Source organism: Platalea leucorodia, assembly GCF_965183815.1.
Source record: "Platalea leucorodia genome assembly, chromosome: 9".
In the NCBI taxonomy this organism is placed as follows: Eukaryota; Metazoa; Chordata; class Aves; order Pelecaniformes; family Threskiornithidae; genus Platalea; species Platalea leucorodia.
This window is the reverse complement of record NC_138831.1, coordinates 39,953,249-40,014,196: the sequence shown is the minus strand read 5'-3', so window position 1 is coordinate 40,014,196 and position 60,948 is coordinate 39,953,249. Positions and strand designations below refer to the sequence as shown.

Sequence of the window (60,948 nt, the reverse complement as noted above, 5' to 3'; positions counted from 1 at the left end):
GCATATGAAACAGATGCAGCTTAATAAGTATTTTTTTTTATAAATAACATTTAAATAACTTAGAACAATAAAGTTCAAATACAACTTAAAATAATGTTTAATGCTGTAACAACAGAAAAAGCATGTATAAGGATGGAAAAACAATATTGAAAGCTGTATACCCTAACAGGAATTATACAAAAGATAGGATATGTTACATAAAAAACCTTAATATGTCTGAATTTTTGCTTCATCGTTATATAAAATGTTATTTTGTGAAAAGTGAGATGAAGTACATTTTTTATTCCTATTCTTATTTTACATACACTATTTGAAACATCTTTTAGAGCAGCATTAGGTATTTGTTTCATTAATAGATAGGAACACTTTGTAGTACAGTAAACTTATTTTTTCCAAACTAACTCTTTTATCTGAATACAACAATAAACATTTACAAGATTATATTTTTTTTTTTTTCTGATCATATAGTTTATGTATAGGATATCAGTTTCTTGGGGGAAGTATTTAAAATACTGCTCAGCCTCCACATTTACTATTGACTTGATAATCTGACAACTCATTCCAGCAGCCTTAAAGTCTGACATATTTTACACAACATTATCATCTGCTTATTATTATTATAGCAGCCATATTTAAGAAGCAGATAGGTTTTTTTAAATAAAATATTATCAGATAATCAAGTAATGACTTATTCTTCAGGGTAAATTAATTTAAGAAACTACCCAGTTACAATGACTAAGATAATGATTGTACAACTCTTTAGAATTTTTTACAACTTTTAGTTAGTAAATCTGTTTTTGTGTATATTTTCAAATCTTTTTCATGTAGTCTCTTAAAAATAAACATAGATGCGCAAGTCCAGCTTGTTCAGTTTCTCAGTAGTATTCCAGCCTCTCTTGATATCTTGTCAAATAGTCTTCTTAAAAATAATCTTCCTGCTGGAACTAGTTCTTTATAGATCATTTGTGATTAGGATATTGCCAGAGGGAGAAAGTGGGATGCTCTGTGTTCTTTCTTTGTTTTTTTACCTTTCATGGGGACCCCTTTGTGGTTTAGTGTAACAAACATCTCCTTTCCTTTGTGTGTCCATTTTGCAGAAGCATATGTATTATAATGGTTTTCTTCAATCAGTTCGATGAAGTTGCAGTCCTCGTTGCATACTTTCTGTGGAGAGTAAATAATAAAGTGGAGTAAAATAGGTACAAGTGTTTTTTTAAATACTTAGATTAGGGACAATGGGAGAAGAATATGTGTTATAAACCCCACATATTATTAATATTTATAATAAATAAATTGGACTTCTGAAATCTGAGTATTGAATATTTTAGCTTTGTCTATTCCCATAGTATTCCACATTTTGACAAAGTATATAAACTGTAATCACTGAATTTATTAAATGGACATAAAAGTCTAGTATGGGATGTATGGGATAAGTACAGGATACATTTTCATTTGTTAGGAATCTATTTTATACAAACTATACAGATGCTACCTCTAGAAATACGTATCTTTAAGATTGTACGTGGTGATGGTACACACAAGAGAAGTTTGCATCCATACCTTTCCATAGAGTCTTCCTGACTTATTCATTGCCAGAAAGTATTCACTTTCCACTCCTTTGATTGCCACTATTCCAACTGCCACTGTTCGGATTTCTAGAATACCTGCAAAGACACACAGTAAGGGCTGTAAAATGGTTGTTTGTTCTCCAGTCAACTTAGAAGGTTCAGTTGAACTAATATACTGTAACACTTCTGTGTTTACTGAAAATCTGCAGCAATCGTTCAAAGATAACAGAAAAATTATGTATTTGTTCATGTGAAGAAACAGCTAGACTTTAAAAATCATCTGTATGTGATCATGGCTGCACACAGCCACTTAAAAAATTGTATCGTGATAATTTTTAATTATATACTGAAGTTGCGATGTTAGTATAAGTAATTTTTCTGTTTTCAAAGAATCAGCGTATCTTAGAATTTATCAGGAAGAATTATATACATAGCCATCAAGGTTCGCAGAATTTGTGCGAAAGATTTGAAAAATTTTGAAGACTTGTGTAGCAGTATCATCTCCTTGAAAGAGTGTAAACCTTAGAACTTGCAAGTGATAGAAAACAGACCACAGTGTCTTAAATAAGATATAGTATTTGCTTGACCTCTGTATGCTTTTATGACTGATCGGAGCTGTAAAGATACGTGTATTTGAAAATCATTAAAAGCTGCTCTGAGAACTTATTTATTTGAAACCAGAAAACATTTAGAGTTGTTTTCTAGAAATCACTTTATTTTCATCTCATGTACATATACATCATTCATGATGTATATCTGCAATAGCTTTCTGTAGTCACTATGATACATTTAAGTTACCTGCAACATAAAAAATATTATGTTAATTAAAAAAAAAAAAACAACAACTGAGCAAAGGCAGGAGGATGGTGCAAGTTATTAAGGAACACGAGGTTGTTTTCAAGCTTAAATATTATTATTGTTGTTTCAAGTAATAGTTTAGAGTTATACTTCTGAGTTTGAGCCGTTTTCTTCCATATTGAGTCACCTACAGAACTGCGTGCAGTAGCATCTGTACTGTGACTCGTTCTCCAAAATGAGGTCTTTCAAAGCCAGCCAACTCTAGGCAAATTCCAATAGCTAAGCATGGGGGAGACAAGTGAGGGAGGGGGAGAGAGAGGCTTGTGTTAGATTGTCGCCTGAAAGATAACCTTCCTCTTGAACAAAACATTTCCTTTTTTTTTCTTTCAAGTTTGTATTGACTCTTGACAGCCACCACACATGATAATAATTTTTCATTAATTAGTTTTTTTAGAAAGGCATTAAATACCTATGATATTTCTCTTTCCCTATACTTTTTTGATATCCTGATGTCCTTTGCTTTCTGTACTGTTCTGTTTTGCTTTCTTCCTTGATATTACTGATGTACGAGTCCTAGCCTGTATTGCTCACTTTTTTCGTCCTATTGTCCCTACCAGTAGATCAGTTACCTCTTCTCATGGTGTGTGCCCTGCTGGGCGTTCATCTCTGAACACTTATACTCCTGTACTTCTCTATAATGCTAAGCCGACTTTAAGTAAAGCTTTTAGAATTCTTTGACAAGTTCCACTCTGCTGCAGGCCTAGCAACAATTCTTACAAAGGGTAATGTCTAACTGAAACTTACAAAAATTATATTAACTTTCATTTAAATTTCACTTTAGAAAAACCACAGTGAGGCTGAAAAACAGATGAACATCTGCATCTAGCCAAACAAAGAACATAACAGTGGAAGGGATCTCTGGGTCATCAAGTCCAGTGCTCTGCTAGCCTGGGAATTGCATCAGATAATTCTCTTTTCATAAACTTTGCCAATACTAAATTGGAGTTGTTACTTCTTTGCCCCCAGTGTTTCCGCTGAAGGCTGTTCCAGAGTTTGATTTATTTTAATGGCTAGAGACTCTAGTAATTTGCAATCTGCATTTTTTCAGCAACAGCTTATATCCATTTGTTCTTTTGCCTGTGCTGGCGATTAGCTTAAGGAGAATTTTTTTTAAAAATCTATGTTTGAGTTTTCTATTTATGCAGAATTAAAAAAAATGAAAGATTCAAAATGACTTTTTAAAACAAGTCATGCTAATAGGATTTGAGATTTCCTTGAGTAAGCTGATGTTGGCTGAAGTTACAGTAGTAAGAAATACTACTACTTTTAAAAAGGAAATGCCAAAAGCTTTTGTCCAAGGCAATATTATTATTCAAAATTTCACATTATCTTTTAGCCTTTTTTTTTTTTTCTTAGTAGATGGTGACATTCATACTAACTTGTAGGAATTATTTTATTTTGGTTTTGGGTACTTGTTTTTCTACTTTATTCTCAGTTGAGTTATAAATGTCTTTCATGTGGAAACTTTACACTATCCATATAGAATTTGGTATAGGATAGAAATTGGGGATGTAAAAATATTTTATAAGCCTCCTGTATAGCAAATCTGAATGGCAAAATAAAATGTTATCTATCAAAGTTATATTCTACTTACAATTTACAAGGGCACTACGTGTGGTAGATTTATTGTATTCAGATCTCTACACGTTTTTTCATCTTATTTGTTAAAATCCCATTGTGCATAAAAAGCAATGCATTTTAATTAAAGACATAATTTGAGATTCATAAATTGTTATGCATGTTCAGTACTATTTGCTCTATTATAATGTACATTTCACAATTTTAACCAATTGTGTGCCCCCAGAATTAGGGCTAGCTCTCACATAAATAACATTTGACACCTTGACTCAGAGGTGATATGAAATCCAGAGAATGTTTTAGGTCTTTGAATGGTGCTTTTCTAAAGATTCTCTATCTGTGCATCTCTCCATAAAGTTTAGTGAGGGAACAGCATGTGAACTCTCCAATAACTATGTCGTTGTAATATTAGCAGTGTTAAAGAGAAAGAAAAAAAGACCACAGAGAGTTCAGTGGAAATAGAGCTTGTGTATTCTTGATTCTTTGCTCAGAACATGTCTATCTCAGAATTAAATGGCCTATCAGAAACTGCATGTGCTTGTTTTCATGTTCCCAGTTCTAGATCATGTCTGACCTGTTCTGATGTGTCTTAACATATCCCTGAAGGAGAAACAAAGCATGAATTTTTCCCTTGTCAGCAAAGCATTTATGTGATTTAATTCTCTGAGGCACTATCTCACGTGAACTTTTGTATTTGATGTGCAAGTGATTCATCACCGAGTTCCTCTCTCCATTTTAAGGCATGTGACACAAGTTCCTCAAGCAGTAAGACAGCATACTGTAAGCTCCCTTTTCTTCTTCTGGAGGCTGTGCCTCAGTAATTCTTCTGGTCATTTCAGAAATGTAGTCTTGCTGAAATTCATTGCACATGTTTTTCTTTAAATTAAATAAATTATATAGGAAATGGACACACAATTTTTAGCAAACTGGGAAAAGTAAGACTTTACTGTGTAGTTAGAACTCTGATAGCTGATTTTAGCTGAAAATTTGATTTATGATCTTTCAGTATATAGTCTTTTGTATGGAACTTGTGAATTACAAAATATCATGTACATACATGAATTCAAAATGTCTTTCTTTACGTACAGAAACTATGGAAAGAGACTACTAAGGTTGAGAAGTCATACACTGAAAGTTTATTAGTTTATCAGTGTCAACATTGCAGTTGTGACACATGCTTAAATTTAGTATCCAATATCAAAGGTCTCTCACAGACCAGGAAGAATGATTTTGGAGTAATACTCAATTTAATACATAGATTTCAGTACTTGAACTGTTTTACAAGGTGCTTCTGAACATACAAGATTTATAAAGTGACCAGCTTTTCCCTGCACACCTATTATGCGCTGCATAATTCTCAAAGCACAAGTTCTTTGATGAACTAGTTAATGGAATCTTGAACACTTATAAATGACATAATCTCACTGTGAAAGCATCTAAATTACTTTTCTATTTTTTTAATACTCATCTTGATATATAAACACTCAACACAAACTTTGAAGTTAGAGATGTGTGGATATTGGAAATCACTGTCTCTTCCAATTATAATTTTATAATTTTATAACTTATATTTAAATATAAAAATGAGCTTTTATATTGTATCATAATTATAGCACCAAAGCAGGAGATTCCTAAAGGATATACCAAAGAATAAAATAATAAATCCATAAAATAAAGTTGTATTTTTCCCACTTTGTTTCATTTCCCTTCAGTATCTCTATTAAGTCAAGATATCGCATTACATTACACTTTATGAGATTATATTCATATTGATCTGTCTTTATTTTGTATGTGTTCCTGGTACTCAATCACTGTAAGACAAATTACATAATGGTAAATAGACACTAGGATGTGTCGTTGCAGATAGATAGGAACCTAGTCCATCAGTGGGTGTCAAGAGGTAATAAAACGGTTCAACCAGAATTTAGGCCAACTGCAGATATTTCCTGTTTCTTCTATACTCTGTAATCGTCTGCTACTGGCAATTCTTGCCAACAGGATGCTGGGCTAAATTAAATTTGGATCTGAGCTGATACGGTTATCCTTATGCTCTTAGTGTATATGGTTTGTTATACAGTTGTGACTTACATTCAGCCAAGTCTGTGAATGTGATCTTTTTTTAGTTAGTTAGGTTTTTTTTAAAAAAACAAACTCCTCTCTTTTCTATTCTCTTTTGTTTTGAATTCTGCATCATTACAATGTCTTTGATAAGACTAGCCAGGAACAACATTTGGTGTACTGGAAAGTAACCCAATAATCTAATTTTTCTATAAATGCAGGAAGAGCTTTGCTTCTGAGTAACTGATGGTATTAAAATCAACAACAAAACAGTAATAAACTCTAAAGATTAGCTTTATAAGGATGGTAACCTGAGTTAAACAAAACTCACCAAAGCTGAAGAGTGTCTTTTCTAGTATACCATTTTTGACTGCCTTTAAGACATGAACTGAATTAAAATGTATTCGTTTCATTGCTTCTCTATTGTGAACCTAAGTGTAGCTGAGCTTCAGTGTTCATGCTAATTCTTGTTAGCTGGTTCTTTGGAAGGAGGTAAATCTCTGTATCATCTGTAGAAAAATGGTAATAGAAGTTGTGCTATGCTTGTAGGCTATTTTATACACAAAGGCAAAAATTCTGTCCTTATTAAAATGAATATTAAGATTTCAGCTAACTCAGTAGAGCCAGGATTTTATCCCTAAGATAGTTCCTTCAGTGGGGCAGGAGAGGTATAGTAAGCTAAAATCTTTTCAGAAAAAAACCCACACAGAAACAGAGAATAATGCTGGAGATGTGTCTGTGCCAGTTTCTAAGTGTTAGTTTTTATAGCACCAGATACTTCAGAGATATGATAAAGAACTAAAATCTACAGTCAGAAATTCTACTAAGGAAAGCCTCTTCTCAGTCTAAGAGTATACTGCTCCTTGTCTTGTATTAGGAAGTCCATTCTTATGGAAGTCCATTCACTTCCTTTTGAAGTGAAAAGTTCTAATCCTTTCAATCTCTATTCACGAAAAGGAAAAAGTCACCAAGCTAGGATGGGAAAGAGAAAATTCTTATATGTAGATTGTTTCATTTAAATACTCTTTTAATACTCTAATAACCAAAATTACTTTAAAGACATGCTTAAATTGATGAGATGCTGATGATAAGTTCAGAAGGCCGAACTTCAACAAGGTCTTAAATAGCCTCAGTTTAAAAATGAAAATGTAAACTATGTTTTTCAGTTACTTTATCTAAATCATCCACATAAAAGTTCAGAAGAGGTTTAAGAGAAGACTTGAATATACCACATAGTAACTGGAAAGAAATCAGATTAAAGCCAGAAAGAAAGAAAAAAAAAAAAAAAAGCAAAACTGAAAATGGGCATACAAAATTGAAAACAACTGTAATTTCTGTAAAATCAGCATGAAATTCCAAACAATTTTATATGGTTGCATGGTCAGTGTATCAAATGTAGCTTAAAATTCCTGTAGTGAATGCAGTTTCCTACAGAGCTGAAATTCTGTCTGGTGTACGTAAAAGACACTCGGCTGAGATGGGCTATAGTTTCTCTTTAGAAGAAGATGACTATGGATGCTGGCAGCAGTCTTTTTAACCACTTGGTGCAAATTCAATAACAGACAGTTGATATAAAATGCAGTAGAAAAAACCCAAAGAAACAAAACAGCCTTTTAGGGTGACACAAAGGTTTAGTGGGTGAAATATATATCGGTTTTTGAGAGAATTTACATAAGAAATTAGGTGAGTTTCCTGGCATTCTGGTCTAGAATGACAGTTGCTCAGTACTTAACAAGTAGACACTTTTATGTCTGGACTTATTCCATGACTGTGCCCTGGAAGACAGGACAGTACCTCGGACTGGAAATTTATGTAGAAAAAATTGGCATTTAGCTACAGCATTGATACAAAATTGAGCATTCTCCTGTGAGATAATTCTTTCCTGGCAAGTGGTATTTGATAATTTTGTTTTTAATCACCTGATATTAAGTATCTTTTCCTGATTTAATTAATATTTTCACATTAACGTTTTCATCTTCTTTTTCTTTGTTAAACTTTTTTTGCTTTTACAACACAATAGTACTGTGACATTTTATTTGTTTTAACAGATCCTTGCTTTTATTGCTACAGAATCTGTGTACGGATTATATTAAACTAATTTCTAGCTGTATGCAGCCATAGCTGAATAGGCAGAGTTTCTTCGTGTTTGCCCATAACATCCTCAAATAACAATATCCTATCTAAAACAAAGTAGTGAGAACCTTGTGATTTAGCAAAATCGGGGCATTTTGTCTTTAATCATTTTGCAGCCAAGAGGCTGAAAGAGCAATTGCAATTCTTGCTTCTGAGAGCTGTAAGGAAACCACTAAGTGCAGCACGTTGCTGAAGATCCCGCAGGTGGTAGCAACCTGTGCAATGGGGTTTTGGAAAGAAGAGAGAGCAGAACCACCGAGCTGGATATCTTTTCACAGGCTAGGGAAGTGCCCCAGTACGTCGGGTGATAAGATTCAGGAAGATTTCAGAAGAGGTTCTAAAGTACACATTGAGTTCAGTCACTCATCAGCTGGCTCTTTTTCCGAACATTTCATATGTTGCCGATATCCCCTCAATATCTACCACACAATGTTTCTAGTCACTGCTCCTCAATTTGTTAGTATTGGAGTTTCTGTAGACAGTAATTCAAAGAGAAATTTAGGCATCCGTTACATTTTTCAGCAAGGCCGACAGCAATTTCACCCCAGTATTTTTCTGTTCTGTCAGGTACATATGTTATGAGAAAATATTTAAGGGTAAGATGGAAACTGCTAAGAAGACTTCTGTAGTCTTCTAAATGCTGGAAGGAAGGGAAGAAGAAAAAAAAGGAAAGTATGGTTTTTAAGGAGAGAAAAGCAAAAGCAAATGTCCAGAAGCTGGTTGTTATTTTATATTCTTACTTCCTTTTCAAAAAAAGCTAACATAATATATCTAATGCTGATTTCTAAAATATTCTAAATGCTTTACAATACCAATTTTTGTGTGATATTTACAGCCCTTTATTTCTTGTGGCCTCTCTGTGCGCTGAAGTTGAAAAAAACAGCCTGTTGCTGATTTTTGGGGTAGGGAGGCTTGCACTGACAGTTAAGCACTTGTGAGGAACATGTTTGTGCCCTTTCCTAGGCAGAAGTGTCTTAAGATAAATATGTGGAATCTCAAATAGGGAAAGAGGGGGCAGAAAAGACTTGGATGGAGAATAAGTCAAAACAAAATTAAACTTCTAAATTTCACTAACTTGTGTTTCTAATTAATTAAATTTGGAGCGCATATTTATGAAATCAAGAGACCTTTGCAGATGATTCAAGGCCAAGAAAAATGCTCTCATCATTGCTTACAAGTTAAATGGTACTTAATGTAATTTGGTCTTTTGTTCTGGGATTTAATGAGTTAATGTTTGTGCCTCTTAAAGCAAGAAAATACAAATCACGAAGGTCAATCATACAGTATTTTGGAAAACTTTCGTGGTGTTATTAGCGCATGTGTGCGTTTGGTGAACCAGCACAGTACATACATTCATTAGCTGGCTTATTACACTTGAAATGGTTTTCCAGAGGAGTCTATCGGTATTTGTTTTCTGAAAGTAGATGAATACTTTCATTGGATAGTTTTGTAAGTCATTGGTTTCAGGAAACTTTACCCCTTTCTATCTCTTTTTAAAAAATAGTGTGTATATTGTGAAGTATTTGTTTGTGCCTAAGTTATTTTGATTCTTAATAATATTTTTAAACGGATGCATCTTAAAGTTCATTTTTAGGTAGTTTGTGTGCTCATTCTCTCTCAAATATAAAATCTAATGGTAAAAAATTTACTGCAAATAAAGGTATTAATTTAAGAGATATTGTAATATGATTTAATTATTTTTTTACCTTTCCCCATTATTAAATTACAATTGATGGTAGAATTTGCATTTGTATTTTGTACTTTTCTTAGCAAGAGAGTGAAAGAGTTTCCCAGATGGTACTTCATAGAACTTATCTTCATAAGCTTTGTAGGTAGAAATAGATATACAAGTGTATGTTATAATGGTTTTCAAAGCAGACATGAGATTGTCTCCACCCCAGGAATTTTCTGACGATGGATATGATTTTAATAATTAATTATGGTAACAGAAAACAAGCTGGTACATACTTTCACTATCACTTTCTTTTTTTAACTGTCCTATATTTTCTTCTCCTTGTGATACTCAGAATTTGGATTTATGGCATAAACACATATAAAATATGTTATTTACGGCATGGACCAATATGAAAGGCTAAAAAAGCTTTTATTTAGAGGCTTTGTGCTGTATCCATGCATGCGTTTGCTGTGCATGTGTAGCCTGTCTGAAGCACTCTATATATGAATATGACTGTGAAAATGATCTGCACATAAACAATGGATCTGTCAAGGATTTTCAGTACAACAGTTGAAGCTTCAGTGAGGTGCCAAACATCTGGATATCATGGACATATATTCAAAGCACTCAAAACTCCTGGTTTTGTCCCATGTGTAATTTCCAAGCAGGAAAAATTGTAGGTGCTGAGGAAACATGATTAACGATAGAGAGGTATTCCTTGAGGATCTGGTGCAGCGTATTGTTCAAGCAACCTCAACTAGCAGAATTTACTTATAAGATTTAGTTTGTGTGCAGAACATGTTTGACTAAGCATAAGTAGCTGATGTTTAATTAACTTTTTGCAATTTGTTGAGCACAAAAACAGTAGGCATACTGTATTAAAAAAAATCAATTAATTGTTAAACAGAAGTCCATCAAAGTATTTTTTATACTGCAGTGGATTTTCATTTATTCATGATTTTAAAGATTCCTTACTTGACATTCCATTATCCATAAATTTCTCCACTGTTTGCCAGTCCTACAAACTGATTAATACGTGCATTGCTAGAAAGAACAACTTTATAATAAACCGTTGTCCTGGTGGTTTTCAACAGTTGACAGATAAGTTAGTTATGGAATTTGAGCCATGTCAAGGTTTCTGAAAGAAACTGCTAACTTGATAACTATGTGAAGATAGTATAAAAAACGCGAGATGAGAACCAAACAGCAGAGGGAAGATACCACAAGGAACTAAAATGACTGTTTAGAAATGCTGTTATTTTATTTAGAAGATCTGTTCTTTGCATGTGTGCTTGGACTTGTGGGTGTTTACCTTTATGACAGAAGAGGAAGGAGTAAGCCGTGTTCCACTCTTAAAGCCTGCATTGTTCAAAGTATTTTTTACACAGTTTCACGTGCATCATCAAATGCATAGTCTGGCCTTCTGTATGTATTACTGGTACCACAGCATGAAGAGAAGAATTTGGGTTGAACTTCCAGATTGATGTTTAGAAAATACACCTTCCTTTTTACTTACAAACTTACCACATTTGATCTGCCGTGGGAAATACTGAAAGCCATAATACCTTTTCTAGTTATTTTTCAAAGTGAATAAATGTAAAGCAGTGCTCATCGGTTTACAACACTCAGTAAATCCTACCTCCGCTAATTACTGTAGTGAGGATTTCAGTGACCATATTGCAATGAATTCTTGCTGAAGAGAAATAGCTTAGGATTTCTGAGTATTTTTCCGTACTGTACAACCTGTTTGGCCTCAGTTTTATATTAACTCTCTGTTAATGTCGGTGAGTTAGATAGGTTTGTAAATCAAATGCTTCATTCTTCATTGAAAATGGTAGCATAATAAGAATTGGTCTAGGATATTCTGACTCTAAATTGCCTCCTCTCCTTCTGTGTATGTCTCTTTGGAACATTAACACTTTGGACCACTGTCTTTCCAATGTTTCTCTTGATTTGATCTCCAAAACTAAGAGAGTGTGACGTTTTTCACTGAAGTAGATTGTAAAACTATGGAACTTTTCAATTTAGAGGTCTGACTTGTGAAAAGCAGTATATAGTAACGACTGAATAACATGCTGCCCCAGGCAGTCATTCACTTGGGAATTTCTCATTAAACTTATTAGAACCATTCACTTTGCTGATCTCCACTGTGCATTTCATATAAATATTTTCTTGATCAGCCTCTTGTACAGCACGTAGTCATTTCTCATTTTTGCAGGAAACTACATTTCCCTCCAATAAAAATTGCCTTGGAGCTAAACATATGGTTATAATGAAAAATAATGTTATTTCTTAGAATTAATAGTGTCATGTAAAATCCAAGGCTTAATCCTCAGTCTGAACTTATTACAGCATTAATAATTTACTGATATTAAAAATGGAAAAAAAGGGTGGAATGACTGTTTACAAAATATAATTGTTTCCAAGCAGTAAGAAAATTAATGATTTCATAGTTTAGAGCTAAACTTGTACAACAAATACTTTCCCTGCAGCTCAGATGAAGGGTATTTCTAGTATTTAAATCTTTTGTGCCAATTTCACTTGAGTAAATGATCTTTTCAAGCTTTGCAGACTTTTAGAATCTAGCTTCAAAATAGCAAAAGTAAATGTAAAACACTGCTTATGAACCTTTTCACAACAAAATGAGATACACCCATTTAGTGGTGCAAAAACTTCCCAAATTTAGAGTTTCAGTGCCTACCGCAATTTTGATTATCTGAAACTTGGAAAATTCCACATAGGACCAGAGCCTCCCGTCTCTCCAAATTCTTCCAGAATGCAAAAGTCTTTAAATATTTTAATATGTGTTCTTTGATATTTGCTACTATGCTATTTTGTGTTTTCATCTAGTAGAGAGCTGGTGTTTTGGTGTCTTGCCCCAGCATCATTGCTGATTAAATTTCCTTCCCTGGGTAGAATTAGCGATCACACTTAACATAAAATTAGTCATGTCATTTCTATGGAGGACTTTTTCTTCTGTTTTTCTAAGGAAAACAGGAATGCATATTCACACACCTTTTACTGCGTATAAGAAATCGAGTGATTCATTATGTGAATTGTGTTCTGGAGAATTTCAATTCCAGGTGCATTTCCTGGGCTGTTATGGCTTATCACCTGTATAAGCTGTCTGCAGGCAGTTGCAAAGATGACATAAATATAACATGGCTCTCTGTGCTGGACTTACTCAGCTAAAGAGGGCAAAAATACATCTAAGACAGAACCTGCTGTTTTTCACATGAAGTATTCCCTCGTCCTCAAGGTGTAGCTGTTTTGTTCTGCATATTGTACTGTCACCAGCTGTTCCTGTGGCAGCTTTTCTGGTTCCTGAAACAGGCTCGACAGAAGGAATAGCGGAGCCGTATTCTGGGGACAAACTGAATCTAAGAACGGCCTTCCTGTTCTTTCAGGATCATTTAGGATTATACATTGTTGACAAACATTACTAAAAGCTATTGTTAAATGCTCATAGAATAATCATAATGACATTCTCGGTGCTGAAAACTGTATTATCAGTTTAAATATAAAGTAAAAAGCATTTTTGATAGTGAAAATGTTCCCAGAAGTAGCTAATAACAGAATTATTTAAAATAAGTGAAATCCAGAAAGTGAACGCATAAGAAAGAGGGTAGCAGCAGTATTCCAGAGCTTGAATGCATACTTGGGGGCCTCTAGCATAGGAGCAAACAATTTTAAATGGTTTGATATTTTGGACAGTAAAATTTTGTTTCACACAGTTAAGAGAGCATTTCATTCATAAACACTGCAATCCCTATTGCAAGAGATGATAGACATCTTTTCCCACTCTAAGTAGTCATGTAAAATGTAGGGCAAGCACTACCCAACTGAATACGTTTTAGTTCAATTTCCAAATCAGATCTGCTACTTGGTGCAGGAACAGCTGAAGCCAGACATCTAAATATATCAATTACAGCGTTTACAGGAACACAAGCAGGCAGTACGTAATTCCTTTCAAGGTACAAAATGCAAGAAGCTGCTAAGAAAATCATACTAACCCCTTGCTGCACCACAGAGTGGGAATTGATAGAAACCATCTGGCTCACTCTTTCTGCCTTCAAAACACAACTGGACATGTATTTATATGATATGGTCTCTCTAATTGTTCTGGTTTGCTGCTGACAAATAATTTAGATTTAGTTGAACTTTCAAAATTTATATTAGGCCAAACACTGAAATATAAACTAATAGAAGGAGAAAATTAAAAAACCCTAAAAATGAAAACCAAGCTAATAATTTAATCCAATTATAAATTAGGATTTTTGTACCCGATGTTTCTCCTGTCTTGCTCAGTCTATGGATCAAAATGTGTGTCAATTATCCAACAATCTTTTTTTCTTTTTCAAATAGCTTAATAATTCCTTGTCTTAATTTTGCCTAATGTTATTAATTTACTTCTAGTTACACACTGGTTTTACCAGTCTAAAAAATTTGTCTAAGATGAAAGCCTGGCTTTAAGGAAATCAATAGAATATTTACCATTACACACAAGCAGCAATTTGCAACCTCCCTCTCTTTGTTCACCTGATCAGATATTTATAAATGTGTTACTGTCATCCAGTTAATCTTTAGTTGTCTTCTAGCTTTACAATACCATATCAAAACTGAGAAAAACGGCAGCGTCAGCAGCAGTGGAGAAAATGGTTCGTCTGATTCAGGACCAATTGCTATTACCAGAGCAAATATTCTATGGGAGCTGTAGCCAAATGTCCCTTTTATTTTGTATTTTTGGTGTGATTTTTAATGTGCCTTTTCACATTCATCTGAATTATTATTAGTTTGAAAAATTGGCGGGGGGGTGGTGGGGGTGGTGTCAGTTTTGACTTCAAACACTAGGATGTAGAGGAAGTCAGGTGTTCATGATTTTGAGTTTGATGATACAAATATTCATGCACACAGTTTTGCCCATGTGCATAATATCAAGAAGTCAGTGAGAAAGCTGTTGCGACTAGTGTCATGTAAATATTTTTTAGAGTCCACAGCCTTTCGGTGCTTTGCTTTTCTCAAGTGTTAGATAGAAATAGTGTCCCAGCTTTTTAGTGAAAGTTACTTGTACTCTATAAGTAGAAAGAAGGACTCTAGAACGAAGGGCTGCACACATTCCAGTGTGTTGTGATAGAATAGTATGATGTTATCTTCTGAAAAGAAGTTATCAGTTGTAGCTAAAATGTACAAAGTCATGGAATAAAGATAACAGTACTGAACAGTTAACAGAGCATCGGATTAGCCAAATTATATGAAAAGTTTCTTTACACTTTTTTATTAACTTTAACACATTTTTATTATTTGTTATTAGTTTGTACACAACCCAGTTTCCCATTGCTTTTGTTCTAATTTTTATATCCCCATGTGTGAATCAGTGCAGCTATGTTTATTTCAGTTAAATTGTCATTGTTTATATCAGCTAAAGATATCTAAAGGGGGCATATAAAAGGGAAACTGTGAAGTTAGAAAGCTGGCTTGGGTTGTTATCCACTGTTCCTTTGCATTATCACCAATAACCCCACCTACATACTTGTTTAAGAGGAGGATTTTCATGTGTATCTAATGCTGCTTATCTCCACCTTTATTTACTGAAACATTCTTAAAAACCTAGCCCTTAGTGACTTAGAAGATCAAGTCTCTTAAAAAGATTCTTTAAACATTTTGACAGAAATTGCCCTAAAACAATTAAATTAAATTTTAAAAAGTTAGTAAAATCAGTATGCCATAACAGTCGTCTCTCAAATAACCAGAGGAAAGTATTTAAAATGTGATAGAAACTACTTCACTTTCTTTACCGACTAAGGAAAGTTTGTTGTGGCCCTGAACTGCATAAGGAAGGATGCGAGCTCTCCTGTGCCCGTAAACTGCAGAAGTTAGTTTTCTTGGCTCTGAGAGCACACAGGTACGACTATATCACTATATGGTGACTGTTCATAATAAAGTTATCTGTGACCAGTCTGTTATAGGATTTAATATCTTAAATTCAGATCCATCCTGGCAGCCATATTATTATATTGGCAGAATTCCAAATTTCCATCTCTGACAATAATCAAACAACCTGTTTGATAGACTACAGTGCCGTGCACTGGCATAAGCATAAAGACATACTTTTCTCTTGATCTTGAGACAAATGGAAGATTTCATACCACTCAGACATTTGATAACAGCTTCAGACAGGGGCCTTTGGGAGTGCTTCACTTCTCAATTTCTCTGCTACAATTCGCATAATTCTTATTTTGCTTTTATATGTTTTGGTGTCATGAAGTTTTGATGAGCTCCATAGAAGTAATACATAAGCAATCTGTAGCAGAATATATTTCCCTTTAAAATCTGGAAAACAGCTGGTCTATGATTTGTAGGTGTTTGAAAACATACATTTCAGCTAATGGGCTTAAACAAGGACCTTGTTCAAGCAGGGAAGAGTAAAATGTTCTCGTAAGGAAGCAGAGTAACATGGTAGAGATTTCTTCCATAGGTTCATAGAGCTGGAGGATTCAGATAAAGGTTAGCGGGTTTTCAATATTAGACTATGGGCTGGCTAGCAGAAGCTATATGTGCAATTAAAGAGTTTGCAGCTCTTATGTTTTTATTTTGTGAAGGATTTGCATTAAGCCTGTATAATTTTGTGATTTGCAGACTCGGTTTGCAGGCCTTTTTTGATTCTGCATTGTATTTATGATCATTTCTACTCCATCTGGTACTGTTCTCTCCTAGTGTTTGTAACATAAAAGTAAAAGAAAAGTTACTGTGTAACGTTGAACTCAGCAGGAAATTTTAGAACTGCCTTGAAGACCGTGAAGTCACAACAGCACAGAGCTTGACTGTACTCATAGTGGCCTGTTCTAAAATATATACAAAAAGCCTGTTCTCGGTAAAGAATTTGCTATGCTTTTTGCTCTGACTGAAACAATTATGGCTATTCCAAGCTCTTAAAGCGGTGAAGAAACCTTTTCTTTCTTTACATAAAATATTCGTGACTTCAGCTGTATTGCAACAAGGAGCTGGAGAAAAAGTACCAAAGTTGACTGAGAAGACGATTGTTTCTTACCACACAAAACGAAGCAAAGTGCTTCTGCTGTTCTTAACTTGGGCTTTTTGTGCCACATCAATTCCTCCATGACTATCAATGTATTTTTGATTCATATGTGAATGCAAATGTTACATGGTAGAAAAAATTTCACAAAAATAGGTTATATTTCTACTATTAAATAAATATTCACTATAAGTAATGCAATCAGTTTCTACTCAGTATAGAAATATGGATCTGTGGTTTTAACATAGCTCTTAAAAACTTAGAATAAACTTCCGTTTATATCTTTCATACAGAAATATAAATTTGCACATATATTTGAAAAATAATAGCTAACTGTTTTTCAAGTTGAACATCCTAAATTGGGTATATTCATGTGTATTGCACTTTTAAGCCCATATCTTGAGTAGAATAAATAGAGATAGCAACATTACTCCTAGATAGATGTTGGTAAGATACAGATAATTCATTCTGACTTGAAAGTCAGGAAGAGATTAATGGTGGAACAGGAATTTCATTTTTCTTTTTGCCTAGTCTGTATTACCAATGTTATGAAACCATATCTTAAAGTAAAAGCACATGGATTTGCAGAAGCAATAGTTATTATTTGGCATCTTTTTAAATTAACTCCTCAAGCCATTGATAGACATCAGGAACAAAACTCTTACTGATTTCAGTAGAGCCAGGCTTTTACAAATGGCATATATTTGTCTCTTTCCTAATATGGGTCTTGAGCAAACTTTTCCTAATGAATCACAGGGTTAGATAGCTTTTCCACTAGTCAGTAACTTAACTCCTCCACAGCTGTGCAATATCTTTTATTTTCAACACCAACAACTGTTTAGACTATTAATGATAGTTCTCTATAGTTCATCAGTAAGTCAATATGAATAGAACAGCCATATTTTGACTGTATTTTGAAAAGAGAGCTAATGCTGTACTTCTCCGCGATTACTTTCTCATGTTGATTACATCTCTCTGTTGTTGAGAATGTATTTCAGTCAAATACCATGCACACAGAGAAGGAAATATTTTTTCATATAGAAATCTATGTTAATGAAATAAATATGTCACAGTCTGACAGGGCTTAAATCAGACTTTTTTGTACAATACCACCTGTGAGATAAATTGCAGCACATGTGATTACAATAGATGAATATATAATTCTGTAGGGATCCACTAACAGCAGCTAGTTTGGGATGCAGCTACCAGAGAGCTGCTAAGAGGAAAACAAAGAAAGAAACCATCCCACTATGGGGGGTCTGGAGCCGGAAAAGAGTAAACTCATGAAACGGGAGCTATAACTAGCAATTCTACTTTGCTAAGCTGAGTTCAACTGAAAGTACCCATAACTGCATTGTTGAAGTATGAACGAGAAGTCAATATAATAAGTTGTGATCCAAAATCTTCAATATTTGCAGCACTGTATATAGGTGGAAATATCCCGCATTTGCCTGTATCACCTACAGTGGGGTTAGGATACGTTCTAGTTTTGGAATTCACGTAGTTAATTGTTTGGGGAAATAAGCATGATTACTTTAATGTGCAATTTGTACAAAACTAATGTTTGTTAAATATTCTCATATACGGATAAGGATACCCCAAACAAAATGGTATCACAGACAGAAAAAAGAGAACAGCTAATGTGAAGAGGGAGAAAGGGAAAAAGGTTTTTGTAATGGCAGTCATACATTTTAGTTCAGCCCTAGCAGGAAAAAATTGTGTATCTTATGGATACAAGATGACCACTTGCAAGTGATTAGGAGAAAGTCAGGAAATTTGGGTTCTGTTATTTATTTTGTCTCACACGGTTGCATAACAGTGGCTACTTGCATGTTTTTGAAAATATCATCTGAAGTGATTTAGAAATTTAAGTACCATATATATGTTATGGAGTTTAGGCTTAAGTGTTGCTTTCTGAAATGTAAGTTGAAATGTCCCTTCAACCAGCACTTTTAGAAAATCGTCTCTGGGATGTCTACAGATCCTATCTGAAAGGGACAATATACAGAACACCTACTTGTGTTTATTTTGTTAGGTAAGCAGAAAAAGTGGGATTCGTATTTAGTCTTGTTTTGGCAAAGATAGGTATTTATTATATTCCAAATGTTAAACCAATAATTTCTCACAATAACTATGATAAATATATCTTCTGTCACTAGATCATTTTCTGATTAAATACTATAGCCATTGGAACTCATCACATTCTCTTAAATAATCTGGTTGGATCAAAGCTAGGCAGTTCACCACCTTACTAAATTAGGGGGGTTGTGCCTCATATGTTATGAATCATCTGAAAAATTCTGCTTTTGGTCTAGTTTGGTCTAATGCTAGTTTTATGATTTTGGTATAGACCGGTTTTGTTTCCAGTGTTCCTTCTGGATGAAAGTGCCATTTCAGAATTTCTCATTAAATCATTCAGAACGTGTCCTAGAACAATATGATTAAAACAGATGAATTCAAATTCAAAACACTGGATTACTTAGCAAAAAAAAATTAACAGAGCATGATTTCCTTGAAAGATGTGGTAACAGTTTCCTAGAAAGAAGTGGTAATCTTTTTTTTTTTCCCCCTTTAATTTTGTTGCATGACAGTTATGTTCAGTAATGTAGACTGAATTTCCCAAGTCACACAAAGATGCAGTCAGAAATGAAGGCATATTAAGTAATTTTAGGTTGGTATTTATAATCAAGTAGCCTCAGCACAAGTTTGCTGAATTGAACATTCTGATTGAAACTGGTGTATAATAATTTAAAAGAATTATTTTATTAATAGCTGTATTGTTTTCGTTGCTCAACTTAAGAGGCATTTAAAGGGACAAGTATAAGTGGCCAAGGAGTCTGGCCATTTGCTTTATAATATGAGCAGGCTTTCCTAAGGCTACTCTCAAAAATCATGTAGCATTTAATTTCCTTTGAACTAATACATATTAAGTACAAACTCCAATACCAATTCACCCAAGTATTTGGCTGTTTGTTACACTGTTAGTAAGGTAGGAAAACACACCAGACTGTTTGTCTTTTACAGCCTCAATAAGAAAACTTCCTTCCTGACTGCTGAAACAGAGGCTCAGACAGAACGCTCAGCGCTCTAAAACAGTACCAGTACTGTAGAGGTGGCAGGGCGTAAAAGAGAGCAAGAGGCTCAAAACACCTGTGTAGTTGATTACATTAGTAAGTGGGAGGAAGGAGGGCACAGCCAGCCCCTTGTAGCTGGCCAGCAGTGAGAAAGGAGGGTTCCTTACAGGGAAGAGGCTCTCCATGTGTTTCCCACTGTGGTTTTCTCCGTGTTTCTTATGTTGTCTCTTACCTGATGAGGTAGGTGGTAGTATTTGTTTCCTGAGTGGATGAATGGTCTTTTTGGAATCATAATTTGGACATAAGGTATAAGAAAGTTTCTTTCTTTTTTTTCTGACTTGTATACAGTGTTTTAGAGTGCTCTAAAGAACTTGCTTGTCCTGGAAACTATGTACCTTTTTAGTTGGTTTTAGTTTTCAGTCTTTGTTGGAAATATTGACCAGGATCTCCATGCTCAGTAAAAAATGTAAATGGTTCAGTTAGAAGAGCTTACTTTAGTTGGAAGAATCACTTTTTGTCACCAGTTAGTTTGAAAGTAGCCTCTTGAAGTTGTATCCAATTTAGTTTTTGATTAGCAACAGCATTTGTAGGCGGAGTACTGTTTGAGTATTTGTCACGCTTGCAGTTCATATGTTGTCAGAGATGTGCTTAGTACATGGCAGAGATTTCTTTTTGTACTGTGTTATAGCATAGTATTGATAAGATGGTGCTAAACTAATACCAACAACAGCGCTGGGTGGTGAATTCAGTTGGGATAAATCTCACTTTGGGCACAGGTATTTGTCCCTGTCCTTATGTAGAGGTAGTATTACATTTTTTTTGCTGTAGCATTGGAAAGCGATACGGCTGCGGTGACTTCAAGGCTTCTCAGGTGCAGTGTCCCCACATAAGCAAACATAAAGGACCACTGCTGAGGAAGATCTTGTACTGGCCTTTCCCACAGCGTAAATCTGTCTCTTGTTGCAAGGTGGACCTAACAAGCAAGTCTTGTTACTTGAATCATTGTGTGCTGGATTTACATAGCTAGTTCCCTAAATCCTTGTAAAATTGTACCAATAAGCACTCAAGAACTGCTTGGATTTCTTTGTATCGTCTTGCACATTATGTGCAGTCCATAAGCTGCATAGGCTATTCCAAAGGAAATAAATTAGCATGGTGGAAGTGAAGTTGCTTTTGCTGGTGAAAGTTGCACTTTCCAATTGTGCTAGTACTAGCTGCACTCTCTAGGATTCAGTTATCCTTTCTGTTTTACTTCAGAGTTTTTGTTAGGGAGTACAACTCTTGTTTTCACAAGGTCTTTGCTGCAGAAGCTACACAAACTGGATGGAAGCAGTCTGTTCCCCACTCTGTGCTGCCTTCTTCCCTTGACTTAGCTAGATCCACGGTTTCTCCCAAATCCATCTGCTTAGTGGGCTAGCCTGAACATTGCCACCCTTAGAGTTCATGTAGACCACTCAAAGGGCAAATCTGTCATTGTAAGGCAATGTTGTGCATGTGTTAGGCAAGAAGCCAGAAAGCTCTTGTAGTGAGCATTTCCACACACCTGACAAGCATCTACAACTTCACCTTTGCCACTACATTGCTTACAGCTGTGCGTACAAACAGCCCACTAGTTCACCTGAGCAGCTCTGGGACTTCAGCACAGATTCACGTGCAACCTTTTCAAAATTTGATGTTGATTGTGATGATTTTTTTTTCCCCCTATCTTCAGCTCTAGATAATATGTATGTTCATCTATGATAATTTATGTCTTTAACAATCAGAAAGTTCACTATTTACATTTTTTTTGCTGTAAACAATTTCTTCTGATTGAGATATCAAATCCCACTTGACATTTAAAGGTTATAATAAAAACTTATAAAATTAGCCCAGGTTATTAATGAAAATATGCTTCTTGTTAGAAGGTGGTTTTTTTTCTGTTTTGAAATAGGTTACCTTCTAGTTAGACAAATGTCAAAATTCCAAGGTATCAAAATGGCCAAGGACAAGTCTGACCAGCTTCTTTTTATAGTCTATAGCACCTCCCAGTGTCTATTAACACGTTTAAAAGCAAGCAAGCCAGCTTACCAAAAATGGAAGTAAGGTAAGGCATGTATGCTATTGAAGGCTGAAGTACTAACGCTAGGAAACTCCTTCAAAAAAACCCACGGGTAACGGGGGTATTCAAAAAGTGTTTCAATTGAAGTGATGGAGATGAGTAGTGTTTGTTACTCCCTGTTGAAGTTATTGTGGTTATAAATGCTATGAAATAGTCATGTTTTCTGTGTTTTCGTTTGTAGTTTTGCATTGATCTATCGATGCTCTGACTGTGCTTAATTTTGAAAGATTGCATACTGAAGGAAAATGTCAGTGCTTTTAACAGAATATCTAGACTTTTTAATCATGTCATCCTGTTTTTGAATTGTCAGATTCCCACTATAACTTTAAAAGAGCAAATGCTCAGTTGGAATAAATTGATGTAGCTTTTCTGATGTTAACTGGGATTTACCTGTCTGATTCAGCCTGTTTAGAATATTGTAGTCTTCTGTTGACAAACTGTGAAGGTACTAGATTCGTGTCGTAGGCAGTGTGTGAGTACTGTAAAAAAAAATCCTATTACAATTTAATCCTCATTTTGTTCTTTGTTTCAAAAGCTAAATAATAGTCAAGAGAGCATATCGATTGCATTGGTATTTTTATTGCTTTTTTGGTGTGTTTTCATGAAGTTGTGGGCCACATCTGTGAATATCCACTTCCAACTTTTCAGCACCAATTGTTACAAAGAATTTTTTCCATTTATATAAATGATGTCATGTGTTATGAACGTTTTAAAGTGTGACAATTCAGTGCTATGATTGTTAACCTCTATTATGTTATTGCCATAGGAATTTTTACTGTTAACTTTTTCTTAATAATGTTTCTAAATTACATGCACCAGAAAGCTAGCTTGACCTTTCCGTCAGCTCATATCCAGAATTAAACATTAAAAATAAAGTCAAAGGTCAAAAAAGACAATTGAAATACAGTTGCCAAATATAGTCATAGACAGTCAATTATGCAATGAAAGCAGTGTGCCACCCAAGAAGAGTAACAGCCTTCATTTGCCTAAACTTATCCTGTTTTGATGAGGAGAGTGTTCCAAAATATACTACTAGTTGATACATCTTGTAGTATGGAACAGTATAACTGTCTGCTTTAGGATGTCTTGGTCTTCCTGAGCTTTAAGGAAGACAGAGGTGAAAACAAACTTTGTTCTGTGCTCCAGGATCCTAGAAATCTAAAAAAAATCACTTTCAGATACTCGAACAATACAGAAAGCTGGAAGCTGTGAAGGGAGAGATCTGGATTTTGGTTTTGTTTTACAAGACTTGACTGTATAAGGAATTAAATTTTCTATTGCCTTTATGGAAAATTGCTTCCTTAAGATTCATCTGAGCTCTGTGTTTTTTTCTGTCTAGCTACTGACTTCAGTTAGCTTAGTTAGTATCCTATTAGTCAATTAATATTCTATAATAAAATTCTATAACATTAACACGCAACTCTTTTTTGTAGATTTGGAAGTTTTTTCACTAATAATTTTTAAAGCTCTTTACACAGAGGTGAATAATTCTTTTTCATAGAGGCACACAGAGTTTGAAGAATTTTCCTGAAGTCTGTAAGCAAATTGCTTAAAAGTTTGGATTAGCCTCAAGTCTCTTGAGTCTCAGGTCAGGGCCACTTCAGCACATTTTCTTCAGGATGGAGCAATAACATGCTCAATGATACAATACTGAATGTTTTTGTATGTTCAGACATTGTAAAAAATGGGGGGAAAAAAGCTGTGGGGGAGGAGGGGCTGCAATTTATCTTTTTCAATGTATCCTGTAACTGCTTCTGCAGTTGGCTGATAAACTTTGTTGATGGTTCCATAAAAATGTAACATTTCTCACTTCTGATAAATCTCAATACTGAGAGATTCAGAAAAACTGCAAAGTCACAGCTGAATTACAAAGGTGTGTCAAGGTTAAATAAATCAGTTTAAGCACAATGTGTATAGATTCAGCTTAGATGTTTTTCACTGCTCATACTGATTTTAGCTCGTACCCCAGTTTTGAAGCACACGGAGGCAGACGTAGCCCCATTGGTCTATGTTAGCTTCTCAAGCTGCTGCCTGTGCCTCAGCCCGGAGGTTTGGTTCACCCCTCGCAGAGCTTATGCAATCACTTTGTGTTCAGAGTGAGAAGAAAGTGAGTAGAAACTGCTGCTGTTCTGACTTTGCCCATATTTTTCAGCTGGTAAACACCACAGGATAGACAAGGTGATGAAGATTCAGGAGGTAAATTCAGAAGTCATGAACAGTTTTAATTGTGTTTTGTGGCCCCCCCCCCCCCCCCCCCCCACTGTGTCAGTTGAGCACTGATCTGGACATTGATACATGAGATCTGAAGAATCTTGCTGCAATGGTTCCAGACTTTACTCGCTCCTTTCTTCTCCTCCCTTCCCCCAAAGGGTACACTTATCAAAAAAGTCAATAGAAGCTGTAAGACAGGCATAACTCAGCTGCTGCTGTTATCTGCATCTTTGCTAAAACCCATCTTCATCAGCATTGATGGTGAAAAGCTGGGACTTGTGATAAGGTATAGGCTAAGGTACAGGCATAGAGTCTCTTCTGCTGGTTGAAACTTGAGGGGTGGTATCTAACACCAGTGCTAGACAAAGAGCTAGAGAGGGAGCAGGGAAATCTGTTATATTTAGATCTGATTAATCACTGTAGGAGAGAAAGTAATCCTTGGCACTGTAGGCTAAGTTTTGAGAGGGTACTTATATGTTGCCATTTGAATGAAGTATCTTTCTGTTAGAATTGAAAAGATTAGCAGAGTACTAATGCGAAGCAAAAGCACTTTCACATTAGTGAAGGTTTGTCTTCTGATGCCAGTGCATTGGTTGAACCAACCACCTCTTGAAAAATCAAGAATGCAGGTGCAAAGACAGACTTTCTGTTTGTTGGAACACACACAAACCTCAACTGAACCTGGTACATCGATACCTGCCTTGAAATATCTGGTTTTCAGATACTGAATCTTCTTGCTCTTCTATGTAATGTGTATTTAAGCAACAGAAATAAAATTTGTATAGTGGCACAGCATAGTAGTCCAACATTTGTTTGACCCCAAGAAGCATGTGTAAAATGCTATTGGAAATAATTTTGATTTCTAAGCAAGTTTGAGTATTTAACCACTAAGATGTGTATAATTTTTGTCATCAGTTAGGGTTAAGGTTTGAACAAAACTGAGTTAGAGTTCATTTAATATTGCTTATTGCTGGAAACTATGACTTGTTGGATTTTGATCAAAATAGAAGTAGTTTTCCAAGATAAAAATTTTAATCGAGATTTCAGCCATTTTGTGCCAAGATCTCACTAGATTTTTTTTTTTTTTTTTTTACTTTATCCACTGAAAAGAGGAAATAAATAGGCACTTTCTGGGCTTAGAGCACACATGGAATATGATAGGATCAGACATCTTAGGATTCAGGTTCCGGGAAGGCTTTTCTAGCAACTAAGAGACCCTTTGAAGTCTTTAAAATGAGATTCCAAAGGCAACAGAGCGTGGAAAGTCCTAAAGCATCATCTAGTCGTAGTTGTAAATCCTCTTGGATAGAGTCAAAATAAACTCTAATTTTTTTGCTGCCTTTTTTTCTGAACATAATCAAATAAAATCTGGCCAAATTCATAAACACAAACTGAAATAAAAGAAGGAGTAAGCAGTAGTAAGAGAGATTTATTTTCTATCAAAGATAAAGAGTTAACAATTGCCATGTTATCTCCAAGATGTGTTCAGTCACTCTCACTTTTTACAATCATGAATTCAAAAAGTCTGTTTTGTTTGCCCACTTAGATTATTTTACGTTAACAAGATACAAGAATTATTTTTTAATAAAAAGCATATAGTTTAGGCTTGGACAAGGTATAATAAGTGATTGTCAGAGAACAATTTTTATGAATAATGACAGATTTTTCTGGGTGACCTCGTCTCTTGGCTGCTTCCTAATTCTTGCTGTAGTTTTTCAGTATGTGACTCTCGGTTCTCACTCTGCCTTTTAGTTTTCAGAATGAAAGCAAAGCTGTCAGGTGCAAAGTGGTTTCCTCTGCTTAGTGGAGATCACTGTCCTCTGATTTGCTTAGTTTATTCTTGAGTTATCACCTTTATGTCCACCAGAAGGCTCTACTGCTTTCTGAAATGTGCACAGAGTAATATTCTTTGGGAACCTAACAAGGTCATCACTGTTGTAAACAGGATTCAACAATTTGCTTTCAGTGAAACAGTACACACATATTTCTTGGACTAAGCAGTTAACTTCTAATGCATTTTGAAACAAGTGAGTGATAAATATAGACTAATTACAATTTGTGAGTGAGGATTGGGTTTGGTATTTAATTTTGTCATGGAATTTAAATCCACATACATTTAATACAGTGGCTTTTGAATTAAAATCTTAGGAAATTTTCGCACTTTCATTATTTTTGCCGTTACTTTCATAGGATGTGTATATATCTTTTTATTCTGTAACTTACTAGAGAAGTTTGAAATACAAAGACCCTAATTCCTCGCTGTCTTGGCATCCTTACATTTATAGTCTTGACTAGTCTTGACTGATGAGAGAAGCTCTGTGAATTTTGGCACTTGCCAAAGTTATGATGAAGTTATCATTCTACAGACATTTCTCAATGTGAAGATTGTGCTTCACATTATTCACGCTTCACAGTTCATGGGCTGAAAACAAGTAGTTGACTCTGTAAAACTGTCAATGCAGCTTCCTTTATGAAGCTAAGTTATGATAGCTAAAAATATGAATGTTTTCTTGTTTTTATTTAGTAGCACATGTCAGTGATTCAAAAGGGAAAAGGATTCCTTTTACTTATTATGGAAGTAGAAAATTAGGATAAAATGAGAAGATACTTCTCGGAGCAACATTTTTGTACCCATTGATTAATTTGACTGTAACTGTTCTGGGATTCCATCCTGAGAAACAGGTCTGATTTACCTTTCACTAACTTTCAGAGCTGGAAATCATGGAACAAGAATATTTGAACATCCAGATTAATACATCTTTGTAATGTGTACGATTTTAGAATTATGCTTTTCAGACACCCCAGGTAAAAATAGCCTTTTTAGACTTCTAATGTTAAAAATTTTGCTTTGGGGAAGTGTATTAGTCCAGGTGGGTTTTTTGGTTTTGTTTGTTTGTTTGTTGGTCGTCTGTGTGTCGTTGTTTCGCCCCCACCCCCTGACCCCCCCCCCCCCCCATTTATTTTCTTTATGGGTATTTTAGTATAGAGCCATAAACACGTCTTGAAAAAGGCTTCTTACATAGTCTGTCGAATAGAGGGTATGACAAAAAAGAAGTTTTCCATAATACTAATTTTTTTAGTTTCTCAGAAATTCCAAGTTATCAGTGTTAACATTTTTCCAGTCCTCTTTGTCTATATTTTCCTATTCTATTTGTCCAACGAAAGCATTTGGATATTATTTCCTAGCACATAATAGATAAATTACAGCAAAAGACTTCCCACATACTTTAGCTAAATTTAGTGGAGACAGTTCATCATAGTGCACATCAGTTACCTGGTAAACCATTCAAGTATCGATTGTTTTTCCTCCTGATACTTGTTGCATTTACCAGAAAAAGAATTCAAAATTTTTCACTGCAATATAAATGTAAGGGTTTAACAACTCAAGGTTGCCTTTCTGTAATTTGTAATAGTTAGTTACGATCACTAAATATTCATAAAGTGTTCAGAAAACTACAAGAAAATGGATTGCCTTTAGCACAAGATAATCTGATATTCTCTAATGGTTTCACTACAGAATGTTTCAGGGTGTCATTAGTGTGCTTCAGCAGCATGGGATCTTGCACAGAATTGAGAACCTTTACTTGAATTTGAAATAATGCTAAATTACTAACAAAGTTTTTACTTAAGCAGTGTGGAACTAAAAAAAGCAAATTTATATAATTATTCAGCTCTATATGCTGTCATAATCTCTTTAAAGTGTAAATAATAACAGAAAAAATATGATTACAGTGGATATTCACTTATCTGCAAAAATTTAGAAGAAACTATTTCAACAGTCAGTAACATTTTTTCCCAGAGATTTTTATGGGAGCAACATTTCACTTTAAAACTAGCCCTATGGATCTCTATTGTAGCAATGTCCTCCTGAAACTCAATGGGAGTCATCTTGAATATGGACCAAATAATTTATTTGGCTGCTGGCCATGTGTTGTCCCTCAGAGGAATATGGTTGTTCACTACGTAATAGCGTAGGAAGAAAGGAGACATATGGAAACAAATTTTAAAAGAAACAGTAACATTAGTGAATGAAGTTTTAACCATGCGAGTTGCCAAGCACTTAATGTAGTAATGAAGTAAAGAAATATATTATGAAGCCCACTAGTCAGGCACTTAGCATGCAAAAGTGCTGTTCTTATAGAAAATAAGCAGTCAACTTCAGTTGAAAGCTGAATCACACTAACAGTTCTTGAAGTTTGATTTATTGATTTCTTCTGCTGCTGTTATAAAAAGCACAATAATCTGTACAACCTACATTAAAACTGTATTTAACAGCATCCTTGGAAATATATTTGCCCTTTCAGTTGACTATAAATACTACACCAGCACGTCTCTGGCCCCTTTTCCTTATAATTTTGTTTTGAAACATGCAATATAATCCTTTGTATTTTCCTGTTATATCTTAATAAAGTAACATCTTTTGAAGTAGATGTCATATTTCTCTAAATAAACACTATATTTGTAATAACATGAACACCAAAGGGGCAAAAATAGTGACTGTAAAGTTGATGCCTTCAAGTATAAATGGAAGATATATAGGTATTTGTGTGAAAAAGAGAGTAGTGCAACAATTCTTCTGCCAGTTGGTACAGCTTTGCAAAATATTATATGTCCATTCCCTCTAGATGAGTCATGTTTTTGGAAGAAAGGGGAGAGAATATTTTTTCAGCATCATGATCATTGTAATAATGAACTGCAGAAACTATAATAGATTTTGTTCCTGGCTTGGCAAACTATCTAAAAGATTTTGCAAGAGAGTTTACATAATTCTTTCCATTGAACTTTCTAGTATTGCATATGTTTTAATTGTTAACTCAAACACACCAAACTTTTAGGTAGTTTGTGGACTACATAAGTATGGTTTAATGTTTCATAAGTATTTTATGAGCAGAGTTTGTGGTTATACGTTTTCATACTTACAACCTTAATTCACTTGTTAAAATATGCTCTCTGTTTGCTAATAGTTACCAGCTGTAGCTAATACATTAGCAGATCTACAATGTAGTATTTAAAATGACGCATTTCAAAATCAATAACAAATGTCCTGCTGTAGGATTAATTGGAAAACTTGTCTTATACAATGGTCTGTACACTACACAAAATTCTTTTGAAATTACTATAAATCAAGGAATAGGAAACAAGGATGTGTAAATTTCTGAAAACTTAGAAGAGGAAAAGCAAAAGTATTACTTACTGTAGTTGTTGTTTGCTTCTCTTGTCCCTTTTACTTTGCCTCGCTTATCAATCCTCATATACCACTGAGTTCGACAGAAAAGTCTTCTCACTCTTACATCCCCCCCTTCCATATAATCATAGCTTCTGGTATGTCGCTCAGGGCTGGAACAGTTCACATTTGTAGCCATTTGCTCTGGAGTCATGTCATTGCAAGCTAAAGATATAGTGCCCATTAGAAAGATAATGTAAAAGTATGATCTGTAGAGCAAAATTGGCAGGATCCATGTCAGTATCCATTTGTGCATTATAGTGCAGTGTTCTGGGTGTTCATGAACAACATAATGAAAACTAAATCTCAAGTAGACTGTTGCTGTTAGGTCACCGACCTGCCTTCTGTCTTTATGAGTTACAGATTCATTTAAATGAGATTGTTCCCTCTTCTAGAATTCTGATCGTTATTCCTTAATAGTTAATGGCGAAACAGAAGAGCTTCTTAAATATCTCTTCAGTCAGAATATCCTTTAAAGACACAAGTTATAAAAACCTTTGTTGTCGTGACCTTCTGTACTACTTGAATTTGCTGCTTGCACTGAAAGTAAAAGATCTGTGAGAAAAGGTGCATGTGTAAGTCTTTATGCTCAATTGTTACAAACGTGCAAGGATACATTATGCTACTGAAAAGTACTATACATAAATGTATGACATGCTAAGCCGATTTATAAAAATATGCAAATATACATACAATAGATATCTCACACAACTTTTTACATAAACAGACATTTAAACTGATTGTAAACATAGTTCTGTCTTCATTTTTAAGTCCTTCCAAAAATCCTATTGATTCAGTTGAACTACCTTCTCATGCATGGTAAAATTCTGCTGATTACTTCATTCCTATATATTCACTATTAGCACAATCTATCAGATAACTTCTCTCTAGTTCAAATTTCAAAACAGACCTCACGGTCTTAGCCTTGTATTTTTATTCCTACCCTCTTCAGTTTATTAATAGAAATAGTTTTCTTAATGCTTTTTAGTATCTAGCATATACAAATGAAGATAAAAGTTATAGCTATTAGAAACTGTTGACTGTTCTTGTAAAGGACAGATAACTTACTTGTTCCTGTTGATAAGAGCTGGATACCCAAGTATTCCATTTCTGTTGTCTGCTTTTTGCAACATGAGACACTCTACTGTAGCTACAGACTTTCTCAGCTCAGAAAGACTCCACCAGAGTTGTAATTGTTTCCATAAATCAACACGCCGGAGAGATGGTGTGTATGTGCTTATGCGTGCGCGTGCATGTGTGTGTTGAGCCTGTTGTTCAGTCCTTTTCGATAAATACCTTTGCTGACCTCACTTGGAAGCAATTAGAATTTAACCAGTCAGCTGTCAGTTGAATGCACGAACAAAAATAAAAGGAGACTTGCATTGTATCGTGTCCAATGGTCATCAGAGGGAGCTATGTACATAGTTTATACTTTAAATCTCCAAGAATCTACTTTCTAAAAACATATATTCTGTGGTGTGTGGATAGAATTGCTTCACATGCTAGCTAGTGTTTCTGTGCTTTGATTTAGGTCAGTATTTTTCTGCCCTTAAAAAATTCCTCCTTCTGTCTTTTGTACTCACACGCTTACCTCGGTTTGCTTTCAAATCTCTTCTGCAGTTTGGTGGATTCGTAGTCTGCTTAGTGCCTTTCTGATAGATATATGAAACATGTGGGTCCATTATGTACTGTGGAGAAGGGGGTGCTGTGGCCGTTGTAGATCATGCAGTATATTGTTATATCATGGACTTGAAAAGAGGAACAACTGCACAGAAGATCACTGAGATTTTTATTTGATCAGCCACTAGGTGAAAATGAGAATGTATATTTGGATGGTTCGAGGTCTGACATTCAAACACAACCTTTATCAGCATGAAGGAAAAATTACTACTAGGGAACAACCTTTCTTAGCTGATGTAGTTATTAGTTCTTGAAACTCACAACACAAGAATGAAAAGTGGCAGCAATGCAAGAAAAGCCCTTATGCAGCATACCAACCAATGGGTGACCAGCAGGCTTAAAATAGAGAGAATCAAAATAATGGGTAGATATGCCTAGTTTTCTGTTTCTGTATGCTTATGTCCATCTTTGGCACCAGTCTGCTATCCAAAGCCTGTGTTCCATTTCACGCTTAAATTCTGTTGAGTTTCTGGTGAATGCATTTGCAAAATATACTGAAGCTAAGTTTTCACTAGCTCCTTATCCTGTTTAATTTCCACACTGCTGATGTGACTATACCTCAGACCCTTTAGTAAATAATAGTAACAAGGGAATTTTGGAATTAATCCACATGTTAAGAATAGTTTGCCTACCTTTAGTTGTCTATACTTGATAACATAATGCAGTTTATCATACCCTGCTTTTATCCCACCCCCACTCCTTCCTCTCTGTAGGAGTGGATAACCGTTACTTCTTAAAAATTATGTAAACTATAGAGGCACTTAAAAATCATAGGGAGTACATATGTGCCACCTTGTGGTGAGGGGGACATAAGTAAATCGGGGTTTTTCATTGGAGTGATCCAAAATGAGCATGGAAGTGTATGGCACGGGGCAACCTTATATTACTCAGCCTTTCCTATACACAAACACCGAGAATGAGTCATTTCTTAACATCCTCAGCTTCCTTCTCCGCGGTCATGTGGTTTAATCCCATTTGTCACTCACTTTGCATTCTTTTTTTAACCATTTTCACTTGAAGTCCAAAGTTGATTGACTTTTCTTGTCATTATCTCCATATCAGCTTATTGGGCTGTTCCCCATATTCTGTGGCTCAGCCTAATTTTCCTAATTCAGCAAAAGGCTCAATATATGCACCTTTACGATGTGAAAAGTACGGCGCTTAGGGCTTTCAAAGACTGGATGCCTGCAGTAGATACACAAAGAAGTGGCTTTCGTTAAGTTAACCGTTGTAAAGTGTGATTACAGCCATTTCCAGTTTGACTTGTATCTTGTCAACCCATGACCATCATTCTGACAAGAAGTGAGGACTGAAGAGATTTATCCCAGTTGCGGTTTTTGCCAGTACACTTGCTGGATTTATATCAGTATGTTCTCTGATCCATTCCACAGTCTGAATTCAGAATGATAGCAATGAAAAAAATTTGTGGTATTCAAAAGGCTTATCTGTTGTGTATTATAAAGAAAGCGGTCGAGGATAAAAGGTAATCTGTGTTTTGCTCAGCAAAGTAGGATGCAAGTAGAAATGTTTTTGTAAATATTCTGGGTCTTTTATGTGCGATACCAACTTTCACTTTTGGATCCATACTGTTTTTAATTTTTCTTTTTCCTTGCTAACTTATTGTTTCTGACAGTTAGTAACAGGAGAAAAAAATACATACCTGAGGTTTTGGTTCCAGAAAGCTGGAGCTGCTCATTGTCCGGGCATAGGCACGCATTTCTCTTGGCTCTGAAAAAGTAAATCACTTGCTGTACGTGTGTTTTTTAAGGGGTGCTTCAGTTCAGATCTTTATGACATTTTGTATTTAGAATAAATGAAAAGCAGTTTAAATAAGGCACTAGCTGTAAGTTTAGTCAGTGAACAATGCAGTTAATCTTTAATTGCTGCTGATAACATTCATATCCTCACGTTTTCTAATTATAGAATAACTTTTTTCCACAATGCTTTAACTGCAGTTTTATTTAATCGCACAGTTTTATGTCTTGCTATACAACAAGTACAACTGCATATTTTTTAATGAAAGGATGCCATTTTGATCTGCATATGCAAGTCAGGATTCTTTGCAGAAATTTCTGATCCCTTGAATGATCCAACCCACTTCTGTTTAAACCAAGCATATAACTAATATGTCTCTCAAATTGAACTGGTTTAGTTTTATGGAAGGTTTAGCTTGACTGGCACTTCTTGCTCTATCTTCTTACAAACATGCATGCCCAGGGCTTTGCAAATCCAATCCCAAGCGAGTCCTTAATGATCTACAGAAATTGTCCACCTAAAATGCTAGTGATTTTGCGTTTCGTTGGTGAGACTGTATTTGAAGAAATGTATTAAGGTATCAGGACCACAGAAAACATGAAAATATGCAAAATACACGTGCTGTAAGCCATACTTTAAACCTGCCCGCTTTATGTTAACCCATGCATTGGTTCCTGCTTCCTAATTGATAGACAGTTGTGCACAGCATTGCTACAGTGCACATACTGAAAAGCAAAAAGTGGAATTGAATTGAAAGCACTTGCTTCCAATTATGAAGATTGTGCATAGGCCTCCAGTTCAAATAGAAACAGCTTAATAAAATCTATTCCCTTTTCCCTCACATAGGAAATTACTTTTTGTCCTTTTAGATGAAAACATGACTACAGGGATCCACGCTTTCCTAATCTCCAGGCTGGCCTGTTGTAATATGTACCGCCCAGGTTTGGCATTGGGTCATGAATGTGAGTTTTTGAAAAAAACCTCCATTTTGTCCAGCTTGCCCTCAGGGCAACGCATACCTGCTAGGAAACTATCATTCTCCTGCTCCTTGTTCCCTGATCCATTTCAAATTTGCTTTAGAACGTCTTCCAGAACTTCCAGAATTTATGACAGTAGGAAGAGAAAAATCTCTGTATCAGACTTTAAGCCTAAGATGTTGGGCTTTAATGCCCTGCCGCAATAGCTAAAATGGGATTGGAAGGTCCTATGGAAAAAATTCCACAGATGTGAAGGTGCTAAACGTTCTTATGGTTAAATCCTTATCCTTAGTTCCCTGATCTCAGAAATCAGGATAAGATCAAAGTTGACTTTTGCTACATGCAAAAGATACAAGAATAGTGCTACTGTTTGTGAGAATCTTCCATCAACATCGATATCTGAAAAAGACTGCAACATGCATGCAAAATAAATTTGTTTAACAAGGCGGTAAAAACTAAAGAGAGATGAGGAATATGGCACTTCAGTTTGGATTTATCTTTTCAGGTTGTAAACCTAAGTGTAAACTTAAGATTAAAAACCATACTTATGAATCCTTTGTCTGCCTGACTATAAGAATGTCTTTTTGTTTTTGGTAACTGGTATGGGTTATAAAGCCTTACTGAAAAGACAACAATAAATTTTTCCTAGCAATTTTCAAAACAGATCCCTTAAGCATCATTCATTTCTTTGTTTCCTCCTATTCATCCAGATCATATTGAGCTGATTTAAATCTACAGGAAAATTGGAATGGGATGCAGTAGATACTTAAACAAACAACACACACAAAACACCAACAAACAAACAAAAAAACCCAAACCAAAACCAAACTATCAGATAGTTGACAACTATATAACAACTTCCTTTTTTTGTTAATTAGCTGCAGCAAATGTTTTTTATGTAGCTTATTTTGGGGAAAACAAAGCCTGGGAATACCTTAGCTCAGTCAGTAATAAACTTAAAAGGTAAAGCCATCCAGGCCTTTTTTTCACTAGGACAATGGAGTATCATGGTACTGACTTTTGAAGGCGATAAAAAAAAAATGTGATGGCAGTCAGATGAATCCTTCCTTTCTGAACGGAGTTTGCACAGTATATGGTTATGATAGGTCTTCTTGTTATTCATAGCTTGATAACCCTCAACTTCAGGGAATCCTACTTGTGATGACATCAGGGCACTCAGACCTAAGATGTCGTCGCAGAATTGAATTGTAACAGTACGTTTTTTGGTGGAGGTACAAAAAAATGTGGAACTGATATGAGATAATACTGAGGAGAACAATTTGGTTTATCTGCTTTATTATCAGGTAGGAAGTTCAGAGGTCTCTTTCTGAAGTGATCCATATGTTTGTATTCAGATTTTACTTTTACCAAAATACTTACCATGTAGTGATTTCTTCTGCCTGATTTTAGATATGTTCTTAAAAAAAAAAAGGTAGCATCTTTTTATATGCGCAGATGGTTGGATAAGAATCAGCTTTAAGACTTAGATTTGTGGAACTTTGCTGAAGTATCTATCTTCTTAAAAACTTGCAAAAATCTATTGTTCCTATGACTTTACATGTAATCATTAAATTTTACATTAGTAGCAATAAATAAAAATAAGGTATTCATGTTTAGCTTTTAACTCAGATTGTAGCTATACATAGGTATGAGCGTTGCATATAATTCAAGACTGGATTATGCAAATTACTTCCATGTTTTTTTCTTTTCTTTTCAAGTGGTCAGACAAGGTAGCCATTTTTAACTCTTCACGTAGGTCCATATATGGCGTAACTATTATAGTAATTTACTTGGTGGTTAAATGTTTTATGGACCATATAAAAATAATTTATTAATAATATCTAAAGCAAGAATAAAGCTTTGTTGCCATGATAGTATATATCCATTATTACCCTGTCTATCCACTGCCCTCTTAATCTTAGGAAACATTTTTAGTTCCTTCTAATTGGAGCCCACTTGAAGGCAGATTTTGGAGGACAGTTTTCAGCCTTTTTTTTTTTTTTTTTTATAGTTCTGAAACTGTGGCTTCATTGATCTGCTAATACTACCCATATACCTCATTGAACAAACAGGTTGATTGAGAATGAGAATGGAAAATTATCCTCTTATTCAAATACTTCTTCATATTTCTAATTAAAATCTAGTCATGAAAAAGAACTAGATTGTGAAAATTATATGGTCCTCTCTCTGATTTGCACCACAAGTTGCACTCCTTGACTAAACCACAATAAAGCTGAAATTATTAGTAGACTTCCAGTAACTACCTGTTGGCATCTAGTTAGATAGCAGTGCACTAAGCACTGCGTTTTCTGATGTGAAGATGCTGCCAGTTAAAGTCAGAAAGAAAAAATTGTTAAAAGGATTAGTAAAAATGTACAGCAAGTATAATGGCACATGACATCTTACATAGATATATACCTGTACATAATGAAAGAACCTGCAATATCATTTTGTAGTAGGTAATCTTACACATATATGTGTAAGGTAGTCTATAACCCATCTGAAAGCGAGCTGGCTGTGCAAAGAGAAGAGATAGTGATTGGTCAGAATTTGGGGAAAAATGCTTTGGGTGGAAGAGCTGAATCTGAATCTGAATTCTCTCAGTGCCAGGAGGCACACAAGGCGTGAACATCGTTCTTCCACTTCGATCGGTCTGCGGCTGCGTGCTCTGGAGTCCCAAGGGCCACAGCGCAGTCTTCTGTTGGTTTTTTCCTCAAGACATGACCGATCCAGTTCCATCTCCTCCTCCTCACTTCATTACTGATTTTCTCCATCTCCGCCATTTCGTGTTTTTTTTTTTTTTGAAAGTTGATGCTCGTCGTTTCTGCAACTTTTTATTTTTTTTTCCAGGAGGAAGTAGTTGGCCTCCTGCCCAACCCCCATGACTTGGAGGGCCAGTGGGTTTTCTGTCAGGGTGGCCTTCCCTTAGGCTGCGTTGGTTCACGGCACCTTCTTCAATTTTATCCGGTGCACCCTCCAGAGAGGGATCCCCTATCCACCACCCAGGGGACGCGCCTTCTAGCCGTGCAGCCCCAGCCGAAGGTGGGTGGAAGAGCACTAAGATTTAGCTAGGAGTTTGGGACTGGGCACTCCCAGGAATGTGCGGGGGAAGAGAGAGGCTAGCACTGAAGAGAGAAAGTTCAGAAAGCGAACTGGGGAAATTTGAGGAAAGGACAGGGACCTAAGTATGGAGGTTGTGAGTCAGTAGACAAGAAAAATGAAACAGGAACATTTCCAAAATCCAAAAGTGAACTGAAGCTTTACAGAGAAGCAATTTCTTCAGCTGCCCATGGGCCTACATTGCAAATCTTTTGGCATGGCCCAAAATATTAGGTCCCTCCGTGTGCTTACAGCCACCTTCTACAGGTGTGAGTTTCTCCGATTAAGTAGGCATGATAGACCCAATACGTACTGTCCCTATTGCATACTGTAGGTGTAAAAATGCTGCTGTGATGGAATTTTAAAAACCTAGGCTCACGCATATACACACTTTACATTGAAACATTATTAATATTGTGAAGTAAAATACTCAAAAGGCACAAAATGCTAGTTATCCATCTTGTGCATTAAATCAGGGAGGGGACCTGTGAAGAAAAGAATGATGATAAAAATTAAAGTCTATATCATAGTACATACAGACACAACCAAACCAATGTTATTGAAGTAAGCTCTTGGCATCTCCATATACTTCAGCAAGTCCAGGATTTCACCTGAGGTTTAACACAGATTCCTTCTTTATGATGCTATGATTCTATGTTATTTGCAAGCGTCTTAAGTCTTGAGATTTAACTAGACATTTTTTCAGTGGCTTGCTCTTTTCTGTACAAAGTAGGCAATAAAGCAGGTTGGTATAATCCATACAAACAAATGCAAAATAACAAAATGTGAGACTGTATATGGCAGAAATGCTACTGCATTACTAATGTGTATTTAATATTTGATTTTAGGAAACAGCTAGAGTAAGACCTTTCCTAACCTTCAGCGAATTATATGGCCTATTATTACACGTGCTCTAAAAGCAAAATAATGTAGGGGAAAAGTGCCTTGTTTCCCTGCAAAGCTGTGCTGTTTGCAGAAAGTTAAAAGCTCACCAGTAGATTCAGAACAAGAGCAATTCTCTGTAATGATTGCATTATTTATTACCCATCTCTCAGAGACAGGGACACCACTTAGTCACAAAAATGTAAGGTTTTCCAGCTGTTCACCATTTGAATGGTAGATGAGCATTTGCTGAACTGAGGGATTCTAATAAAAGGGTGTCTTTACTAGAGAATCTGTATTAATAATTGGTTTACAGAGGGAGCTCCACCACATTTCCTCACTTTTTCCATTCCTTCACTTACTGATAATGAAGTCCATGATATCCTACTAAATCTGTGTAAATTGAGGCCAGAATAGTCATTTGATAATCTAGTAAGGGTGTGAAAGGAGGATGTAAAGTGCTAAGGATCTGAGTGCAGTTCACCGTATTGAGTGCAGGGTTAGAACAAGCGTGTCAGCATCATTCCTGAGGCATCTAGTGTGGGCATGGACTGGTGAGCCAGTTTTTCTAATTATAAAAAGAGAAAAGAATGTATCAAAATGCCTTTGCGTTCAAAGTAGCAGGGCAAATGGAGACTATGTCAAAACTGCAGACTTTCTTTCAGAGCTCCTGCAGGAGAGTTAGGCAAGATGGGACACTATTGATTTCAAACTGACTATGATTTAAAGAGGCCTAGACTGAGGATTACCAGATAGTTTATATTGCAAGTAAATAGCACCATCCTGCTCCTCTGTACGTGTAGTTCTGTAGATTGAAGGAGTGATCCCTTCTATCTGTGAACAGCTGTACTTTCAAGAGTTTAAATGTCTCCCGCTGCAGCTGTTGCTCTGTTAGATGGTTATTTGCCTGGCTTGTGGCATCAGCAAGGATTGAATTTTGTCAGCAACTGATGAAGGTCAGTCTTTGAAACAGATCTTAATCAGAATTTATGTTGTTAGGATCTGGCTCTTTACTCCTAGCTTACTTTGCTTATCATAACTATCACATTACTAAAATAATTTCTACCCTTTTAATGTTAATTCCAGCTGCTAGTTTTTCACACTTACTTTTGACAAAGACTGTCCATTGCAACTAAAATGTTCTCCACCCAAACCTAATCGTTACTGTTATGTGAAGCTGGAATACAGAACATTTGGGAGGTGATAAAGAGAGAGGAAAAAAAGCTAGAACTAGGGGATCTGTGTATTACCTTCTCCCCCATGGCAGACAACTTTTTAATCCTATAAAAGAGGAGGGAAAACTTGATTCCCTGATGGGAATTTGTCTAGTGTAGTGGTAACTTCTCCTTATCAGCTTTTTATGATATTGGCTTGAGTGCATCTGCAGCATCTGTCTAGTTTGTACCTCTTGCATCTCTGCTGGCTCTGCTGTACTTGACAGTGTGTTACTGCAACAGAGATCTCTTCTGTAGTAGGAAAGTTTTGTTGACTTGACTTTGTCAGCAGACTGTATGGATACAACCCTTCTGCTTCAAGGACTTAAATGATACAGATTGCCTTGCCCTGTACATCATGGGTGAAAAACTGTGGCGTATGTGTGAAAAACAAGTTTGAGGAATAGCTGTTCCTAACAATACTAGTTATTCACTCGGGCAGGAGAAATAATATGGTTTTGGAGGCTCTTGACCACGAATAATAAGTCCATAAAACAATTCATAAGTAACCAATACCCTGAAAATTTTTTTTCCTGTCTGTTCCATAAATATACATACACCAGGTTGATTTTTTCAGATACTTTCTAAATGAAAAAAAAACCAACAACAACAAAAAAAAAAAACAAAAAAAACCCCACCAAAACAAGACCCAACCCCCTTTTATTCCACAGAAACAAAAGGGTTTGTGAAAACTCTTTTCACAGTGAGTAGGTGTATCGGCTCCAGCACTGAAGTTACTGTGCTGAACTGCGTCATGCTGAGGTATAGAATGTGGCAGTCCCTTGACATGGCAGCCAGCTGAACAAGTATTTTTTTTTTAACCCAGTTGACTGAAAACCACAGAATAAAAAGATATAAATATTTAAGAAAAGGTACTGAAAAGCTTTTTTTTAAGAATTTTGACAAGCAGTTTTCTGCTAGTTAACCACATTTCAATAAAATCTCTCTCTGAAGATCACGCCGTTGTTTATTTGTTTGTTTCATAGCATTGTTAGACATGAACAATACATTGGCAGTGCCTGGTATGAATTCTTGGTCTCTAAAAAGTCTCTGGTGAATAGTTTATCAAATTTAACGTGTTCTATAATCCTGAGCTACAGATTAGTTTTTCTGCTCGAGTAAATGGGCTGTGCCCTTCCTGATTGTTCTTCTTGGTGACTAAAACTTTTTGTATCTTTTCTTGATTGAGCAGCCCGTGGAAGAGAAGACGGCTCTCTTAAAATGTCCTAGAATCTGTGGGCTTGCTACAATTCTTACTCTTCTATGATGAGGATTGTGAGGTTTTATCAGTCATCCCCAATACCAACATGATTTTAATAGCCATTACTTCAACAGCAATAAGATCATCTCTTTTATAGGAGTCTCTGTTTGTACAGCTGTGGAAAAAAAATATGTGATAATGCAAGGAAAGATCACCTCTGTACACACAAAAGCTGAAGTAAGGTTATATGAACAATGTTAATTCTGGTATTTCCCAGATTCAGAGTGCTGGACTTTGCGATCTTAATTTTCTTCTGATATTGGTAGTTGATAGTTATAACTGTTGATTTACCCAGTTTGTAGTGTGAGAAGGAGGAAGTGTAGGATCACAAAACTTACAAAAACCCCAAAGCTGCCATTTATTCCGTTACAAATATTTTTGCTCTGTGGAAATATTGTTTCTTATGCCTCCAGGTGGGTGTTTGCAATGTCAAGTCAAGGTACTTCTGCCTCTTTCTTCAATGCAAGGGGCAAAGAATTTTAATTACTTAATACTCTTCTAACAATCTCTGTAATAGTTATAGGCACCAGTATCTCAAACATAGCAGATGCCTCAAAGAATGGAACTTTGATCCAATACCAGTCTTTCAACATCCCGAAACACTGCTTCTCATGCAGGTTATTGTCCAAGTACGAAGCTTGGTAAACTTTTGCATGAGGGCAGTGATGGGTGTCCTCAGGTATCCCAAGGGGCCTGTTAATGTACAAGCAGGTGCTGGCATGTGGAAGAGAATGGAGAACCAGCTATGGGAAAAGTGAAACTAGGAGCCTTAAAAACAGTGGAAAAGAGGAAATAAAGGAAAAAAAATGTAGGGAACTCCGAGAAAGAGGGCGAGAGATCTGAGGCCTGGGGAGGAACAGAGGAAAGTAATGAAGTCCTAATGTATGCAGTATGTCAGAAGAAATAGGAGCTAGAAAACAGGGGACCCCTGGAGGTAAACTCTAGTATCCTGGGGTCATTTTAAGAAGGTGCAGGAAGGGACCAAGGAATTTCTCATACAAATCCCCTCTTCTTCTGTCTGATGCTTTTTCAAAACATATCTAAGAGAAATAACAGGCTGTACTGCATGGAATCTTTCATTTCTAAGTTTTGTGTAAATATATTTAATGTTCAATGTATTTTGGCTTTGGTAATCTGCAGTGAAGGACTTCTAGGGGTGGAGTAATTACTGTACCACACGGTGACAAAGCTTTGTTCACACACAAAAAAAGATACTGATACTCAAAAGTGTTTGTTCATGAAAACTAGAAATAAGTTATCTCTTCTACCTTTATATGGTGTGCTGTTTCAAGCCAAGTTTTGCAGGCCTGATTGTGTGGCCTATGCTTTTCCCACTGGAAGTGACTCTGCAGCAAAATGACCCGGTGTAACTGCGGTGGTAGTCATCAGAGTTGGCGCTGAGCAGGACCAACCCAGTCTCTCTCCTAGCTCTTCTGAAATTAAGGAAGATAAGTGAGAAAGACATCTTTTTTTTTTTTTTTAATTATTATTATTTTTTTCTACCCAAGTGAAGAAGTCCATTCGTCTCTATGCCCGTCAAAGGAGACTGCCACCCTCTTCAGTGGTCTCCAGTTCCTGGCCTAGATGTAAAGGTGCAGGGGAAAAAAAAATATGGCTTCAGTAGGGCCACACTGATATCTGCAGTAGAAGCTGTGGCATTGAGGATTGGTGCTGTAATTCGCTTTGTGATTTGTGATCCCTGTTCCTTTGTGAATGGAAATGTTTCTCTTCTCTAATGCATGCGAAGGAACAGCTGGTCTGCTCTGGAAACAGTACTATTAAGTCATACTCAGTCTTCAAGATTGCAGATACTGGCCTGCATTTAGCACAAAAAGAGCTCCCATCAGGATTGGCATGAAGATAAGCCTTCAATTTAGTGGCTCTCTGGAGTTGAAGATAGATAATTTTTTGGAACCTTCATATCATACTTACAGGCCAGTAAACCAAAGTGGTATTCCTGTAAAATGCTGAGGTCTAAATGTAAATTAGTCTTTTTTTTCCTATGAGCTTTATATCTTGTGGATTTATGAGCAAATGTGAAAATACTGATTTTTCTTTGTTTTAGTGTTGGCTGGTGCACCCAATTTTAAGATAATAGTGCATTGGAGTGTAGTCAAAATAGGTGTCTGAAGAACTAGCTTGGTTGATGTTTCTTAGGGATTTTTTGGTGAAAGAGGAGAGCTCTGTTTTTGAGTGTTTTTCAGTTCCCGCCCCACCCTTCTAAAAGATACATATGCTCTCCCTCCTCAGTTTTGAGAAACACCCCCAGGGCATCCTTTTTATTTGAATTGATTTTCTGGTTGTTTATCTTTTTCAATCTGGTCATGAAAAGCACATCTGGTTCCTATTTTAATCAGTATTCCAGTGGGAGCAACATCATATTATAGAAGGCTAACAATGCTAAAATAATAATCCATAATGATGCAACTTCTGGTAATTTAAAACTGTTTTATCCACTGTTTGTAGAAGTGTGCTAATGATGTAGGCCAACTGATCTCTTTGTAGATTAAACTCATCCTGGGTCCTAATAACAGAGAAAAATCTGACATCCACATAGGCGAACCTTTCGAACTGTCAGGAATTCCTGTTTTTTCCTGAAGTGTCTGAGCATTTTAGTACTTAGGGAAAGTGCAAAACCGACAGTTGTGGAAACTAAATCAATCAGCTGACAAAGAGATTGGGTAAAGCAGCCTCAGTGCTAGTTTACACATAAACTTGTTCTGCCTTTTATTTGATGCAGTTCTGTATCTAGAGGCGATACAGCTGGAGGTCTTTGTCTTGTTTTAGTTTGCTTTGTTCGTTGATTCAGTACTTGGCCTATATGGTAAGACTGCTAGAAAGTGACGGTGGTTATTTTATTACAAAACTGTGTGCTAGCAGTTATATGGAGACCTATCATTTCAAATAGGTTACCAAACAACCTTCAAGTGGTAGCACTTGTTTTCTATATTTCTTGTCTTGATTTGAGCCAGCAACAAAGAGGAGAGACTGCTGTGGTTTCTCCGACTAATGCATACATTTGTACTTCAGCAATTACGTAAAACTGAAACATGATATCTCTGCAATTTTCACATGAGTTTGCAATAGTCCCGCAAAGCAGCAGACTCCAATACCTTATGTGACAAGGCAAGGCTTTGTTGAAGTGTGGACCTACCTCAGTTACGTTCATATTTGCATTGCCACTTACTTGAAAGTATATCTGTTCTGATACCGTCTCCAGACCAGGCTTCCACAATATTGCAGAATAATCTGAAGAAGTTCTCCTTTAGAAATAACTTTAAGGGGTGGGGAGAACACACTGTTATTTATTGAGAAAGCTCTAATGACAGAGTACTCTGTCTAAACCTTTCCTTCAGCCTTCAAATTATTTCTTGGAACTGTCACTTTAAGATATACCTGCTTCTGCCTTGACTCTGGTTCAGCAAAGTTTCGCACTGAAGCAGAATGTAGCATATTTTAAATTGGAAGGTCAAATTTAATACCACTATGATCAAATTGGGAGTGACGTTCTTGGCAGGATGACAGTGTTGTACATTATTTTAGAGAATAAACTTCCAAGTGAAAGTTGGAGTTCATGACCTCTACTTCTTTCTGCTCTAACCTGGTTTTAGGAAAAGCTAAAGCCTGAAATAAAAACTAAGATTTTGTGAATTCAGTTTTTAGACAGGAATGGTTATGTTTTAGAGTGCTGTGACTGCAGTCACCATTAGTGGAATTCTCCTAAAGGTCTGTGTTCTTGATAAGGGAGCATGAAGGAGGTACAGAAATTAAACTCAGCAGTAGGTTTCTTTAGTTCTTTAAGAAGCACTGCTCTTAATTTGTTTTATCAGCTCACTTTCCCATCTTGAGACAACCGATTAATGGATAATTACCTTAGCACTTCCATGATTTCATTCTTTGGAGCAAAATAAGCTATTTTTCTCACAGTTCTAAAGGAGCAAATTATATAAAATGTCAAAGCAAAGCAATGCAAATTTTAGAGGAGCTAAGCTTTCAAAATGCTGTGTCTGAACTTCTGTAGACAATCTGTGCTTGAGGTTAGAATATCAGGTCAGGGATATCCAGTGACTACACATTAAAGCAGGGGAGCCACAATATCTCTCATCACTAAAGTTTTTCGTTTGCGTTTTTAAATAAACCAGGAACAAGTGCAGGGTATATATAGTATCACAGCCCTATGTTGGCAGAGGAAATGTCTTTAATAGCTTTGTTCCATCATCTTGAAACATGGAGTTAGTTAAACTGGTGAAATGTTTTATTTTCAACTACCCATTCACAAGAGAGAATCTCCACAAGATTGTCAAGTGCTATTCATTGCTCTCATTTGAACTGATGCTACACTCCTGGTAGACAGGGCCGCATTTCAGTGGTATATAAATGGAAATACGACTACCTACTATGTGCAAAAGTACTTTGGAAGCCTCATCATATTCTGGAGCTATTATATTTCTCTGCCAGATATTATAAAAAAACTTTTAAGAAATACTTTGCTTAGGGGGGAATTATAAATTGAAAAGAATAGAAAGATGGAAGATTCTCTTAAATGTTACTTTGGTGAACTGGATTTTATTATTTGTTTGGCTTTTATTCCTGTTTTGACACTATATAATTTCAAAATTTCAGCTGTATTTTATAAACCATTCTCATCTGTAGAATGTTTCATTTTGAAAGGACTTCATGAGTCAAAAAATATTTTTGTTTCTACTGAAGAAGGGGCTGCAGGATCACTCTACTGTCTGTCTGGCACTTTTAGAGTTCACTAGTAGCCAATTTCAAGCTGTGGGTACTGAAACAAGTTTCCAACCTGGGATGCTTTTCAAGTCATAGATGGTGTGCATTGGCTAACATTTCTGATGTTGAAATTATACCCTGAATACAAACCAAATTTGTGTTTCCAGATCCGTGGTTTAATTTCTATATCCTTGTGGTCTAACTTCAAGTGCTTTCATCTAATATTTTTCTCATATGTATCACAATTCAACCTCTACATGAGTTGCATAAATGCTTTCAGGATACTTGGGCATAACTGTGTAAATAATAAAAAGGAAAAAAGGCTTCCCAATATGTGAATGTATGGTTTCTGAAACCTGGCAGTTTTCTTCAGAAAAAAGTTTATGAACTCAATACCAAGAGGCATATGGAAGCAGCAGTCATTCTGAAGAAATAACAAAGAAAGTCCTTGTTACTTGGGATCATATCTGGGGAAAGTCAGATATAAAGAAGAGGTGCACGTTTTCCAAGGCTATGAAATGAGGTAGCCATAATCTTGGAGTTAAGTTCAGGTGGCCTCACTGCGGGAGCTTTCAGAATGAGAGCAACCACTTAGGCTGTATCTTGGAGTGTGCGTTTCGCTTTCTAGTTTTCCCCTCGTCATCATATTTTTCCTTTTTTTGTACTACTTACAAAAGAACATATATGTTCACGGTTTTCCGTGTACATGTATTTAGGAACAGTATATATGTTGTCAAATAAAACACGTTCCCAGAATGGGATAAAGGCTCAGTAAATGACGAGAAGCCATGGAAATTATGTGACTTTTGCGAACTACTACTCCCCCTGCCCCGCCCCCGCCAACATATTGCTCAGCTAGTTGCAGCTCAAGCATGTAGTTTTTTCACAACTCTCTCCTTGACTTCAGTACCAGAACAGATGCTCTTTTTGCCAAATTTTATCAGAACACTTCCCCTCCCTCTCTCCCCACTAAAAATCATTAGCTCCACCTTCTATTTTGGAAGATGCTACTGTCTTGTTTACCGAAGCCAGCTCAATTTTTCCTTTGGCTCAAGAAACAGCTGGTTTGCTAAAATTATTCTTTCTGTCTGCATAGTGCCAATTTGGAATTTTGCTGAATAAATGAGTAAATAAGATTCAGGGTGGGTAGGAGAGAGGCTGAAAGAAATCTTTGGCGTGAACTCACTTTCTCAGAGTAGTTAGTCAAGCAAGTTAATAAATTTTAATAAATCTATGATAGAGTGAAACATAAATTTAGGTATAGTTTATAAAGTAAAATTACTCATTTTTTCAATGGGCAAACTATTTATAAATTAGTGGCATAATACAGCATTTTCTGTTTCATTTTATACAGTTATATATCATTAGTTTTCTTTCACTTTCTCACTACAAGTAAGGTGATACCGGATCATTTAATTCCTCTGTTCTGGAACAGAAAACCCACCTGACTTCAATGATTTTGCTTAAAAACTGATGGCATGATAAAGTCACTCTATTTAACATCCAGTATTATAAGATAAGAATATTCAGAGCAGCTTTATTGTACAAAATGAAAGCAGATAAATTATCTCTGTTTTATCAAAGCTTTACAGATTCTAGAAACAGATGCCTTTTCAAACCAATACAAAATTCCTAGATATTAACTTTTCAAACAATAACAGCTGTCAGAAATCAATCCCTTCTGATTAACTACTCTTGGAGTAGGCCAGATTTGTTTTAAAATTAAACACTATCACAGAGTGAGTTTCTAAAATCAATGTATTATTTTCATGCTTAGTCCAAGGAAATTCAAGTTAATTCAGAATTCATTGTATATTTCATCCCATATTTCATCATATGGGAAATCTTTTGTAACCTAAGTTAAAATGTTACTTTTGTCTTTGCTCACAGTTTAATGAACATGTAACGCAGCTTTTCTATGTCATTTTTTCTGCTTGTTTTAATGTTGTCACAAGAGTGACGAATGAATTGGGGCTGGTATGGATTCAGTCAGTTGGGTTGCTTGCTGGGAGAAATTATTCTGGCACCTTCTTGAAAAGATGAGTCAGTTTGGGAGTTTGACCTAGTCACTTTTTTTTAATTGCAAACAGATAAATATGTAAATTAAATATTTGGAGATAAAGTTGTAGGAGAGTGCCTGATGTCATAGAGCTGGGCTCCTGCTAGATCCGCTGCCACATGCCTGTGTACGCGTGCGATTCCCTGCCCAGCTGCACCTGTTCAAGCTTTTTGCTATTCTGAGCCTACATTTGTGTGTGTGGCAACTAGTCTGCTTTTTAAATGGCGACACGTTTCTAGTGCCTTCTGGGCAACAGTGAGCAGTGTATTCAGAGACTCAGATAGCATGGTGCTTTTCCAGTCATGATTTTTTTTTTTTTTTTTTTTTTTTTTTTTAAAAAAGAGATCAATCATTCTTTGCTGCTGTTACTGCAATTTGAGACTGAAAGGTTTTGGGAATTCAGATGTTCTAATCTATAAATTGATGGTACAGTTTAGTGAGAAGTAGTAGAGATAAGGAGCAAAGCTCAAATGATTTTTCATTCATAACTGTCATTTTAGACCGTAATTTTTATTAACCAAAACCAGCTTTCTTATTTTAGGTAATTAAAAGCAAGATGCAGCTTTACATGAAAAAAAGGGTGATCTGTGGTTTATTGTCCATCTTTGGAAGGGTTGCAGTTCTAACTTTCCACTCAACCTAGAAGCAGCAATAACTGCACCACTGCGCTAATGAAGCTGCTAATTGTCACAGCCAGAGATACTGTCATTTGCAGGAATGTAAATCTTCACTTATTAACTTTATCACAATGTTTTTCCTGAACTTCGACACCAAATACAAGTATAATCAATGTTTTATTTAACACCTAATGCTGTTTTCAAGCATGAGACCCAGTAATATAGATACAGAAGTACAAGTTATCTTTGCTCAAATGATGTCTGTATTCAAAAAATAATTACATATGAATTTAAGTGTCAGACCCTCAACATAATATAAGTAAATTTGTAGTGTTCAACTTGGATGCATCCTAAGGGTGCATAATAAACTCTTCCTCTGATGGTGATCTTCTAAAAGCACTCAGATTGCTGTAAAAGTGACAAAAAATAATTAATGAAGGATTAGGAATTATAAGCTATCTTCTGGTATTCAAGCAGACAGGGACAAAAAAAAAAGCAGCCTTTCCATTACTGTGAAAGAGAAAATTATATATAAGACCAAATTTTCCAGACTTATATAAACAGTTTCAGGAAAGAAACCATTTTAGGTAGTTTTAGGTATTTACACTGACTATGAAAACTAGACCTCAGAAATATCCGAGTTCTACATACAGCACCAGTTCTTTTCTGCTTCCATCTTGAAAATCAGGGAACGTATTAAAGTGCTACCAGGTCCTCATCACCTGATAGCTGTTCATTCAAAATTACAGTAATAATTAGAACCAGAATCTTAGCTCCTTCCTCTTTCTAAGCCTCAAATAGCCTCAGAGAATAGAAAGGCCTTGCAGTGTTTAATCATTTGTTGAAAAAATGGAAGCAAGCTGAATTCCTAAAGCCTCTTGGAAGTTGCTCTTTCAATCAAAAGTATCTTGAAATCTGAATGGCATTAATGGGGAACAGAATTTCTGTACCTGTTTTTTGGGGTGGGGTTTTTTGCATGCATGCATATTTGAATGACCAAGATATCGCTAACCATTTTTCAAGACTCATGTATAAAAAAGTTTACCACCATGTTAAAAATGCATCAGCTTTTTTCTGCCAATACTGCTCTTGCTGTTAGTCACAGGGTTACATGCAGTATTTAATCAGAAAGACAGAATATACGTATTTTCTACTCCTCTTCTTCTATCATGCAAAATTATGCAAAACACTTTATATAGATTGTTTGGTGGCCAATAGAAAAAACACAGTGAATTTATTTTCATCGTGGACTGAGGCCACTTCCATGCCCTAAAATCTGCTGCTCTAGATTGTTGAAATATTTTCCTAGTAACTCCCTAGCTGAAAATAAAGAGAGATTTTTCTCTTTCATCATGCAAATACTGCTCAGAAAGGTTCTGGAAGCATTCATCCACCATGTAATCTCTCTGACAGTGCACACACTAGTAGTGGAATTTCCTAGATATGCGTGTAACAGTCATTTGCCTCATCTCCTAAAAGGAGGGGGAGGGAATGGGACCCATCAAAGTTGTGTCATACTTTTTTGACTAGGTAATTAGAAATAAAGCCTCACTTTCAGTTGCTAGGAATTCTTCATTTCTTACTTTCATTTGTGAGTATTTCATGGCATGCTATAATAAGTATAGAATCATAGAATCATAGAATTGTTAAGGTTGGAAAAGACCCTTAAGATCATCAAGTCCAACCGTTAACCCAGCACTGCCAAGTCTACCACTAAACCATGTCCTCGAGCACCAACGTCTACCCATCTTTTAAATACCTCCAGGGATGGAGACTCAACCACTTCCCTGGGCAGCCTGTGCCAGTGCCTGACTACCCTTTCGGTGAAGAAGTTTTTCCCAATATCCAACCTAAACTTCCCCTGGCGCAGCTTGAGGCCATTTCCTCTCATCCTATCACTTGTTATTTGGGAGAAGAGACCAACCCCCACCTCGCTACAACCTCCTTTCAGGTACCTGTAGAGAGCAATAAGGTCTCCCCTCAGCCTCCTCTTCTCCAGGCTAAACAACCCCAGCTCCCTCAGCCGCTCCTCACCAGACTTGTGCTCCAGACCCTTCACCAGCTTCGTTGCCCTTCTCTGGACACGCTCCAGCACCTCCATGTCCTTCTTGGAGTGAGGGGCCCAAAACTGAACGCAGTACTCGAGGTGCGGCCTCACCAGTGCCAAGTACAGGGGCACTACCACCTCCCTGGTCCTGCTGGCCACACTATTCCTGATACAAGCCAGGATGCCATTGGCCCTCTTGGCCACCTGGGCACACTGCTGGCTCATGTTCAGGTGGCTGTCAACCAACACCCCCAGGTCCTTTTCTGCCAGGCAGCTCTCCAGCCACTCCTCCCCCAGCCTGTAGCGTTGCATGGGGTTGTTGTGCCCCAAGTGCAGGACCCGGCACTGAGCCTTGTTGAACCTCATACAGTTGGCCCCGGCCCAACGATCCAGCCTGTCCAGGTCCCTCTGTAGGGCCTTCCTACCCTCCAGCAGATCGACACTTCCACCATGTAATGTAATGACAGTCTAGATAGATACTCTGTTTTTTAAATCAAAATAATCAAAAACATTTTTTTAAGAGTTAAATGCTTTCATTTAAGCTGGAAAAAACCCAGCAGAGTAAAAGCTTAAATAGTACAATTTGTGCACGGTACTAGAGCAGACTCAGAGTTCATTCTAAGTTTCTGTGTGCTAAGCATCTACTGAAATCAATGGCAGCTGCATGTGAAGAGGTATTGCAGAACCCGTTCACAGCTTAATGATTACTAAATAGTAAATTTGAGATAATCTGACTCTACTTCATTTTAATTGAGAAAATTTGGATTCAGCGTTTGGGATAAAATTGTACCTAGACTTCCATATGCGTTTATAAGGTGTCAATTTACTTCTAAATACGTCCTGTATAACCTGATTGGGTACTCATCTTGAGCAGTTTGCTCGTGTGACTTTTCCTCTACACACCTTCAATTATAAGTCTATTTTCTAAATCATCTCTTTGTAGATATGGGATATTTTCAACAAATTCCTCTGAAAATTTATTGTAGCAAATGTGATATTGTTTCCAGCTGTTTCTACCCAGAACTGATATTAAATACTGAAAGATAATGCAACCAGATCACTTTCTCTATCAGACTTTGACACTAGGTCATGGGAATTAATAATGTTCAAAATGTATCTCAGATTGAAGCTGGAAAAGCCAGTCAGAGATCTCAACCAGCAGCAGATGTTAAAGCCAAACTCTGATCCAATTATTACCTTGCACTGCAAAAGAGGAAAAATATTCTGGAGGCCAGTCATGATGTTTGGTCTTTCTGGGTGGCCTGCTTATCTTCTCTTCAACTGATCTATTCTGAATACTACTCAAGACACTTTAAGATCATTCAGCTAGCAACACAACATTTCATTCCTTCCCACTGCACATTAAGTTATTGGTGAGGTAAGATGTGGGTAAGATATCGAGAAATAAGGTATCTGAGGTAATACAATCAGATTTAAGTTCTTACCATTACTGCTGTACTTTGTTAGGACGTAATATAGCTGTTTGGCAAGTTTCCATACTATTTCCTAATTGTGTATGGGAGATAACACTAAAGGTGATATCAAAGTAGTAATAGTGAAAACACATGAACTCCCAATCGCTTGTTCACCAGAAGCAGCTGATTCAAAGTACTGGATGCTAACTACAAACTTGGTATGCACTTCTGGTTATTGTGATATTTCTGGTGTGATGAAAGGATCTACAGCCACTAATATGTGGCTACTTAGACATTCATTCATGAGGTAAGAAGTATATCTTGATCATGTGATTTTAATTTGCTCCTACGCAGCGTATCATTTGCAGTGGTCTCTGAAGACTTCAGACTTATAGAACCCTGTTCCTGAAGGCACTCTCTGCTTGGGAGCATTGCAGTAGCTGTGCCACTATGATGTGGCATATCTAAAATCACCCAGTGTGAAAGATTTCCCATACTTGCTGGGAGGCAGAATTTTTTTCAAGGATCAAGATGATCACTTAACTCCAAGTGTTTTTTATGAATTTATTATGTCTTGTACAATAAAATTTGGCTTCTAGGAAGCAAAATAATCAAGGGGGGGGGGAGAAAAAGGGAATAAATCATTCTATTGATAGCAACAGTATTGGTTCTGTAGAAGCAGAAGTCTGGGCAGCAGTGCTAGCAGCAAGAAGGTATCATATTGTGGTAGTTGGCTTGCGCCAGAACATTCTAATGTTATTTGATTACTAGTTGATCGATCCTACCTGCATGCCAGGTAACACATTGATCACCTCTGTACACCTTGGGCAACAGACTAGGTTGTCACTTCATTAATTGGCCTTTGTTTTCAGGATGATGCATTTCTGTATAATTTATTCTCGGGTTTTCCTAGATAAAATTGTGAATGTCCCACATTTGGTTGAAAGAACATCTGCATAAAGCTGAGACTCCCAATAAAGCAATAGTTCTGCTAGGAACTGGTCTAGGTGAATTCTGAAAAACAGTTGTGGATCAGAGCTGCTCTGCTCTTCTGATCCAATTTATTTGCTCTTTCTGCCCCTTCTCCTCCTAGTAGGGCTACTGAGAAGGGTAGAATTTAAATTGCTATGTACTGACAGTGCCTCAGGGTGAACCGCTACTGAGAAAAGCTATTTATTTTAACCTCGAATCTATTTGTTTTGCTTAAGGGCTGAGTTAAGTGAGGTGTGATTGTTTTATTTAAGGACCGAGATAAGTGAGATGCACTTCAAAAATTGTGCATCTTGGTCTGCAGACAAGCTCATTTTTACAGTGATTTACAAAAAAGGTAGGGAGAACAGCTCATCTTCATCTGGCTAAATAGTGTTGTAAAATCATCTCTTAGAAAAATATAGCCTAACATTAAAATATTTGACAAAACCGCTGTTCAAAGTTTTGGTTATTCTATAAGAACTTTAAAATATTGAATCCAAAAAATAGAAATTCTTATCCAGTAATTTGGAAATATTACATGAGCAGAATCAGGAAAAGGAGCCTCAGTGCCTTCTGCCAGAGGATATTTTGGGAGAAGAGCTTTCTGTTTGCAAGATGTCTTAATATACAAAAGTCTTCAGCTGTCTATTGCAAGATTTTATATGTTACGAGAAGTTCTCTGATTATTTCCTAATTTTAAAGCAAATGAGACTAGCAGATTATCAGATTAAAATAAAATAGAAATGGCTCTTCGTACAATATTGTTAAGCACCAAAGAACACTGTAGATACTAAATTTTAAAAAGTTTCAAAGATTACTGAACTAGTTAGAAAAAACTCATACAAGTTATTAAATAGAGTTGACTACCTCTGGTTCCCGAGCCACAAAATGCTTGTGGCCAGGAGAGATTTCTGTGGAAATATCACTATGTGCTTGCCACGTTCTTAGTCTTCCTTAGGCATCTGATGTTGGTTAGAGCTGGAAATTGGATACTGCGCTCAATGTACCTTTGGTTTGACCAAGTACAGCTATTCTTGTATTCTTCTGTTATAACAGGAAACAATCCAGATATGCCTTATTTTTTTTCTACTGAGAGAAGTCAGATTTTCAAGTATAGTGCAGCAGATGCAGCATTTAGATCTCTGGTGACTTTTATTATACAAGCTCTCAGTATGTTCATTTTGATTTTTAAAGTTTTCTCATCCAGTGATGAGCAGAAAACCTAATCTATAGATTCTATATTTAAATAAGAAGTAACCAATAGCAAATCTTCTTGATTTTTAAATCATTTAATTCCACTCTTATTCAGAGCCTGCATACCTTAGCTCCACAGGCTTGCTTAGAAAGCCATCTTCTCATTTTTTTTCCTCAAGATTTTGAGAAGATTCAGAGGAACTAAGTGGTATCTGATGGTTGTCAAAGTTGTTCTTTTGCATTAGTGTTAAAATGATGTTGGTCACATTTTGAAATATCCTTCTATCGTTGATCTCTTCTTGAACGTACAATTTTGAATGTCCAGCCTCTGTCTGACATCTTGTTTTGTGGTTTACTTACCCTGCACTTAGTCCCTTCAGTACTGAATGTCTTTCCCTTTAATCTTCCTTGGGTCACCAATCCTTACTTCTTTCAACAAATCCATTTTTCTTGGTGGTTCATAGGACTAGTAATAGAGATAATTTCAAATTGGAGAAGCAGGTGACATGATGTTTGCACCATGTCTACTTTTGAGTCCCTTACACAGTGACGAAAGAGGGTAAGCTGTTCATCTCTCTTTGATGACAAAATAAAAGCTCATGGATCTTAATGTGGTTAAAGAGATTCTCCTCCATAGAAACCTTGCCTCTCATCTCTGGACCAGGATGGCAATAGCACTACTTCTCTAAAGATCTCCAGTTTCTTTCCTTTTAAATTGGGGTCATATTTTGAAAAGCATTTCCATAATTCTTGTATATCTGGAAAACTTCAAAAGTTAGAAGTTACAGCACTTCATACAGCAATGCTGCTCTCTGTTCAGATAATCAGAGGCACTGTTTCTCATTTTAGTGACAAAGATTGGTCTAGTTTTTGCCATGTTGTTGTGGCTGTAAAGAACTTGCACAAATTTGAGACATTAAATTAGATTTCTTGCAGTGGTTAACAGAATAATTATTTTTAATTATATATTTTTTTAACTTTAATTGTATTTATAGAATATATTTAATTAGGCCACTAATGCTACTGTTTTCAAATTCTTTATTTTTATATTTAGAAAGCAAGGAGTAAAAAAAGGTGCATCTCCAAGCCTAGACTGATGATGATAGGCTGTGGCCAGTCATGATGCAGAAAAACCTATTACATCTTAGTTTACAAGGCTATTATGCAAAATAAACCAGTTGCTTTTGAATGCCAAAAGGATGCAGATACTTCACATGACAAGAATAGTTTAAAATCTCCAAAGCTGCTTTTAAAGATTTCTTTAAGAAATGGTCTCATGAGAAGAAGTGGCTGGTCTCTTTGCTCATCGTTGAGTCTATTAGATAACGGGCTAGGTATATTAGGTGTCTGTTTGAGGCACATTGTTGCAGAACACTTTAAAGTTGACCTGCTGTAATTTTTTGTTTTCTTTTCAGAATGGCTGAAGAGAATTTAGTAACATGTTTCACTAAGCAAAACAACTTTTCCTTCTTCTCTCACTCTATTTCTTTCTCCTTGTTAGGAACTGAGTCCTATTGAAGAGAAGGCAATAATTCCTTAGCAGTAAGGGATAAAATTAAAATCAGATAAAATTAAAGCCTGTGAGACTCTCCTCTGTAGGATGACATGTTGTAAAAAATACAACTGTATTCTGAAAAGTGACTGTAGAGATGGCATCTTGGGAGTGAGTGGGGGAAGGTTATGTTTATTATCTGTTAATGACTTCCAGATCCGGTTTGCTCAGTTTGCAAGTAAAAAAACCAACCCTTTTTAAACTGCCTTCTCTGCAGACTCAATTTGGGATTTTAAAATCATGCTGTGCTAATTTTAATCCAAGTATTGCTGTCAGCAATAAAAAGGTTCTTTGGGGTATATTGTGCCTTTAGTTAAACTATCCATCAGTGGACTGTAAATGAATGTTAATTCTATTGATGAGAAGCTTGTCAAAAATCAGGATTTGTCTAGTCCTGGTTATTCTTGATTAAGTCTTCCTTAATTAAGTCTTATTAACTATTTTAAACACTTATGTCTGTTTAAATGATTTCTGGACTTACCTTCTATGGAGGAATGTAAAAGGAAGAGGAATAAACCTCAGAGCTGTTATTTTTGCATTGCTCATAAGGATTGATAGGTGAGGTCATAGGAGTTATGAAAGAAGTCCTGTTGACATACTGACCATCTTGTTAAGCTTAAATTTCTTAAGGATTTGAGTATCTAGTGTTCATGTGTAACGCAAATGAGAAAAGTTTGTGGGAAGAAGGAGTATTTTAATTAAATCGAATGATGTAATTTGGAAAACGTCAGCTTTCAGACATGCAGGTCCTTCTTTAGATCCAATTGTAGTCATAATGTTATCAGAGACAGAGACAGCAATTCAGGAAATGTTGAGGTGCATTTAAGTGTGGCCTCTGACGGTGCCTTTATGGCAGTGCCACGGAGCTTGGTGGTTACCGTAAAGGGAAGAGGGGTATCGGTGGCTGCCAGTGCTGTTCCACTCTGTCCACTTTCTTCTTTCCAGGGAGAACACTACCGCACAGCAGGAGAGCACTGCGAAGATTTGAGATCACTCCTGGTTTTAATAAGCAATATAACTTCTGCCCTTAGTACCCCATCAGAGGAGCTCTGCATCTTCTCTGTCCTACTCAGAGGTACCCTGTACCACTGATGTCTAAATTTGTTACTTCTAGTGATCAGCCTTTCAGGCCCTTGTCCGCTTGCTTGCTGCTGCATCTTTCCATGGAAGTATTTTTTTCGTGCCTGTTACTTCTGCGTGCAGGGGAGATTTTTGTACACACACAGCTGTTATTCCCAGGTAGCATGTCTCTGAACACCACGTTGTAAACAATGTTAGACTATAATTCAGTTTGAGTCAGGATATTACTTCATCAATTTTCTTTCCTAAATGCACATCTTAAGGCTAAAGTGTTTCTACGCTCGTTGGTTGCAGAAAGTCCTGAGCTGTGTCTGAAAAACCAAGCCTTTTCAATGATGTCTTCATTTGGTTTTATTGCTGAGACATGTGACTACACACATCTCTGCAGAGGGAATGACCACTTAAATCATGGGCTGTGGAAAGAATTGCTATGAGGCAATCAAAATTGTTTTCTTCATTGGTGATTAGACCTGCTCCAGGAACAGTTTACTGCAACAAGGATGTGGCCAAAGAATTGTTCCACCTCACATCTCTGCAGTGCAGCTACCTGGAGCTGCATTCCTGATTTTCTGAAGCTCTGTGCTTGAATACAGTGCCTTGTTTGCACTCCCTGAATCATTGCTTTGCTAAGGGAAGTCTCAGACACACTTTGAAATTATTATTGAGCTTCTGGAGGGAGGTACTGCCTCCTCAGTTACAGCTTAAAAAAGGACAAGTGAAAAAAGGGAAGAGTACTTTCCAGTAACTACAGATTTTATCTATGTTGCCCAAATACACATTCACTGTCACAGATCTTTCTCTCTTTTTCTACAAGTCTCTTTTAAATGCTTCTGAAACTGTGAAGAACAGAGTATCCCTATGACTGTGCACATAGCAGGGCTTGAAAAAGGTGGATGACTCTACATAATCTGCGTGTACTGGTAAGGCAAAAAGAAAAGTCCTGAGATGCAGGCTCCTGGGGTAGATGTTTGCCTGTGAACCAGCATGTCTCCGTATGAAGTAACCTTTCTTCCCATTTGTATTCTAACATCTTTCTAAGAATTCAAATTAACTGATCTGGAAGTGCTTGGTACCTCCTTCCCACTTTTGCTAATTTTCAGCAGTCTGGAACATTATTCTCACACGTATTCTTCTTGTGAGTATATAAATTGTTTTGAAGCCCTATGGGATAACTGTAATTGCTGGAAAACTTCTTTTGAATGGTGTTTGTCTGCCAGCATCAGAACTTGAGGAGGTTATTTCATCTTGGCTTTCATTTCAGTTCTATTTTAGCAGTTCTTTGTCTTCAACTCCATCATCTTCCCTGTGCACTGAGCTGCTGTGTTCAAAGACATTTTTTCAAAATAAAATTCTTCACTTTGTGGTTCTTATTCAATGATGTTATTTCTCATTTTAGGAGCTTTTGTATTTCTTTAAGGCAAATGAGGCATGTTAGTGGTTATTTGTAATTCTTTTTTGTTCAGTGGATTTCCTGTTATGCAAAAATGTAAAGCTTTTCTCACTGTTCTTCCAAACTTTTGTTTTCCTGTCTTGATAGTTTTGTACATCTGTCTCTGCTTTATAACCTGTGGCTAAGATGTACTTGCCCAGTTAAGATCTGGCTTTGTCTTCATGGATGCCTGACAACTTACCGTAAAACTGCAAGTTAGAACTCTCTTGCGTGTTTGTTTCAAGACCTTCAAGAAGTGAACAACTTACTTTTCCTTTAACAGCTTTTCTGAATGGACACGAGGGTACCAAAGTTCTATCTAAAAAATTCAGCGTGTCATGCTTACGTACTCCATTTGTCCACTAATCATTTTACTCCTTTGTTACTGTAACAAAAACTACAGCGGGAGCTTTGTAGAGCATAAGGCTTGCACTTGGACAACATGTGTGCATATGTGGGCGCTGCGTGAAGCGTAACGTTTCTGTGTGGCACACAGGCAAAATCCCGTCAGCCTGCTGCCTGTTCAGGCTGCGTGAAGCTGGATGCTCAGGGGCCCGTGTTTTACAGCTAATTTTTCACGCCGGGAGGCAGGTGGGGCGGGGAGAGGCGGGCCGAAGGATGTCAGTCTTAGGAGGCTGGATATTTACTCTCTGCTTTCTACCACCCTAGGAATCTTGGATTATTAATAGTAGTCTTTTACAAACACCTGAGATAGGCAGAGCTAAGGATCTGTGTTTTATTGCTAGTATTAGTAAGATGTTGTCTAGTTTCCAATGAATTGACAGATCAGTATGTTCCCAATAATTAATCTTTTAAGGTACAGAAAGTGGATTAAATACCCTTCTCGGCACCATTTTTCATTAACTGACTCATTATCTGTAGTGAAATCTCTTTGCTTAGCATTTTGTCTGGAAAAAATTGTGGGAAATGTACTAAGGGGAGATTTGGTTTATTAACATTTCACTGAAAGTGTGATGTGTATCCTACAGTACCAAGAAAATGCAATGTGATGATGTCAGAAAAATAGGAAGACAGCAATATTTGTGTATTGCCAGTAAGTGAAACTGTATGATCTCTATATTTTTTGTTAGCAGAGGGTATAATTTGCAAAGATCTACTTGAAGATAGGAAATATATGGCAGATGAAGAAATAAGTGAAGATTGTGAACATATAAGTGATAAGCCAAAGGAATCCAAAACCATAACAGAGGTTTGCTTTACATACTTCTGATATTAAAAGGAGCATACTATGGGTAGCTCACTAACAAAAGCCATGTTTCTGTTCATATTTATAAACTATGCTACTAAAATACTCCACAGAGCAAAGTTGCATAGTGGCAATTTCAGAATATAGAGGGTTATGCAGAGAGAACAACAATACATGTAATTGGAGAAAATAAACTGAAAAACAAGGGGATTTTTCTCTGCTGATTTGCAGTTGCAGTAACTTTAGGTGTGATTTGTTTTAACAAAAAAAGTCAGACATAAATGTAATCTTTAAGTTTGTTGTTGTATAGATTATACTATAAGTGGGTTCGAATAGTGCTGCATTTATGTTGGACTTTTCCTTTTATAACCTGTATTTGTGCTGGGTTGTTTTTCAGTGGTTTATACGATTTTTTCAACTCTTCTTTCAACCATATTTTAATGCTTTCAGTGTTCACAAAAGGAGAAAGCTTTAGCCTTAGATAAGAATTAATTAGTCAGATTAAGGTAATAGCGTGATTGTAGCAAACTGCAATTTAAAATGGAATTCACTAGGTTGTTTCTTGATAAAACTAATTTATCACACACCTTGTTTTTTGTTGTGGTTTTGTTTTGTTTTTTGTTTTGGTTTGGTTTTTTTTAGTTACTGTGCATAAAATATACTGTGCATAAAAAGCAACTGCTTTGATTTTAAAATAACTCAAGCTTACTTGCAGGTGTTTATATTCCATGCCAAGGACTTGGTCTTATGCCTGTTGTAGTCTGCAGTTTTCCTGCTTGAAAGGGAGAATGATCTTGCATACCATTAGATTGTTGCCACCAGTCTTTGTCAGAAATTCTGATCCTTTCTTATACTGGTATCACCATTATGTAGTACAGTACTCTGTTTTGGTGGAAAAAAAGTCAGTTTAAAAAAAAATTCTCAGCATAAATATGTTTTAATACGTAGGTAGAAGTTCCTAGTCTGTTCTGTAGTTATTTTCAGTTAGTTTGATAATATCCTTTACTGACACTTCTCCCATTTTTACAGTCCTCTTGTATTGGTTCAGAGCCAGAATGGAAGCGTGTGCTCTTCAGACTTTGGTAGCCAAAGTCCTTTGGCCTCCTACTATCCAAAGACACACGAAATAGCTAATGCTGTGTCATATTCCTTGACTTACAGGACTAATTGTACTGCAGTTTACAACCAACCATATCCTTTTTGACTCCCAACCTGTATTGTGTTTAAAAACCTTTCTTCCAAACTTTTTGCCACGATGGTTTAAACCAGCTGGGGTGGGGAGGAAAAGAATGCATTACTAAAGTCTCACCCATTTATTTTGTTTCCTTTTTCTGCTACGATCCACAATAGCTGGGAGAGTTTTCTCTTTTCTAGACTGAGACAGACCACAGTAATGCAGACAATCTCAGCAAGTGGTTTCCCTAAAAGAGAGAAACTTAGAAATAGAGAAAAAAGATTTGATTGGTCCTTCATCTTGTTATCCTTTAACCTAACGTATGATTTAAAATGTCTTAAGTAAGACTGCACTTCAGCTTGGTTACTTTATTTTATTTCTGTTAGATTTTGGGGGAATAAGGCTGAATGAGAAATGTAAATCAAATCTCACAAAATATAATAAAACTCCTATCATATCTGGATTCTTTCTTTATATATTGACTTGGTTCTATTATGGCCCTGAACTATACTCTTTGGATCCAAACATCTATAAATCTTGAGGAAGTTTAGAGTATTTTCTGAAGTTGGACATATTTCTGTCTGGCATGTATCTTTCCAAATGTAGACAGGATTTATCTGTTGTGTAGTACAGATACTCAGAGCCCCTTAAACACAGGGGTTTCAGAAGCAAAGATTTCCTAATTCATTCTGTTTTTTTCCTGATGTATATAAAATTGTTCTAACTAGATGGTTTTTGGAGGATTTAATGAAGACTTACTTGAGTTCCCCTGAAACATTTTCTGATGGGAATTATTAGAATTTTAATCTTCTGTATATGGAAATGTTTGCACGCAACACATTAAAGAAACTAGTTTGCCGCTGCTTTTCAGTGTATTCAGCATAGGGAAGTCACAGCTTGCTTATAAAGAATACTGTCAATCTCAGCAGCTTTTGTAACAACATGGCAACTCTTAGTGTATTTAGGTGTCAGATTCTGTGTTATAGTAGTTTAAATTAACTTCATGGGCTTCAACAAATTTCGCAACGTCATATAGAAGAGTGGAGAAAACTCCCTTGGTTTATTTTTTTCCAACTTTCAGTGTGGTATTTTT

At 36.2% G+C, this 60,948-nt stretch overlaps 1 protein-coding gene across 1 annotated transcript; it reads right to left on the bottom strand.

Moving 5' to 3' along the window:
* Positions 1-969: 969 nt before the first annotated feature.
* Positions 970-29,766, bottom strand: FGF7 (fibroblast growth factor 7; the record flags this gene model as incomplete). Its single annotated transcript, XM_082321478.1, has 3 exons — positions 970-1,164; positions 1,561-1,664; positions 29,481-29,766. 3 exons carry the CDS (start codon positions 29,764-29,766, stop codon positions 970-972), a joined length of 585 nt encoding a protein of 194 aa, XP_082177604.1.
* Positions 29,767-60,948: the final 31,182 nt, after the last annotated feature.